This window comes from Coffea arabica, chromosome 8e (assembly GCF_036785885.1).
Source record: "Coffea arabica cultivar ET-39 chromosome 8e, Coffea Arabica ET-39 HiFi, whole genome shotgun sequence".
Classification (NCBI taxonomy): Eukaryota; Viridiplantae; Streptophyta; class Magnoliopsida; order Gentianales; family Rubiaceae; genus Coffea; species Coffea arabica.
This window is the reverse complement of record NC_092324.1, coordinates 44,406,063-44,465,366: the sequence shown is the minus strand read 5'-3', so window position 1 is coordinate 44,465,366 and position 59,304 is coordinate 44,406,063. Positions and strand designations below refer to the sequence as shown.

The following is a 59,304-nucleotide window of genomic DNA, read 5'->3' as shown; positions in this document are numbered from 1 at the left end:
GTAGCAGATCACTTGAGTCGAGTACAAGTCGTCGAAGATGACATCCCATTGAGAGAAGCATTCCCCGAGGAGCATTTATTTTCTATTAATTCATCTTTGCCTTGGTATGTAGATATTGTTAATTTTCTAGTCACTAACAAATTTCCTACAGGATGGCCTAAGGCAAAGAAAGACAAGTTGAGAAGCGATGCAAAATCTTACATTTGGGATGATCCTTATCTCTGGAAGTGGGGTGCCGATCAAATCATCCGTAGATGTGTAAGTGAAGCTGAATTTCAATCTATTCTAGCCTATTGTCACTCTTTTGCATGTGGAGGTCACTTTGGACCGAAGAGAACGGCTCGTAAGGTGCTAGAGAGTGGATTCTATTGGCCAACTCTATTCAAGGATGCCTACTCATTTTGTAAGTCATGTGATAAGTGTCAAAGAGTGGGTAATATCTCTCGTAGGGATCAAATGACTCAAACCCCAATGATTTTTGTTGAAATTTTTGACGTTTGGGGTATTGACTTTATGGGTCCTTTTTTATCGTCCTTTGATTTTTTGTATATATTGCTTGCTGTAGATTATGTTTCGAAGTGGGTGGAAGCAAAGACCACCTGCACTAATGATTTCAAAGTGGTTGCAGAATTTATCAAGGCTAACATTTTTTGTACGCTTTGGGATGCCGCGAGCAATTGTAAGTGATCGGGGTACTCATTTCTGTAACAAGACAATTGCCGCAGTTTTTAGGAGATACGGTGTCTTGCACAAAGTCTCTACATCCTATCATCCTCAGACAAATGGTCAAGCGGAAGCATCGAACCGAGAGATCAAGTCGATTCTAGAGAAAATGGTCCGACCCGATAGGAAGGATTGGAGTATGAGACTAGAGGATGCACTATGGGCATATAGGACGGCATACAAGACACCTATTGGCATGTCCCCTTACCGATTGGTATTTGGAAAGCCATGTCATCTCCCGGTCGAGTTTGAGCATAGAGCATTTTGGGCGGTCAAGCAATGTAACATGGATATTAAGGAAGGTGGAATTCAAAGAAAGTTACAATTACAAGAATTGGAGGAGATTCGAAATGAAGCATACGAGAACGCGGTGATTTATAAGGAGAAGAACAAGGTATTTCATGACCAACAGATATCAAGGAAGACATTCGTCTATGGACAAAAAGTTCTACTATACCACTCCAAATTGAAGCTATTTCCAGGTAAATTACGTTCTCGATGGATTGGTCCTTTTGTTGTGACTAATGTCTTTCATTATGGTGCAGTGAAAATCCAGAGTTTGAAAACGGAGAAAAAATTTGTGGTGAATGGTCACCGTCTCAAGCCGTATTATGAAGGATTTCCAATTGAACGGGTGGAGATGATGCAACTGGAAGACCCGATTTGCTTAGTTTAAGCAAATTCTGGACTCTGTCTAGCCAAAGACATTAAAGAAAGGCGCTTTTGGGAGGCAACCCAATTTTTTATTTTGTTTGTTTTTGTTGTTCAATTCGTTAAATATGTCGTTTCTCACGTGGGTATTACTTAAATTTGATATTTTCTCTACTATGACCAGGACAGGTGATCATGGCGTGCCCACGCAAGGAGGGCACGCATTAATCTTACAAGTTTCAACTTCAAGGTCAGAGGATGTTTCTAAAACATGGCGTGCCCACGCCATGTTAGTAAAATCTCAACATTCCGAAGTGGAATCTTGGCGTACCCGTGCAGAGAGGGCACGCATTAATGTTCAAAAACTGATTCCCAAGATCAGTAGATGTTTTTTAATCTTGGCGTGCCCACGCCATGTTTGACGAACCAGAACAAAGAAATTTTTTAAAAAAAAAATTATTTATTTATTTATTTTTTTCTAAAAAAAAATTTTAAAAATTAGAAAAATAAAAAATAAAAATATTTTTCTTTTAGCCTTCAGTTTTGTTTTCAAAAATTCAAATTTTTGCAATAAAAAAAAATATTTTTTTTTCCCTTTCTTTTTCTCTTTTCTTTCTTTTCTTTTTCTTTCCTTCTTTTTCTTTTCTTTCTTTCCTTTCTTTCTTTCTTCTTCTTCCCCGTTGCCTGCTTCTTCTTCTTCCTCGCAAGCTCCGCCAGCCGCTGCACCTTCATCGCAGCTCTTCCGCTCGTCCAGCCACGACAAGCACGCCACATCGCGAGCTCTCCACAGAGCTCGTGCACATCCACCCGTTAGCAACTCACAAACTGCCGCCACCGTCCCTCTCTTCCACTCTGCTCGCCGCCAGCTCTGCCCAGCGCAGCACCGCGCACCGCCAGCAGCTCTTCCTCCCCTGCGAGCTCCTCCGTTCAGCCACAACCTCTCTCTTCTCCTGCCCACCTGCGACGCCGCTTGCTCCACTTGCAAGCCAGCTCGAGTTAGCTCGCGCACCTCCACCAGCGAAGACCGTCACCCACTTAACCACTCTTCCCTCGCGTCCAAGCTCCTCCATCGCACCAAGCGAGTAACCATCGCTGTTAGCCACGGACAGCGTGACCTTTCCCCTCTCTCACCACGCGGCTGTTCACCTCTGTGCACCACCAATCCACCCCAGCTCTTCCGCCACCAGCTCGCGTGCATCTCCGCCGTCGCCCTTTCCTCTTTGACGTGCATTACCACCTGTCCATTTTTGAAAGGTGGAGTGATATTTGAAAAAATGGTGACCCCGGCCCTTCGACGTCCGCTCCACCTCCTCCAACCCCAAGGACTGATGACTGGCACCAACTCCAGATGCGAGTTCAGAAACTAGAGGCTTAGGTAACCAATATTGATGCGAATGTGCATAGCATGGCGCAGAATTTGGCGGCGTTTATGCACCACGTGGGTGTTGAACCTCAACTTCCGCTTAACCTGCCGCTGTTTTGACAACTTCAGGGGAGTTTCGTTGCCCTTCTTCTTACTTTTACTGTTTAATTGTCACATTGAGGGCAATGTGTGCTTTAAGTGTGGGGGGAGATTTGGATTTGATTGGAGTTTCTTTAAATTGTTGTTTTTCTTATTCTTGTCTTGATGAATAAATATGGCAACTCACTCTTCTATTGCTGGTTGTGATTTATCCCATGAATTTTGTTTAGATGGCAAGTAAAAGCATATTGCCTTGGTGAATATCTTGAGTTTAATGACTTGGTGCAAATTGTGGTTAACTTGTTTAGGAAATATAAATATTTTACTAGTAATTGTTGTGTGGATTGGGCGATTGTTGATTTCAGTTCTCCATGTTAGGAGATGACGTGGGCCATGATATTTAACTGCCTGGTATTTTGGTGCTTTAATTGTGATTAATAAATGACCCTACTCCGCTAGTGTCGTCACCCAGTAACCGGGAGTCTTCACCACAAGTGTCGACTTTCGCGTCAAAAAGTGGCTATATCTATGAGTAGTTAGTCCTGAAGCTGTAAAGAGTTGAGTAACTGGGCTCTTTCATCTAAAAATGTCAGTGTTCACGTCAAAAGACTTGAATAGCTTGGGACTGAGCATTTATTGAAAAAAAAAATATATATATAAAAAATTATTATCAAAAAAAAAAGAAAAAAAAAGAAAAAAGAGAAAAGAAAATAATAAGTAAGCTTATGATCATGTTGGCCTGCCGATCCTTGTTCTTCAATGTTGAGATTTTGATTTTCAGTTGACCCAATTGCTAACTTTTGCTAGTTTAATATTTTGATTTCTTAGACGACTTAGCAATGAATTGGACGAGTCTATGATTTCAGGAGCTAACCGGGAGAAATATATCTTGACATTTAGCCACTAAAACTTGATTTTGGGATAAGCGTAGCTTGGCAGTAAATGAAATGAGAGTTAGCCATTGTTGAGTTTAGTGTTCCCATGCTTGAGGACAAGCATGATTTAAGTGTGGGGGGAATTGATAGGGTGTTAATTGTTAGTAATTTTATTGTTAATTCTCCTCTTTATCCTTGCCAAATATTGCTTTAATTATCAATATATATTTATATTTGGTATTTGGATATAATTTCAGAAAGTGGAGCAGAAAAGTGCTAAAAGGGGACCTTCTTGAGAAGATTTCTCCACACGTGAAAGCTTCTAAAAGCTTTCCACAATCAGCCCAAATTGTGCAAACCAACGGAATTGCTGATGAAGAGTTGCCTTCCTATTATTAAGTCCTGGCAAGTCCACTAGCAATAAGAAATCAAAAAGGTGAGAATTCTGCGGGGACCACGTAACATTGATTTAGAAAATGTGTTCCTCTTTCGGGAGATGTACTCATTAGCCATAGGTGGACTTTGATGATGAAAGTAGCTTTTCTATTTGCTTCCTACGTAACTAGTTCTCTTATGAAACTAGTGCAGAGTTACTCTTATGAAACTAGTGCAGAGGAGAATTAGACGAGAGCTTCATAAGACATTAGACTAGTTTTAGTTTTCTCTCCAAATAAGCTCCGTAGGAGGATAGAGGTAGTTTTTGGTTTTCAGAGAAGGAGTTCTTCCTTCTCTTGTTGTGTGGTGTGCAACTTTTCTTCAAAGAGTCTACGGAGACTCAAGTTTCTTTCTAAATTCTTAGTTAGTTATTTATGTATTTGATTCCAATTAAATTGCGTGGGAATTTTCTTATGAGGAGTGGCTAATTTTCTCCTCTAGTCAAGGATCAACGCAAAGACGCAGTCCCAAATATCTGTGAGATCTAATTAATTTTTACGTGTTCCTTAATTTGTTAATATTTGCATGTTTTCTATTTCAATTTTCATGGGATTATTTTGTTAATTGGATATCAAGGGCCCGATGTGCAATTTGACTCTCTAATCTCCTGTCAAATTAATCATTTAAATCCGTAATTTAATTGGTTAATATTAGTGGCAACTAGTATTTTCACATACTAGGGGAACATGCAATTTGATTTAAATAACCCTCGTAGCGTGTTATTAATTTGGGTTAGGCTTTTCTAGTTTTTAATGCAATTAGGAAATTAATTCCTACGGTCGTACTTAGGAGTATTTCCTGGTTAGGGGTAATCAACGGTCGTACCTTGGTTATCAAAAAATTAAGGAAAAGCTGGTCGTTAGAGTTTATCGGCGACTATAACTAACCTGTTAATAAAATTAAGTGAACCTTCTTTGCATCAATGATCGGATGAATGGACTGTGTCTGCGTAGTTGTATCCTTGGCTAGAATTTATTTATTATTTATTTAATTGCTATTTACATTCGTATTAATTAATTAATTATTTTTGGTTAAATTGTTTAATTATTTTTAGTTTATTTCTGAAAAAAATCCCCCGTGTCCCGAACTTGAAAAGAATCGAATTTTTCCCAGTCCCTGTGGATTCGACCCTACTCACTACTATACAAAGAAAATTTATTTTTCTCAAGTAGGTATTTATTATTGCACAGGCTCGACACCTGTCATTGACCCCGCTATTAGTTTTTGATTTTTTAGGTAAAACAAATTAATTTCTTGAAAAAGCAAAATTATGAGTAAAGACATGACCATATACAAGTGGATTACCACATCGACTTCCACCAAAAGGGATTTGTATGAGAAAGTAATGGGTTTTGGTGGATGAATTTCTTTGTGAATTTCTCCTTCTGAAGTTTGCCATTTTCTTGAGACAGAAATGAACGATGAGAATGTGTATTCTATCTCATTCCTTAGGGCATAGATTTCAAGCCTGTCAAAGAACTGGACGTGATGTTCTGTTCTTCTTAGGAAACAGTAGAAAGCTTCCCGTACGAGGCTTTGTTTGTCAATCTGGCACTCAGTAGCCATGAACTCTTAGTTTTTGTTGTTCCTTGCATGCCCTGAGCATGACTTGAAGGAGGCACTGGATTTTGTTGAAGTAAATTACACTCTGACAAATACTTTGGGATGACATTGTCCGTTTTGCTTTGTTTTGGTCTTTCGCCTCCCTTTCTACTTCAGCTGAGAATCTCAATGTGTTTGGGAGAGGCAACAAAGAAATTTTTCTATCGACAAATTTTGAGCATCGGGAGATTATTCAATTTTCAGACCCTCACAATTTCTATATTCGTGGGCCACAATTTATTATTCTTTCATGTCTATGACAATCTGTCTGCTAAATGACTTGTCCACTTCACTCAACTACTTTCCAGGAAGGACCAAACAGTTGCTATTGACGGACTTTTTAAGTCTATAATTTTAAGTCAACTACTCTCACAATTTCTGCATTCCACGGTTCCAAGAGTTCAGCACTCCAAGCGGGTCAACGTATATCTGATTCTTGAATTCAAGCAGATCAAGTCGATCAGTCTCATTTCGAAACAGTTTTGCAGCTGAAGCATGGTTTACTGAAAAGCTCATGGCAACTAAGAGTAGGAGAAAATTTTTTACTGATGTTGATGAACGAAATCCATCCCCACATGGTATTCGGGCTTTCAATGAACTGTGAAGGCAAAGGTGGATTAATTGGCAACAAACTGATGATTGAATGATAAAAGTTTCTTTGGATTGGGAACATGTTTGAGCTGTGACAGATTCTTGTTGTTTTGCTTATATAGCTCAAACAATTGGAACTAATGGGGCCTGATTTTCTTGGTATATTTTCGAGGGAAATCCGGAAATGAGCTAAACTTCGTTGTCAGAACTTAATACATAAATTGTACAACCCAATAAAGATAGGAGATAAATTTCATAGAAATAATGTACATAGAGAGGTAATTTACACACAAAAGAGTATCTGTGGGAGAAAAAAAATAATACCTACAACAATATATTAAATACGCATCATAATAACAAGACTATCAAATTTTCCTCCATAACTAATAATAACAATAAGACTCCCTATTTGTAGACTAGATGATTTAGTAAATAAGTCTTACAATCATAATAAATCTTCTAATAAAATACTAATTCCTTGATAATAAAACTACGATAACTTGACTTAAATAGAGTTACTAAGACCTTAACTTGAAAAACCTATTAAATAATAATTTAGAAATTTTTATTTTTCAACCTTGATTTAATATGCCAACCGAAATGGTCAGTAAGCTTCCACCAGCTTACAGTTTACGCATATCGACCACGACCCAAGTATTGATACCAATGCTTTTCAAACAGTGAAAGCTGGGATTAAAAAGTGATAGCTCAGTAATGAAGAAATTATACGATCCATGAAAATGAGCTTATAAAGGAGACCAGAGACGAAATAGGTTTATGAATATCTAATCTATCTATTGTGATCTTTTGCATTATGGGAAGGCACAATTGGAAGTTAAATTCCTAATGTTTTGCATTATGTATCATTCATTTGACTAATTAATTTTCACCTCAGCTTCATTAACAAAAAGTCATAATCAAAGCAGGAGTTATCTTCATCCAATCAATCATTGATAGTTCATTAAGCCAGTTTAAAGTTTTTCTTACCATGTCAAAAAAGATGTATTGTGCAATGTCTTAAATCTTAACGACTATGGGCCTGCTTGCTGATAGGGCATTATTTGATAGTAATTTTATTACTCATTTCCCCTGTTATACCTATAAAATATTGTGTTAATTGCCGATATCTACTTATATTTGGTACTTGGGTCTAATTCCAGGAATGGAGCAGAAAACTACCAAAAAGAAAGGAAACAAAAGACAATTGGGCTAAGGGCCCACCTTGTGTACTTCATTGGCTCAAGTCCTACGGGAGAGAGCATTAGTAATCTCCTTTGGCTTTTAAGAGGGACATCAGCGGGGACCACGAAGAAGCAAAGGCTTTTCTTCAATTGGGCTTTTGAGAGAAACACACGAGGAGAAGCTTTTTCCTTGTAATCTTTTGCTTGCTTCCCAATTACGGTGGGACCAGAGACTAGATAGTTTTTAGTCAACTTCCTTTTTGTTTCTCTATAAGTAAGGAACGGACAGAAGCAAGCGGAGAGTTTTTAGCTTTTAGTTCAGTTTTTAGTTTTCTTTCTTTTTCTCTCTGACTGGCCTCTGACACACGCCAGGTGTTTGACAATATTCTCCAACGGGAAAACATCTTTTATTCCTTGCTTTCTAGTAAAAAGGCAATGCCGTTGCAATCATTTAATTCGTGTGGTGATTTAATTATGCGGCGTGGCTAAACCTTCAATCTAGTCAAGGGTCAACTCGACGGCGCAGTCCCGAAATTCTGTGAGATCTAATTAGTCTCCACGCGTTCCTCAATTTATTAATATTTGCATGCTATCTGCTTGAATTCTCATGGGATTTATTTATTAATTGGATGTCAAGGGCCGATGTTCAATGTGATTTATTAATCTCGTGTCAATTTAGTCAATTAAATCCGTAATTGTTTGATTGATTAATATTAGTGGCAACTGGTGTGTTTACACATCATGGGAGCGTGCAATCTAATTTAAATAACCCTCGTAGCGTGTTATTGATTAGGGCTAGGTTTTTCTAGTTGTTAATGCAATTGGAAAATTAATTCCTATGGTTGTACCTAGGAGTATTTTCTGATTAGGGGTAATCAACGGTCGTACCTTGGTTATCAATAAATTAAGGAAAAATTGGTTGTCAGACTTCGTCAACGGCTATAACTAGCCTATTAATACATTAAGTGAACCTCTCTTGCATCAATGATCGGATAATTGGACTGTGCCTGAGTAGTTGTATCCTTGGCTAGAATTTTTATATATTCTTGATTTAATTCCTTTTCGTATTCATGCTAGTTAATCATTTGTTCCAGTGAATTATTTAATTATTTTTAGTTTAACTCCGATAAAATCCCCCTTATTCCAATTGGAATTTTAAAAGAAACAAATATCACCAGTCCCTGTGGATTCGACCCTGCTTATCACTGTCTACAGAAGTTGTATTTTGCTTGAGCAAGTATTTATTATTGCACAGGTTCGGCACCTGTCAATTTTTGGCGCCGTTGCCGGGGACTGACGTTAATTATTTGTTCCTTTTTAAATCTAATCTGTTTTTGCTTTCTTTCTTTCTTTCTGATATTTCTCTAGTTTATGCCTCGTTCTTCTCGTACAGGCGATTTAATTTTTGACCCTGAAGTAGAGAAGACTGCAAGCCGAACTAGGAAAGAGACTAGACAGCTCAGAGAGGAGCAGCCCAGTGGTACATCTCAAGGACTGGATCCGGAGGTGGAATCGTTAAATCTGCATAGTGATCACTCGAGTGATTCGGACTAGGAGGAAGTCACCATGGCAAATGCACGAACAATACGGGAGTTGGCCGCTCCAAACTTGACCCAACAACCTCTCTGCATAACTTTCCCTCGCCTTAGTGAAAATGTAGCTTTTGAATTAAAACCTGGTCTAATACATTTGTTGCCTACTTTTCATGGTCTGTCAGGTGAGGAACCCCACAAACACATGCAGGAATTTGATGTGGTGTGTTCGAGTATGAAGCCTTTGGGAGTAACTGATGAACAAATTAAGTTAAGGGCCTTTTCTTTTTCTCTCAAGGATTTGGCAAAAGACTGGTTATACTGTCTACCTGCAGGCATTATCACCACGTGGCCAGAGATGCAGAAAAAAATTTTTGAAAAATATTTCCCTGCGTCCAGAGCTGCTAGTTTGCGAAAGGAAATATGTGGCATCAAACAATTTCACGGGGAATCCTTGTATGAATATTGGGAGAGGTTCACCAGGCTGCGCACCCGATGCCCTCAACACCAAATAAGTGATCAACTGCTGATTCAGTACTTCTACGAGGGGCTACTGATGAACGATAGAAATATCATTGATGCAGCAAGTGGAGGCGCACTGGTGAATAAGACTACCCAAGAGGCTTGGGAACTAATCGAGCGAATGGCAGAGAACTGCCAGCAGTTTGGTACAAGAGAGGATGTTCCTACGAGGAAGGTCAACGAGGTAAGCTCATCTTCCATTCAATAGCAGTTATCTGAATTAACCTCATTTGTTCGACAGATAGCTGTAGGAAATGTACAGCAGGCCAAAGTGTGTGGGATTTGTACGAACATTGGTCATACCACTGACTCGTGCCCACAGTTACAAGAGGAGGGAATTGAGCAAGCAAACATGGCTGGTAACATGCCCATGCCACGTAGACAGTATGACCCCTATTCCAACTCATACAATCCGGGTTGGAGGGATCATCCAAATCTGAGTTATGGGGGAAATAAGCAACAAAATTTCACCCCCAATAGACAACAGGGCTTCCAGCAACAATATTAAACAAAGAATCAACCTTCCTCTAACCCAGGTATGTCCTTAGAAGACATGGTTAAAACCATAGCCTCTAACACTATGAAATTTCAGCAGGACACTGAAGCCAGCAGTCAAGAGATGGAGGCACGTATGCAAAACTTGGAAAATCAGATGAGTCAATTGGCCTCAATTGTCAACCGACTGGACTCCTAGGGAAAGGGAAAACTTCCATCCCAACCTGAGGTGAATCCCAAGAATGTAAGTGCAATGACCCTCAGGAGTGGGAAAGAGGTTGAAGGACCAGCACCGGTGGCTCCGAAGGACAAGAATGAGGACCGCATTGAGAAGGAGCTTGAGGAAGAAGGAACGTCCGGCACCAATAAAGAGGTAATACGTAACCCAGTGGTTCCAGTTAAGCCTAACCCACCACCTTTTCCTAGCAGGTTGGAAATGCCTAAAAAGCAAGACAAGGAAAAGGAAATTCTGGAGATGTTTAGAAAGGTGGAGATAAATATCCCCTTACTTGACGCAATTAAGCAAGTACCCCGGTATGCCAAATTTTTGAAGGACCTATGCATCAATAGGAAGAAATTGAGGGGAGATGAAAGGATAATTGTGGGAGAGAACGTATCCGCAGTGCTTCAAAGAAAACTTCCGCCCAAGTGTGGAGACCCAGGTATGTTCACTATCCCTTGTAAAATAGGGAACACTAGCATTCGGAATGCCATGTTAGATCTAGGAGCCTCTATAATGTGATGCCCAAGACTATTTATGCTTCGCTAAATTTGGGTCCCTTAAAGGAAACTGGCATTATAATTCAATTGGCTGATAGGACTAATGCTTATCCCGATGGGGTGATAGAAGATGTGTTAGTGCAAGTGAACAATTTAGTGTTCCCTGCTGATTTTTATATTCTTGATATGGGTGATGAACGTTCTCCAAATCCATTACCAATTTTGTTGGGGAGGCCCTTCTTGAGCACGGCTCGTACAAAAATTGATGTTAGTGAGGGCACCCTGACGATGGAATTTGATGGAGAAATAGTTCATTTTAATATATTTGAGGTCATGAGATATCCTTGTCATTCTAATGCTATTTTCGCTGTGAGTGTAATTGACCCTTTGGTGCAAGAAGTATTTGAGATTAATGGCAGGGATGAATTGGAGACAGCAATCACCAAACATTTGGATCTGGAAGCAACTTGTGAAATGGAGTTAGATGTCAGTTTGCAAAGAATGGTTGGAGCCTTGCATTCACTAGGCCAAAGTTCTCTAAGGTATGATGTCGCTCCTATATTCGTGCCTGAACCACACCTAAAGCTATTACCTTCTATCGTGCAGGCACCTGAAGTGGAGTTAAAACCTCTGCCCGAACATTTAAAGTATGCCTATCTAAGCAAAAAAGAGACGTTACCAGTGATAATCTCATCCAAATTATCACCCAGGGAGGATGATAAGCTACTTCGGGTTTTAAGGGAGCATAAGGAAGCTATAGGTTGGACAATTGCGGACATAAAGGGTATAAGACCGTCCGTGTGCATGCATCGAATTCGCCTGGAAGAGGATGCTAGGCCGATAAGACAACCACAAAGGAGATTGAACCCCATCATGATGGAAGTGGTCAAGAAAGAAGTAATCAAGCTTCTGGACGTAGGAATTATTTTTTCTATCTCAGATAGCCCATGGGTGAGTCCAGTCTAAGTGGTGCCAAAGAAAGCAGGGGTAACTGTGGAAGAAAATCATGAAGGGGACCTCGTTCCAATTCGAAAGCCTACGGGTTGGCGCCAGTGCATCGATTACCGCAAATTAAACGCGGTGACCAAGAAGGATCATTTTTCTCTTCCATTCATCGATCAAATGGTTGAAAGGTTAGCTTGTCGTGCATATTATTGTTTTTAGATGGTTTCTCTGGCTATTTTCAGATAGCAATTGCACCAGAGGATCAAGAGAAAACAACTTTCACTTGCCCCTTTGGCACTTTTACCTATCGAAGGATGCCATTTGGATTGTGCAATGCCCCTGCAACATTTCAGAGGTGCATGATTAGCATTTTTTCTGAGTATGTGGAGAGAATAATTGAGGTATTCATGGATGACTTCAGTGTCTATGGTGATAGTTTTGACGATTGCTTAGATAACCTGACATTGATTTTAAAAAGATGCATTGAGACTAACCTAGTACTCAATTGGGAAAAATGTCACTTCATGGTTGAGCACGGGATAGTTCTAGGACATGTAGTGTTGTCTAGAGGAATTGAGGTTGATAAAGCTAAAATAAATGTGATATCTGCTTTACCTTACCCCGTAACTGTACGGAAAGTTCGTTCTTTTCTAGGACATGCAGGTTTCTGTCGCAGATTTATCAAGGATTTCTCAAAGATCGGGGCACCACTTTTCAGGCTTTTGCAAAAGGATGTCAGTTTTGAATTCAACGAGGAGTGCAAAGAAGCGTTCGAGAAGTTGAAAAAACTACTCACTTCTTCACCTGTCATCCAACCCCCTGATTGGAATCTCCCATTCGAAATTATGTGTGATGCCAGCGACCACTCCGTAGGAGCAGTTTTGGGACAAAGGATGGAGAAAGCGGCGCACGCAATATATTACGCCTCTAGAGCTTTAAATGGCGCCCAACTCAATTACTCCACTACGGAGAAAGAACTCTTAGCTGTTGTTTTTGCTTTAGAAAAGTTTAGACCTTATTTGCTAGGTGCTAAAGTAATTATGTATTCTGACCATGCAGCTTTGAGGTATCTGCTGACCAAGAAGGACGCTAAACCCCGTTTGACAAGATGGATATTGCTCCTGCAGGAATTTGACTTGGAAATCAGAGATAAAAAAGGAGCAGAGAATCTAGTAGCTGACCACCTAAGTCGATTATTGGTAGCGGAGGAGGAATTACCATTAAGGGAGTCTTTTCCTGAAGAACATTTACTTTCTATTAATTCATCCCCTTCTTGGTTTGCAGATATTGTGAATTATTTGGTTACTGACAAATTGCCCGCAGGTTGGCCCAAGACGAAAAAGGACAAACTAAGAAGCGATGCAAAGTACTATGTCTGGGATGATCCCTATCTTTGGAAACAAGGTGCTGACCAAATAATGAGGCGATGTGTAAGTGAAAGTGAATTCCAATCTATATTGACTTTCTGTCACTCTTTTGCATGTGGGGGTCATTTTGGACCTAAACGGACTGCTAGAAAAGTGTTGGAAAGTGGATTTTATTGGCCTACCTTATTTAAGGATGCTTACTTGTTTTGTAAGACATGTGATAAATGTCAGAGGGTAGGAAATTTATCCCGAAAGGATCAACTGCCACAAGTGCCCATGCTTTTCATTGAAATTTTTGATACTTAGGGTATAGATTTCACGGGTCCCTTTCCAAATTCTTGTGGATTTTTATACATTTTACTAGCAGTGGATTATGTCTCGAAGTGGGTGGAAGCAAAAGCCACCCGCACTAATGATTCTAAGGTGGTTGCAGATTTCATAAAGTCTAATATTTTTGTACGATTTGGAATGCCACGGGCAGTTGTGAGTGATAGGGGGACGCATTTTTGCAACAAAACAATTGCTGCTTTGTTCAGGAAGTATGGTGTACTTCATAAGGTTTCCACTTCCTACCATCCACAGACCAATGGTCAGGCTGAAGTCTCGAATAGAGAAATAAAGTCTATTTTGGAAAAGATGGTCCGCCCTGATAGGAAGGACTGGAATTCAAGGTTGGAAGATGCCTTGTGGGCATACATGACCGCTTACAAGACACCTATAGGGATGTCTCCCTATAGGTTGGTATTTGGTAAGCCTTGCCATCTTCCAGTGGAGTTCGAGCATAAAGCATTTTGGGCGGTTAAGCGATGCAATATGGATATTGAGGAGGGCGGAATTCAAAGGAAGTTACAATTACAGGAGTTGGAGGAGATTCGCAATGAAGCTTATGAGAATGCGATAATTTATAAGGAGAGGAATAAGATTTTTCATGACCAACAGATCTCAAGGAAGACATTCGAGTGTGGGCAAAAAGTTCTACTGTACCACTCCAAATTGAAGTTATTTCCAGGTAAATTACGTTCTCGTTGGATTGGTCCTTTTGTTGTGACTAATGTCTTTCATTATGGTGCAGTAGAGATCCAAAGTTTGAAGACTGAGAAGAAATTTGTAGTGAATGGTCATCGTCTCAAGCCGTATTATGAAGGGGTTCCAATTGAACGGGTGTAGATGATGCACTTGGAAGACCCTATTTGCTTAGTTTAAGTAAATTTTTGGGCTACGTCTAGTCAAAGACGTTAAAGAAAGGCGCTTTTGGGAGGCAACCCAATTGTTAATTTTGTTGTTTTAGTGCTTAATTATTTAATAATGTCGTTTCTCACGTGGGTACTAGTCAGTCTTGATGTTTTCTAACTCTGATCAGGATAGGTAATCTTGGCGTGCCCACGCGAGGAGGGCACGCATTAAGCGTCTAAGTCCAAGTCCCATGGGCAGAGGACGTTTGTAAAACATGGCGTGCCCGCATCGTGTTGGTAAATTCTCAACATCTCGCGACGCCGGCAGAAAATAGAATCTTGGCGTACCCACGCGAAGAGGGCACGCGTTAAAGTGCGTAAGGTGACTCTCGAAGTCAGTGGATGTTCTCTAATCTTGGCGTGCCCACGCCATGTTTGACGACCAAAAAAAAAAAAAAAATCCACAAAAACTATTTTTTTCCTTCTCTTTACTTTACTTTTCTTTTCTTCTTTTCTTCCTTCTTCTTTCTTCTTTCTTCCCCGCTGCCTCGCCTTCCCTTTTCCCCTTTCTCTTGCGACCGGAACCCTTCGCCGAGCGCCGCCACAGCTCGAGGCCAAGCTTATCGCGCGCCACCGTCTTCGCGCGCGCCTCCCACTTTTCCCCTTCGGCCGCGCCATCCTTTCTCTCTCCCGCGGGCATCGCTCACCTCGCAGCTCTGTTGCAGGCTAGCCCGCCGCCAACTGCCGCTACTCCGCTGCTCGAACCCGCGGCCAGCTCGCGGCCAAGCTCCTCGCGCGCCTCCACGAGCCCCGTCGCGCGACCTTCTCCTCGCGAGAGCTACACCTGCGCAACCGCCGCTGCCCCAGCTCGTTGCACCTCAGCCACACTCCAGCCCTCGCGCGCCGCCTCTTTCCGCAGCCCACGTCGGCGCGCATCTCCTCCATTGCCGCTGCTGTCCAGCGCCACCACAGCCCTCACGCGTCTCTCTCTCTCTCTCTCGCGAGGACTGCGCCGTCACTGCCCCCCTTCGCTGCTGACCCTAGCCGCGCGCCATCTCCTCCTCCTCGCAGATAGTCGCGCATCACCACCTGTCCAAATTGACAGGTGGAGGTATTGTACACCCTTCTCCTATTAGCATCAATTACTAGAATTTGTGGTTGGATAGAAGGAGGTGTTGATTTGGATACTTTCTAGGATAATTTTAGACAGATTTGGGCTTTAGTGACTGCTAGGGATTTTTGTGGCGCTATTTTTTATTTTATTTACTTCAACTGCTGTTGCTGGAATTGCTAGCTCTTTGGGTTAATTGCTGATTTTAGTACCCTGTTTTGGGTTCTTGACTGTCCATTTAGAGACAGTGACGCTGGTTTTAGGTCCACGTGTGTCTGATTCATATATTTGGTGTCCAATTGTGGGTGAATTGCTGCGATTGCTGGTTAAATTTGGAGGCGCCCGTGACGCTTATATTTGCTTATTGGGGGCGCCCGTGACGCTTGTAATTGCTACTCGGTTGGGTATACTGGACTTGCTTGGGGTCTTTTTCTAGCTCTTGGTTTCCTGTATTGTGCTTTCTATTGTTTTGGTTTGCCTGTTGGTCACCATGGTGAGGCCTCGTTCTTCTTCTAAGTCTAGGACACCTGGGCAATCACAGCCTCCACCACCCCAACCCACTATTCCCGCCTCTAACCCCTCGCATGAACCTTCCTCCTCTGGGAGGAGAGCTCGCCTTGGGAGACAGAGGGGCGTCCATATTTCTGATCCTGCACATTTTGGGGGAAATCTGCACTTCACTAGGGCCGCCGACAAGTAGCGATATGCTGTTTGTTGTGAGCAGCAGATCACTCTTTGCCGGTATCTGGACGCCGCCACCGTGGGCCTTCTAAATATTAGCGTCCCCTTCCACCATTTGATCAATGGCATTGGATGGCGCCCATATTCCCGTATTGTTGACCTCCCGGCCTTTGTTGAGTTGGTTAGGGAGTTTTATGCCACTTTTGAGTTCACCATTACTACCGGTTATACCGTGTCTACCCCCGATGTCATTCGATTTCGATTGATGGGTCAGGAGTTCCACTAGTCGATTACTGATTTTAATTTGGCTTTTGGTTTTATTGATCCGGCCTATGCCGCCTCTCGGGAGTATGCCGAGAGTGCCTGCAACTACATAGAGCCTTTCTTCTCTCGTTATCGAAGTATGTGAGAGGCGCTGTCCGTCGACCCTGCCCCTTATGATTCTCGCCAGTCCAAGAGCTCTTACATCAAGGACCCGGCTTCTCGCTACATCCAGCGCTTCCTAGCGTATAGTTTCTCGGGTAGGCGAGATAGCTCGGGTATATTGTCTAAGCCAGAGTTCTTTTTCATATGGTACATGCATAACAATATTAAAGTTAACTTGGGTTGCTGGCTCGCTTCTCAATTTAAGTCTGTTTTGACAAAGAAGAAGCGCCCCTTGATTCTTGGGTCGTATATCACCCATTTGGCTGTTAACTTGCAGTTGCTTGATCTATCTAACCATGATTTACATGTTGCTTGTCAAATGGAGGCCTTGGATATCCCGTGCTTGGAGCGAATGGGTTTGGTACGGGAGGGTGACAACGGGTGGGAGATTGTTCCCCCGGGATCGATTAGACCTCCGCCTCGTTCATCCTTTGCCAGAGCCTCCACGGCGGGCGGTGACCCCGGTCCTTCTTCTTCCGCTCCCCCCCTCCCGTCCTAACAGCTGAAGAATGGCACCATCTCCGAAACACGGTTGAGAGGCTTGAGACGCGGCAGAAACACATTGACGTTAACGTGCACAATATGGCGCAGAATCTAGCGGCATTTATGCAGCAAGCCGGGTTCCCTCCTCAGTTTCCGCCTAACCCTCCCATGTTTTGACGACTCTGGAGAAGTACCGTTGCCCTTCTCTTTACTTTTGTTGCTGGTTTATCACATTGAGGGCAATGTGTCATTTAGGTATGGGGGGAGTCTCTGTTTGAGTGCTAGTATTCCCTGATTGGTGTTTTCCCTTTGCTCTTAGTTTGATGGTTATCTCATTTTCGTTTATCTTCCCTTCCTTTCTCTAGTGGTCAGTTCTAATTTGAATACCAAGTCGGATGTTGGTTTTTGTCTCTAATTCTGATATTGCCGAGTTTTAGTAAAAACATGGTATCAAGCTGAGGGGGTTAAGTTAAGAATATCTCTGTGGTGAATATCAGCAAGTGCTTGACTTTTCTAATTTTTAGTTAACTTTTCTAGGCATATGGGATGACTGTTGGCATTTTTCATGTGATTTGGTCCGGCTATTAATTTTAGTTCTCCATGTTTGGAAGTTTGGGGCTGGCTGCTGTTATTTTTGCGTTGTTTTAGTTATTGTGCTATATGGTTAGCATTGGCTATGCTCCGCTAGTTATCACCACCGAGTAGCCGGGGATCTTCACCTAAAGTGTTGATCCTCGCGTCAAAAGGTGGTGATGGTTATGAGTACTTGGTCACCTAGCAAGAGGAGTTGAGTAACCGGGCTCCTTCATCTGACAAATGTTGGAGTTCGCGTCAAAAGGCTCTAATGGCTAGAGACTAAGCCTTTTGAATAAAAACAATCAAAAAAAAAAGAACTGAAAAAAAAACAGGGAGAGAGAAAGAAATAAATAAAAAGTGTGTCAAATGTGAAAGGAGTTAGCTACCGATTTATGGGCTAATGTTGAGATTTTAGTTAATAATTGGACCAGTCGCTGATGAATGTGAGTAATCATCCTTTCTCCCTAGATTAGTTTGCTTTAAATTGGAAGGGTCGGTGGTTAGGAAGCTAATCGGGGCGATTTTCTGTGATCTTGACCTGTGATGCTTGATATATATTTCTTTGAGTATTTTGGCAATACGGTAAGTGGAGAATAGCCATTATCCAATTTTGGTGTCCAATTCCGATTCTCATGCTTGAGGGCAAGCATGATTCAGGTGTGGGGGTAATTGATAGGACATTATTTGATAGTAATTTTATTACTCATTTCCCCTGTTATACCTATCAAATATTGTGTTAATTGCCGATATCTACTTATATTTGGTATTTGGGTCTAATTCCAGGAATGGAGCAGAAAACTACCAAAAAGAAAGGGAACAAAAGACAATTGGGCTAAGGGCCCACCTTGTGTACTTCATTGGCTCAAGTCCTACGGGAGAGAGCATTAGTAATCTCCTTTGGCTTTTAAGAGGGACATCAGCGGGGACCACGAAGAAGCAAAGGCTTTTCTTCAATTGGGCTTTTGAGAGAAACACACGAGGAGAAGTTTTTTCTTGTAATCTTTTGCTTGCTTCCCAATTACGGTGGGACCAGAGACTAGATAGTTTTTAGTCAACTTCCTTTTTGTTTCTCTATAAGTAGAGAACGGACAGAAGCAAGCGGAGAGTTTTTAGCTTTTAGTTCAGTTTTTAATTTTCTTTCTTTTTCTCTCTGACTGGCCTCTGACACACGCCGGGAAACATCTTTTATTCCTTGCTTTCTAGTAAAAAGGCAATGCCGTTGCAATCATTTAATTCGTGTGGTGATTTAATTATGCGGCGTGGCTAAACCTTCAATCTAGTCAAGGGTCAACTCGACGGCGCAGTCCCGAAATTCTGTGAGATCTAATTAGTTTTCACGCGTTCCTCAATTTATTAATATTTGCATGCTATCTGCTTGAATTCTCATGGGATTTATTTATTAATTGGATGTCAAGGGCCCGATGTTCAATGTGATTTATTAATCTCGTGCCAATTTAGTCAATTAAATCCGTAATTGTTTGATTGATTAATATTAGTGGCAACTGGTGTGTTTACACATCAGGGGAGCGTGCAATCTAATTTAAATAACCCTCGTAGTGTGTTATTGATTAGGGCTAGGTTTTTCTAGTTGTTAATGCAATTGGGAAATTAATTCCTATGGTCGTACTTAGGAGTATTTTTTGATTAGGGGTAATCAACGGTCGTACCTTGGTTATCAATAAATTAAGGAAAAATTGGTTGTCAAACTTCGTCAACGGCTATAACTAGCCTATTAATACATTAAGTGAACCTCTCTTGCATCAATGATCGGATAATTGGACTGTGCCTGAGTAGTTGTATCCTTGGCTAGAATTTTTATATATTCTTGATTTAATTCCTTTTCGTATTCGTGCTAGTTAATCATTTGTTCCAGTGAATTATTTAATTGTTTTTAGTTTAACTCCGATAAAATCCCCCTTATTCCAATTGGAATTTTAAAAGAAACAAATATCACCAGTCCCTGTGGATTCGACCTTGCTTATCACTGTCTACAGAAGTTGTATTTTGCTTGAGCAGGTATTTATTATTGCACAGGTTCGGCACCTGTCACTTGCTATGGGGGCAGGGAGTGAGAGGGGGTTTTGACAACGTGGTGAAGTTCCCTGTCCTAAATCCCGTTGTCATTCCTAAAAATATAAAAATAGCTGTTGTTGTCTCCACCTCCAAATATTTAACTGTAAATGTTGTTTATTTGATTTTTTTATGTTTATAATTGTCAAATGCCTACTGTATCTTTTATTCAAAAAACTTAATAATTTATAAAATTTGAGCCTGAAATCAAGCTTAATTCAAGATTCACAAATTATCAAGCATATCCAAGTCGACTAGCTAGCTTGAATAAACTATTATTTTCATCGAATCAAGCTCTTGCACGAGTTTTAGAATTCTAGCTTGAGTTCATGTTCAAGCATTTAACTTGAATCGCGGGGTATAGGTAAATATATATCTATTCAATTGTGAGATATTTAATTTTTCACACCCTTTTTACTTCATTAGACCATAGCAATTAAATCTAACCTTGCAAGGTGACGAGATTCAACCATGTACCAAATTTTAATAAAAGATAAATACCCCATTTTCTGTAAGTATACAGATCGTTTATCGAGTACAGGGAATATTAAGTGTCGATCCCACAGGCAAAATTATCAATTACCGATGATTTTTGAATTCTTTTATTATTTAGACTATTACAAATGTAAGAGATTAAATCTACAGTACGAACATGAAATAAAAATAATAGAAAACTCCTAGGGATATAGAATTCTCCACTATTCTTGCTAGTGAAATTACCGGTTAAGTGAATGTTATTATTTTGGCTAGTTGTGGTGTGATTTTTTAATATATATGAAATCTACTCTCATTGTGAATCAACTATACTTGTAGTTAAGCCATACATACTCTCGTGGTTATGAAATTAATTACAAACTCATTTCTTGTATACTTCATAAGTTTAACACTTCCTTGAACTAATGTTAAATTTTAATTCTCATTGCAAACTTAACATCTTAAAATTATCACAATTAATGGCCAGTTAATCATGATTAGAAAACTAAAGTGATAAATAATTTGATCAAAATAATATCATCAAATAACTAATTAAACATCATTAACAAAATATAGAAAGTTCATCCATAACTCTAAATATAAACCTTAGCAACGCATGATAAAATCCAAACTTGTATTATAACTAAACATGAAATCAAATATAAAAGAGAAGTGATAGGAGAGAGGTCACCCTTGTCACTTGAGCTCCAATTCTCCATCTTTATTCCTCAATTCTTCATCCAAATCTAGTCACAAGTACAAGATGGATAAACTATACTAACTATGCTATACTAATAAACTAAGAAAAACTAGTAAAAACTATATTTTAGTAGTGTTTCTAGCCTTCCAAAGTTATAAAAAAATGTCCTTCAAGACCCCTATTTATGGAGGAATTCAAACTACAAATGAGTTGTTAAAGTTGAAGTGAAATGCATCTTGAGATTTCCAAAATATGCTTCCACAAGTCTTCACACTTCTTTAGAGTTACAGCCGAAATTCTGAACTGGAGATAACTTGGAAAAGCTGTGTGAATACAGATCAACTTAAGGTGCAAGTTTTAGCTTCGTTTGAAGAATACGTGGGTATGAGGTTACGTATTACCCCATGTTTTGCCTTATTGCAGGTTTTTCATTTCTGGCCAGTCTTCAACTTTGTTCTGTTTTTGCACCAATTTCAACTGATATTTTCTCAATGATGAAGGCTAAACTAACTCTTGTACAAAACATGAAAGTTGTAGCCCTTTCATTTAGATTTCCAATGTTTCAAGAATCATCTAATTTAGAGCTTTGTAAACTGAAAATTGACCAAAATATTTTTGACTAGTCAAAACTCTGTTTTAGTTTTTGACAACAAACATGGCCAACACTATTTTGATATTTTGACTAGGAAAACTCATGAAATGGATTTTGATATCACATAAGAAATGCAGAGCTATGTGTTGGCTTCAAAATGGCTCAAGAATTACCTCAATCCGATGCTTGTAACTCAAGATATAGTCAAAATACCAACAGGTGTCAAAACTATCAAACTTCTCTTCTTTAGAGCTTAATTGCATTTCATCTTTGAATATTTTGCATTTCATATTCTCTTTAAATCACTTCAAATCACCAACAATCATCTAAATATCTTCTCAATTCATTCCATTTGTTGATTGAATCATTGAAACCTACAAAACATGAAGTTTTCACAACTTTAATCCATTGAAATGTAATATTTCTCACTTAAACCACAAAATGTAAACTTCACTAGAAACCTAGTTAATTAGCTGTAAAAATAAATAAAGCATATCAAAATTAAATATTAAAACACACTTAAATCACTTAAAATGCAAGCTTATCACAAGGTACCCAACAAAGGGACCAAGTGGGTAGATCATTAGTTCAATTGGTGGATAATTGATTGAATTTATGGGTCACTGGCATAATATTGATAAATACATATAGTATATGAGTGATATATATATATGTAGTGTATATACATAGTATATATATAATTTGTTAATAAAGTGCTTTGTTATATTAATTACTATGTTTAGAAACATATATTATGAATATATGAAAACATTAATGGAAGACTCAATTTCATTTTCTTTTTATGCTTTATAGGTATAGATCATGTTCTCACAAACAAAACAAAATTATTCTATTTAATAAAAGAACAATCCTTAAAGGAAATATGGTCGATTTTTTTATTAATATTTTGCCTAAAAATTACCGCTTCAATATTAACTATTATTAATTATCATTACATCTTCAATTTGAAGATTAAAGTGATTAATTATATTTTAAAAGTTAAACAGATATAAGAAAACCATAAGAAAAATAAAAAAATTGTGGAAAATTAACAAAAAAAGAAACAGAAAAGGAAAGAAAGAGGATAAACGGATTCTTATATATATATATATATATATACACACACACACACCCTGGAAAATCTCCAACAAAAGCGTAGTATAACTCTGCTGATGGAGTCCACATTCATTGATCAACTGGAAGTTTTAAAAATCCTATTGAACTAAAATTTGATGGCAAGAAACAAAGTAGTAGTAGTAGTGGTAGTTTTTAGTAAAACATGTGGCAAAAGATTCCTTTGGATTGAGTATTGGCATTTCAGTTGAGTTCATAATTAATCGTGAAGTAGTAGCAATTCTTATCGTACAAGTTGAAGAAGTTGTGTGATAAGTAAACAATACCAGTTTGAATAATAATAACTAGTGATTGGGGCACAATTGATGTGTGTGCACTATGCAAAACATATGATGCTGTAAGAAATATGAACAATGTGTAAATATCAAAAGAGAAAAAAAACATAAAAGTTTGTAAAAAAAAAAGGATTATTCAAGTAAAATGAAATCATGGTTATTTATCAATGGAGAAGGGAGAAGTGTTGTAGTAGATATATAGTAGTTTCAGAGTATTTCAAATATCATCAGATAAACAAATATGGAGGTTTAGACAAACATGGAGAAATCAAATCAGAGCAACTACATTGAAAAGGAAGATACGGTTTTAAGTTTTTAATTGTAACTATACCGTGACCATTTTGCCCTTAATAATAAGGGTAAAATTGACAATTCAATATATATATATAGAAAGATTGTGTGTATTTGTTTACAAGGTACTGTGGCATTAAGGTTCGGTCAATTGAATATGCACGCACAAAAAATGAAAGGAAAACATGGTTTACAAAAAAAGTAAGAGTTTTGATTATGGACGCTGGAATTTTAAAAATTACAAACACATACAAATCTCTTTTAATCGTTTTTTTCACATGCCAGATATTTTAAAGATTCACGTGTTTAAAAAAAAAAACTCGGTTAAAAAATATCTACAACTTAATATTTGTCACTTGGAAACTTTCCTACTTTTTTTTTTTATTATTGTATAAGAGGAATTTTATCGTGACAACAATCACAACATGTATAACAGTTATAGTTATACACTCTAGACTGGAAACTTCCATAGATATTTGTTGTTTGAAACTTCCATAGATATTTGAAATTTCCATAGTTGTTGCGTTTCCAAGGGGTAATGAGTGGGGAATGAAACTTTCGTATCTACATCTTGTTTTGATTGGTTGTTTGAGTTTCCAATGGGTAATAAGTCAAGTTCCGTTTCCAACTTCACAACTCAGTGAACTCACAAGCCAGATGCCTCTTGACCTCCTTTTCTGCCTAATTCCTAACCAATATGGTTAGTCGTCAACACCTACACTATTTCTATACATTAATAAGAAAGGGCTCAATTAGAGGGACTAATCACTAAAGGGACAACTCAACAACTAGGCCAATGGGATTTAAAAGGAGAAAAACCCACTTCTACGCATTATTTAGATTTAACTGCAAGTGCAAGAATTTAAATCTCTAACTTGAAATCAGGACTACATCTCTATGTATTACCTAGTGGCTAACTCTCCTAGGGTGAGTTGATTAGTACGGCACATAAGCTTTCCTAGGTGACTATGTTTAATTGTCCTTTCTGATGCGTTTGTGCTGCTAACAATGTCCTTAATAAGTTCCTTTATGGTTTCATTAGTTTTGGCTGATTAATTGCTTAGTGCCCCTTCACTTAAGGGAAGCTCGTGTCATGTAAAACTCAGTAAAAGTACCTGATGAATTTTGGACGAAAGAAGACCAGAAAAAGAAAAGTTATGACACTCATTCTCAAACTCTTTTTTGATGTTAATGATGCTGAAAAAGATAATAAACATTGCTGAATACGAGGCATCACTTTTTAGCATAAAAGACCATTTATACATCATACAAGAGCATTTCCAACATTTCTTCAACATGAGATAACTTGTACAAGTGTTCCGGAGAAACAAGACAAATGTCTACAAAAGAAAATCGAGAACTTTCATCTTTGTTAATGATCCTTGTTAACGTTTTTACGATTAAAGTGGCTATTTTACCACCAAATGGTGCCTTAACTTCAGAGAATGTTTCCGGTCACTCAGGCTTCTTATGTAAAACACCTATTCGGATGAAACAAAACTTGGAAGAGTAGTTCGATCATTGACTACAAGATACAATTCCTGAATCACAACAATTCTAACTATGCAAGATCATGTAGAGGATTGATTTACCGTAGAAAATCATTCCTCACTTTATTTTAGAATACTATAAAATTACACTTTATTGTTCTAACTGATTGTAGACAAACAAATTTCGTCTTTATACTAAAAGATATTTATCCTTTGTATAGGACACATTAATAATGAACAAATATAATCTAAAGGAAAGTGATTATAATTTATTATTTGAAACCTATTCTTTCTTTGTTCATCTTCCTTGTATTTACACCAACAGTAAGTCAACAGCAACTTTTTGGTCTTTCCTGGCAAGTAGTTGAGTGAAGTGGATATATAGAGACTTAACAGCAAGTCACCGTCGATATTTTGGTCCTTCCCACTTATCACAGACAAGTCATTTATTTATTGATGTGAAAGAATAATAAATTGTGGACCACGGATAATATTGACGGCCTGAATGAGGATAACAATCTCCATTACAATACTAAGTTACTGACAACTAGTTGACAGCGGGCCTCACACAAGGCGTTAGGCTGCCTGGGTTTTACTTGTGAAATGTTCGAGGATTGGTACGTAGAAGTTGGTCTTGAAATGCATGAGGCGCGAATGTAACGTAGAGCCAGTTAGGAAATTGATGTAAAGTTGCAGAATATTTGCAGATTATTGAAAATCATGCATGAAAACAATCCAATGAAACTGACTTGAAGAATTAAAATATCACCCTTCATGCTACGAACAAAATTGGTATGATAAATTAACATGAAAATTCGTTAGATTTGTGATCAACATCCATGATAGCTTTAGATTTGTGATCTGATTTATAAAGTCAATTAAAATCTTTTTTTTTTTTTAAATTAGTCCACTCCAGCTACCAATACTGACAGATTCTTGCATCAACATTTATTATCCATCTTGTGGTTTGTGTTCATTGGAAAGATTAGAATTGCACACATCGAAAGGCTTCCTGTTATGATCACAAGGACGGCTACGGAGGAGTTTACTTGTAGAACCAAGTCTGAACAACGGCCCACAGTCATTAAGATTTAAGAGATCGGACAAGACATCCTTTTTCGACTCTTGTTAAGAAAACCTTGAAACTGGCACTTCAGATTAATCCCCATTGAAAAGTACGTAATTCACGAATCACGATCCTATCCTTTATGCGTAAATTGCAAGTGGTGGAGGAAGCTTGCTGATCATTTCTGTGTTAAGTTCTGACAACAAAGTTTTTAGTTCATTTTCCTACCAAGAAAATTAAGTCCCATTTGTTAGAATTGTTTGGGCTAATATAAGTAGAACTACAAGAATCTGTAACAGTTCAAACATGTTCGCAATCCACAGAAACTTTTATCATTCAATCACCAGGCTGTTGGAAATTAATCTGCCTTGGCATTCACGGCTCATTCAAATTCCGAATACCATGTGCGAATTTCAATCATCGACGTTAGCAAACATTTTTCTAATACTCTCAGTTGCCATGAACTTTCAGTAAGCCATGTTTCAGCTTCTAAACACTTTCAAAATGAGACTGATCGTCTTGCTCTGCGTGAATTCAAGAATCAGATATTTGATGATCCGATTGGAGTGCTAAAATCGTGGAACCATTCACAACATCATTGTCATTGGGAGGGAGTCACATGCCGTACCCGACATCAAAGGGTCATGGCCTTGACTCTAAGGGATAAGCTCTTGTCCGGACCTATATCTCCTCATGTCGGAAATCTAAGCTTCATGAGGTTCATCCAACTTGGAGAGAATCAATTCCATGGTGAGATTCCCCAGGAATTCAGTCGCCTCTTCAGGCTAAGAGTCTTGAACCTGTCAAATAATGCACTCGGAGGAAAAATCCCAGCAAACCTGAGCCACTGCTCAGAGATTATAAATATTAGCCTACATCACAACAAGCTAAAAGGGAAAATTCCAATCGATCAGCTAAGCAGTCTGAAGAAGCTTGAAAGACTTCTTGTAGTAAACAATCTGACAGGAGAGATTCCCTCCATTGGTAACTTATCATCGCTGACTACACTCACTTTCGACTTCAACAATCTGGAGGGAAATCTGCCCATAGAGATGGGGCTCTCAAAAAGGTTTGCCGGATTAGGAGCTGCAGAAAATAATCTATCCGGTATAATCCCTGCCTCTATCTTTAATAGTTCAGCTGTTGTTGTGATTTCAGTAGGTGGCAATTCCTTTCGTGGCAGTCTCCCAACCAATATAGGCCTCACCCTACCAAATCTACAAATGTTGTATGTTGGGGGGGAACAACTTGTATGGAAACTTTCCAACTTCAATCACTAATGCTTCTGGGCTTGAGATACTTGATCTTCCCTATAATAAGTTCGCAGGCCGAATTCCAACTAATTTGGGAGATCTGACACAACTCAAAAGAGTTAATCTTTGTCACAATCTCTTCCGCAATAATTCTACCGGAGACTTGGACTTTGCATAACTGACCAACTGCAGTAATCTAAGAATTCTTTCCTTGAGTTACAATAATTTTGGAGGTAATATACCTAGAGTCCTGGCCAATCTCCCAAATCAACTCAGAAAACTATTCCTGGGGGGATATCAATTGTCAGGAACTATTCCAGAGGGGTTTGGAAATTTTGTCAACCTATATCTCCTTGGCCTTGAAGAAACTCTCTTTCAGGGGTCATTCCAAGAGATTTTGGCAAATTACAAAATTTGCAACATCTGCGTTTTGACAATAACCAATTTTCAGGACAGATAGTCTCTACCCAACCGCGAAACCGTCATTCAACTGATTGATAGATACTAAATTCTGTTCCATAACAATAAACCACAAAGCAAAAAAAAAAAAGAAAAAAACCAAAACTAACTTCTCCAAACTAAACAGCCCACGCTTTTATAGCAGCAAAAACAAAAACAAAAACTAATTAATATCCATTTTGGCATAACAAACCTAATACAATTAATTATCTCTCCGGTAAGTATGTTTACTCCAGATTCAATGACAGATATATCATTATTATAGACAAATATTCACACCACATGCACATGAATTTCCATTTGGAAACCATTACATGCATTGCATTATAAATGGAACCCTAAATTATACATGCTAAGCTTAAACCTGGGCATTGGCACGCCTTTGTGTGGCACCCGAAAACTAGTATGCTACAATAAATAATGTTAGTCTTCATCAATTATTTTTCCGTTTCAAAAAATCTTAAGGCCACCAAAATTTAGCAAAGAAGCCTTTGGATAACAAATATATGATGCAGAGGGAGTGCCAGCTAGGGCTCCGTAATGTTAGGGGTCATTGACTCATTACTTGGTTTCACTGCCCTTGATGGTTGATCGAGCAGCTACAGACCATTGTGTTACCAGGCAGCCTTAGTCAACCATATATGCTGCAATAAATAATGTTAGTCTTCATCAATTATTTTTCTGTTTCAAAAATGTTATGACCACCAAACCAGGGCTTCATAACAAATCTTAGGATAACAAATATATGATGTAGAGGGTGCCAGCTAGGGCTTCATAATGTTAGGGGTCATAGACTCATTACTTGGCTGCGCTGCCCTTGATGGTTGATCGAGCAGCTGTAGACCATTGTATCACCAAGCAGCGTTAGTCAACCATATATGCTACAACAAATAATGTTAGTCTTCATCAATTATTTTTCCGTTTCAAAAATCTTAGGACCACCAAACCAGGGCTTCATAACAAATCTTAGGATAACAAATATGTGATGCAGAGAGGGTGCCAGCCAGGGCTTCATAATGTTAGGGGTCATTGACTCATTACATGCTGTGCTGCCCTTGATGGTTGATCAAGCAGCTGCAGACCATTGTGTCACCAGGCAGCCTTAGCCAACCATATATGCTACAATAAATAATGTTAGTCTTCATCAATTATTTTTCCGTTTCAAAAATGTTAGGACCTCCAAAATTCAGCAAAGAAGCCTCTGGATAACAAATATATGATATGCAGAGGGGGTGCTAGCCAAGGCTTCATAATGTTAGGGGTCATTGACTTTTGGCTACGCTGCCCTTGATGGTTAGAGTCCTCAATGCCAGATCAACGTGTTTGCCATTTGTATTGAAAAAAAACTTTGTCTGCCAGATCAACGCGCTGCTCTTCATCAACGTATCTCTCATATTTTGAAAAAAAAATCCTTTTTTGTCCCTCACACATTCTAAAAATGAAGCAAAATAGTTTCAGGATGACAATCTAATATAGATTTTAGGGATAAAATTGGAACATTTCTTTAATTTTTTCTAAATCTAGCAACATCTGATTTGAAGTCCCCCCCCCCCCCCCCCCCCGGGTTCTTGAGTAGTTGCATTAGTGCAAAACAGTGAAGAGCTTTTGAAGCGGTAATGACAAAGTGCAACAAGAATTTTTTTTTTTTTTTGGAGCAAATTGCAACAAGAAGTTGGATAAAATGTGTATTGTTGTTGGGTAGTGTTATTCAATGTGTTGTGATTTTTTAGGCACAAAATACATAAATGTTTTGATCATTGGCAACCTTTACAAACGAGAATTCTCTTGCGGTATGGTAACTGACAAGCTGAAGTATTTGGTTAATATTTGAATCGGAGCATTCCTTTTCTATCTGTTTTACCTGTTGTAAAAGCAGTACTAAATTTTCTTCTAGGATAACTAGATTTAAAAGTTAATTGTCAAAAGGTATTGGGCTGATTATCTTGTGAATTACAGCTTCTCCACAATACAAACATGTGAAGAACTTGTGACCAAATGCTACCATGTTTGGCTTCATTGCAGGGCTATTACTATCATCATCATCATCATCATCATCATTGGGGAAAAGGGTCATAACCTTTAAAAAAATACATCAAAATTCGGAAGAAAAACCTCTGTAGCAGTGATACGTTACTTGGAAAGAATTTCTGCTTTGAAATAGTAGGATTTAAAATAGTAGGATTTTGCCTACAAACTGACCCTCTCTTTATTGATGAACAACAAAAAAAGAAAATGAAAAGAACTTTGTTATTAATTCTAAGTTTTACCTGGCTTCATGGACTTTATTGTTCAATTGAAAGGAAAAAATAAAAAATGAACAACAAAGAAAAACATAAATGGATAAGTAAATGCACGGGCAGAAGAAAAAGCAGCGTGAACGAGTGATTCAAGACTTGGTCTCATTGCTAAGTGTTGAGTTTGTTTTTATATCTCACATCCGGGAATTTTATAAAGAAATCTCTCCTCTTGGTAGTTATAAATATAGTGGATTTAAATGAATTTAAGTGTGTTAAGGATAACAACCCAAGTGCAGTATGCATCAAACCAAGAGAATTTTAGGAGATTTACGCCCCAGTCTAAGAGAGGTTTTGGTTAGGCATCAAACCAAAATAACAAGTTATAGGTCTTTGGGCCGTTAAGCATTTAGTGCTAGTTAGAGTCTTTTGTGTTTTCAGTTTTAGATGCCTTTTAGGCCTAAAAATTAGTTTTTAGGATTTTGTACTTTCTCTTTGTATTCTCTTTATATTATAGTAAATCTGCTATCCTTTTGAACCCTATTATTTTTGTTGGTCAATTTTCTAGAATCAGACCTTACAAATTGGTATTAGAGATTCAGGTTTTGGGTTCTTGATGACAATAACAGATTTTGGGCACTAAAGAGAGTGAGAAAAAAATTTTCATTGGAGTTCAATTGGATTTTCAAAAAGAGTTATTTGACCCATTGGAACTCGTTGAGGGTTTTGTGAAGAATGTGGAGTAAGATTACTATGTTTGTAATTTTTAGTTTGTTGGGATCTGTTGAACCTTTTGTGAGTTTTGACCGGTTGGAATCCATTGAGTCTTTTGCATCCTAATTCGTTGGTGGCTAGTTGGGTCCTGTTGGAACTTTGGTGGTTCGTTGAGATCCGTTGGGACTTTATGGAGAATGTGGAGTTTATTTGCTATTTGTTTGGAATTTACTGATGTTGGATACACGCCAAGGTAGAGATTTGTTGAATTTATTTTTGTATCTCATATCAAGAAATTTTACAAAGAAATCTCTCCTCTTGGTAGTAATAAATATGATGGGTCTAGATGACAGGTGTCGAGCCTGTGCAATAATAAATACCTACTCGAGAAAAATGAATTTTCTGTGTATAGTAGTGAGTAGGGTCGAATCCACAGGGACTGGAAAAAATTTGATTCTTTTTAAATTCGAGACACGGGGGATTTTTATCAAAATGAAATTAAAAGTAAATAATTAAACAATTTAACTAAAAAATAATTAACCAAAAATAAATAATTAATTAATACAATTGTAAATAGCAATTAAATAAATGATAAATAAATTCTAGCCAAGGATACAACTACGCAGACACAGTCCATTCATCCGATCATTGATGCAAAGAAGGTTCACTTAATTTTATTAATAGGTTAGTTATAGTCGCCGATAAAATCTAACGACCAGCTTTTCCTTAATTTATTGATAACCAAGGTACGACCGTTGATTACCCCTAACCAGGAAATACTCCTAGGTACGACCGTAGGAATTAATTTCCCAATTGCATTAAAAACTAGAAAAGCCTAACCCAAATTAATAATACGCTACGAGGGTTATTTAAATCAGATTGCATGTTCTCCTAGTATGTGAAAATACTAGTTGTCACTAATATTAACCAACTAAACAATTACGGATTTAATTGATTAATTTGACAGGAGATTAATAAGTCAAATTGCACATCGGGCCCTTGATATCCAATTAACAAAATAATCCCATGGAAATTAAAATAGAAAACATGCAAATATTAACAAATTAAGGAACACGTAAAATTAATTAGATCTCACAGATATTTGGAACTGCGTCTTCGCGTTGATCCTTGACTAGAGGAGAAGATTAGCCACGCTTCATGATAAAATTCTCACGCAATTTAAATGGAATCAAATACATAAATAACTAACTAAGAATTTAGGAAGAAACCTGAGTCTCGCTAGACTCTTTTAAGAAAAGTTGCACACCACACAACAAGGAAGGAAGAACTCCTCCTCTGAAAACCAAAAACTATCTCTATCCTCCTACGGAGCTTCCTGGAGAGAAAACTAAAACTAGTCTAATGTCTTATGAAGCTTGTTCTCTAATTTTCCTCTGCACTAGTTTCATAAGAGAACTAGTTACGTAGGAAGCAAATAGAAAAGCTACTTTCATCATCAAAGTCCACCTATGGCTAATGAGTACATCTCCCAAAAGAAGAACACATTTTCTAAATCAATGTTACGTGGTCCCCGCAGAATTGTCTCCTTTTGATTTCTTATTGTTAGTGGACTTGCCAGGACTTAATAATAGGAAGGCAACTCTTCATCAGCAATTCCGTTGGTTTGCACAATTTGGGCTGATTGTGGAAAGCTTCTCACGTGTGGAGAAATCTTCTCAAGAAGGTCCCCTTTTAGCACTTTTCTGCTCCACTTTCTGAAATTATATCCAAATACCAAATATAAATATATATTGACAATTAAAGCAATATTTGGCAAGGATAAAGAGGAGAATTAACAATAAAATTACTAACAATTAACACCCTATCAATTCCCCCCACACTTAAATCATGCTTGTCCTCAAGCATGGGAACACTAAACTCAACAATGGCTAACTCTCATTTCATTTACTGCCAAGCTACGCTTATCCCAAAATCAAGTTTTAGTGGCTAAGTGTCAAGACATATTTCTCCCGGTTAGCTCCTGAAATCATAGACTCGTCCAATTCATGGCTAACTCGTCTAAGAAATCAAAATATTAAACTAGCAAAAGTTAGCAATTGGGTCAACTGAAAATCAAAATCTCAACATTGAAGAACAAGGATCGGCAGGCCAACATGATCATAAGCTTACTTATTATTTTCTTCTCTCTTTTTTTTTTTTTTTTTTAATAAATGCTCAGTCCCAAGCTATTCAAGTCTTTTGACGTGAACTCTGACATTTTTAGATGAAAGAGCCCAGTTACTCAACTTTTCACAGCTTCAGGACTAACTACTCATAGATATCGCCACTTTTTGACGCGAGAGTCGACACTTGTGGTGAAGACTCCCGGTTACTGGGTGATGACACTAGCGGAGTAGAGTCATTTATTAACCATAATTAAAGCATCAGAATACCATATAATTAAAGATCATGACCCACGTCATCTCCTAATATGGAGAACTAAGATCAACAATTGCCCAATTCACACAACAATTGCTAGTAAAATATTTATATTGCCTAAACAAGTTAACCACAAATTGCACCAAGTCATAAAACTCATGGTATTCACACAATATAACATACTTTTACTTGCCACTTAAACAAAATTCATAAGATAAATCACAACCAGCAATAGACGAATGAATTGTCATATTTATTCATCAAAACACTAGTAAGAAAGGCAGCAAATTAAAGAAACACCAATCAAAACTAAACCCAAATCCCCCCCACACTTAAATCACACATTGCCCTCAATGTGATAATGAAACAGTAAAAATAAGAAGAAGGACAACGAAACTCCCCTGAAGCTGGTGCCAGCTATTAGCACCTGTAGTTGGAGGAGGCGGAGCGGAGGTCAAAGGGTCGGGATCGTGGTTTCACCATTCTTTCCAAATTGCACTCCAAACCACAATAAACAACAGTTGCTAAAGCAATTGAAATGCAAACAGACAAAAGGCTCTCATATAAGGCAATTGAAGGCAATCTACTTCAATAAGTAAATTTAAGTGTTAAAGGCACCTCCCAATTGAACAAACAACTGTAGCAAATTACCCACAGTTGGACACAAAGTACAGCAGATTAAACACAATTCGACCTAAAATATATATATATATATATATAATTAATCAATAAAGATATGCAAAACACCCTAAACTAGTATCATCGGTGCATGCATAAGGAATAAGTAAATCACACGACTAACCACAAGTCAATCTACTAAATAAATAAAAATCAAGCAAAGTAAAAAGAAACAAGCAAAGTAACACAGAAGTACCCAACTAAGGAGGAATAGAAACGTCAGGTAGTCCAAACACACAAAATTTTCAAAAACGTACTGTAATAAAAATAATAAAAACATACTGCAATAATAAAATAAGAAAATAAAAAATAATAATAGAAAAAGATTGAGGCAGGCGCGTGCATACGAAGCCAGTGGTGCGATGAAGGTGGTGGCTGTGAGAGAGAAGAGTTTGCGGCAGCTGGATCTGGTGGTGCGTGGCTTTCGGGGCTTCAGGCGGATCTTGGAGGCAGTGGCTATGGCAAGGGTGAAGGAGGTCAGATGAGCTGGTGGTTACCCTTGGCGAGGAGAGCCGAGGCAGCGGCGAGAAGAGCTGGGGTGGGCGGCGGTTAGAGCTGGGGTGGGCGGCGGTGGGGTGAGGTTCGCAGCCGAAGAAGAAAGAAAAAGAAAGAAAGAAAGAAAGAAGAAAAGAAAGAAAGAAAGAAGAAAAAGAAAAGAGAAGAGGAAAAATTTTTTTTTTTTTATATTTAATTTTTTTATATTTTTTTGTAGAAAGAAAATAATCTTTTCTTTTTCTGTTAAAGATAGGAATAATAAGAATAATAATAATAATACTCATAAGAATAGGAATAGTAATAATAATAATAATAATAATAATAAAAGTTGGTTTTTTTTTTTTTTTATTGCAAAAACATGGTTTGGGTCGTCCAACACCGCGTGGGCACGCCAAGATTAGTCTTCGTCCTCTGGTCTCAGAAAACTCAAACACCGCGCGGGCACGCCAAGATTGGTTTTCGTCCTCTGGTCTCAGAAAACTCAAACACCGCGCGGGCACGCCAAGATTTCACTTCCTGATTGCAGTGAAGGAAATATTAATACAGATACTACCCAACGAGTAAATGACCCAATGCAAAAGAAGAACAACTAGAAATAACAAGACAACTAAAAATAACAAGACTAATATTCGGGTTGCCTCCCAAACTAGCGCCTTTCTTTAGTGTCTTTGGCTAGACATAACCCGTAATTTGCTTAAACTAAGCAAATTGGGTCCTCCAAATGCATCATCTCTACCCGCTCAACTGGAACCCCTTCATAATACGGCTTAAGACGATGTCCATTCACCACAAATTTCTTCTCTGTCCTTAGACTCTGGATCTCCACTGCACCATAATCAAAGACATTAGTTACCACAAAGGGACCAATCCAACGAGAACGTAGCTTACTTGGAAATAACTTCAATTTGGAGTGATACAGTAGAACTTTTTGTCCACATTCAAACGTCTTCCTAGAGACCTGCTGGTCATGAAAAATCTTGTTTTTCTCCTTATAAATCACAGCATTCTCGTAGGCTTCATTGCGAATCTCCTCCAATTCTTGTAACTGCAGTTTCCTTTGAATTCCGCCCTCTTCGATATCCATGTTGCATTGCTTGACCGCCCAAAATGCTCTATGCTCGAACTCGACAGGGAGGTGGCATGGCTTCCCAAATACCAAACGGTAAGGGGACATGCCGATTGGCGTCTTGTACGCCGTTCTATATGCCCACAAGGCATCTTCAAGTCTTATACTCCAATCCTTCCTATCGGGTCGAACCATCTTCTCCAAAATTGACTTGATCTCTCGGTTCGATGTCTCCGCCTGACCGTTTGTCTGAGGATGGTAAGAAGTGGAGACTTTGTGCAAGACACCGTACCTTCTAAAAATTGCAGCGATCGTTTTGTTGCAGAAATGAGTACCCCGATCACTTACAATTGCTCGCGGCATCCCAAAGCGAACAAAAATATTAGACTTAACGAATTCTGCAACTACTTTGGAATCATTAGTGCGGGTGGCCTTTGCTTCTACCCACTTCGAAACATAATCTACAGCAAGCAATATATACAAAAAACCAAAGGATGAAGGAAAAGGACCCATAAAATCAATGCCCCAAACGTCAAAAATTTCAACAAAAATCATTGGGGTTTGAGTCATTTGATCCCTACGAGAGATATTACCCACTCTTTGACACTTATCACATGACTTACAAATTGAGTAGGCATCCTTGAATAGAGTTGGCCAATAGAATCCACTCTCTAGCACCTTACGAGCCGTTCTCTTCGGTCCAAAGTGACCTCCACATGCAAAAGAGTGACAATAGGCTAGAATAGATTGAAATTCAACTTCACTTACACATCTACGGATGATTTGATCAGCACCCCGCTTCCAGAGGTAAGGATCATCCCAAATGTAGAACTTTGCATCGCTTCTCAACTTGTCTCTCTTTGCCTTAGGCCATCCTGTAGGAAATTTGTCAGTGACTAGAAAATTAACAATATCTGCATACCAAGGCAAAGATGAGTTAATAGAAAATAAATGCTCCTCGGGGAATGCTTCTCTCAATGGGATGTCATCTTCGACGACTTGTACTCGACTCAAGTGATCTGCTACCAGATTCTCCGCCCCTTTCTTATCTCGGATCTCCAGGTTGAACTCCTGTAGCAATAATATCCACCGTATCAATCGCGGTTTTGCCTATTTTTTGGTCAACAAATACCGCAAAGCTGCATGATCAGAAAAAATAATAACTTTAGCACCAAGTAAATAAGACCGAAATTTTTCTAAGGCAAAAACAACTGCTAAAAGCTCCTTTTCGGTGGTTGAATAGTTCAATTGAGCTCCGTTCAAGGCTCGAGATGCGTAGTAGATAGCATGAGCTGCTTTTCCTACTCTTTGACCCAATACCGCACCAACTGCATAGTCACTGGTGTCGCACATGATCTCGAATGGGAGGTTCCAGTCAGGGGGTTGGATAATAGGTGAGGTGATCAATAACTCCTTTAACTTATTGAATGCCCCCTTACATGTTTCATCAAATTCGAAGGATACATCTTTTTGCAAAAGTTGGAACAAGGGTGCTCCAATTTTTGAGAAATCCTTGATGAATCTTCTATAGAAACCTGCGTGACCCAAGAAAGAACGAACTTCCCGCACACTCGCTGGGTAAGGTAAAGTAGATATAACATCTATTTTTGCCTTATCAACCTCAATACCTGTAGATGATACAACATGACCCAAAACTATCCCGTGTTCAACCATAAAATGACATTTTTCCCAATTAAGCACGAGATTAGTTTCTATACACCTTACTAAGATCAATTTCAGGTTATCTAGACAGTTTTCAAAACTTTCACCATATACACTAAAATCGTCCATGAAAACCTCAATAATCTTCTCAACATATTCTGAAAAGATACTTACCATGCATCTTTGAAAGGTAGCAGGTGCATTACACAATCCAAATGGCATCCTTCGGTATGCAAATGTTCCAAATGGGCAGGTGAAAGTAGTCTTCTCTTGGTCCTCGGGTGCGATGGCAATTTGAAAATAACCTGAAAATCCATCCAAGAAACAATAGTAAACTCGACATGCTAATCGCTCCACCATCTGGTCAATGAAAGGGAGGGGAAAATGGTCCTTTTTCGTGACGGCATTTAGCTTTCGGTAATCGATACACTGTCGCCATCCGGTGGGCTTTCGAATTGGTACGAGCTCACCCTCTTGGTTTGATTCCACTGTCACCCCTGCCTTCTTCGGGACCACCTGTACTGGACTTACCCACGGGCTATCTGATATTGCAAATATAATTCCAACGTCCAGCAGTTTTAAAATCTCTTTCTTTACGACCTCCATCATGAGAGGATTTAATCTCCGTTGAGCTTGCCGTACGGGTTTAGCATTCTCCTCGAGTCGAATTCGGTGCATACACACCGCAGGGCTAATTCCCTTGATGTCGGCGATGGTCCATCCTATCGCCTGCTTATGTTCCCTAAGAACTCGAAGTAGTTTCTCTTCTTGAACCTTTGATAAACCCGCGGAGATGATCACTGGAAGTGTCTCCCCTTTACCTAAGTATACATACTTTAGGTGTTTCGGCAGTGGTTTTAGTTCCAAGACAGGTGCCTGCACCACAGATGGAAGTAACCTTTGGTGAGGTTCGGGTATGAAAATCGGTGCAAGATCATACCTTGTCTTCGTGGTTGGTAACGTTTGCAACGATCCAATCACGCATTTAAGCTCTTCACTCAACTCTACCCTAGAGGTCGTTTCGGATTCAAAGTGCCTGGTCAGGACGACCTCTAGTTCATCCCTGCCTTCAATTTCAAAAACCTCCTGTATAGCAGGGTCAATAACATTTACCGAGAAAACAGAGCCAATATTTGAATCGGATGGATATTTCATGGTCTCAAAGATGTTAAAGTGAACAATCTCACCATCAAATTCCATAGACAAAGTACCCTTATTAACATCAATTTTGGTTCGGGCTGTGATCAAAAAGGGTCTACCTAACAACAAAGGTGACGGATCACGGGAGTGTTCATCCTCCATGTCGAGCACATAAAAATCAGCTGGAAAAACCAATTCATTAATTTTTACCAAAACATCTTCAATCAACCCGTCAGGGTATGCATTGGTCCTGTCAGCTAATTGAATTATTATCCCAGTCTCTTTCAAAGGGCCTAAGTTTAAGGAAGCATAAATGGACTTTGGCATGACATTAATTGAGGCTCCCAGGTCTAACATGGCCTTCCCAATCAAAGTATTACCTATCCTACAAGGAATAGTAAACATACCTGGATCTCCGCATTTTGGTGGAAGTTTCCTTTGTAGAATTGCTGAAACATTCTCCCCAACTATAACTCGTTCATCCCCCTTCAACCGCTTGCGGTTGGCACACAAGTCCCTCAAAAATTTTGCGTACCTGGGTACTTGTTTAATCGCATCCAGCAGGGGTATGTTGATCTCCACCTTGCGAAAAATCTCCAAGACCTCTTTTTCCTTGTCTTGCTTCTTTGGTTTCTCTAACCTGCTAGGAAAGGGAGGTGGATTAGTTTTAGTTGTAGGAATTGGGTTCGAGGTTACCTTTGCATTTTTGTTGTCTGTGCCCTCCTCTTCCAATTCTTTCTCAATCCGTTCCTCGTCCTTATCTTTAGGAATCACGGGTTCGGGTCCTTGAACTTCCTTCCCACTCCTTAAGGTCATTGTGCTTACATTCTTTGGATTCGCCTCAGGTTGAGATGGCAACTTTCCTTGAACTTGAGACTCCAAACGGTTGATTGTTATAGCCATTTGATTCATTTGATTTTGCAATGATTGCACCTGTCCCAGTTGATTTCTCATGCTTTGCAGGTCTGAATCCGTCTTTTGTTGATTAGCAAGTAATTGCTTCATCATCTCTTCCATGGACGGACTTGAGTTTGAAGGGGGTGGTGGTGGTGGTAGGCGAGGATGATACTGCTGTTGGTGCCCTTGCTGTCTATTTGGCACAAAGTTAGACTGCCTATTTCCTCCATAGCTAAGGTTGGGGTGATCCCTCCAACCAGGATTGTAGGTGTTTGAGTACGGGTCGTACAGCTTTCTTGGCGCGGGCGCGTGGCCAGCCATGTTCACCTGTTCTGCAGTTTCTTCTTGAACCAGTGGACACATTTCCGTAGGATGACCCACGGCAGTGCACACCCCACACACTTTGACTTGTGAATTACTCCCCACAGCTAATTGTCTTACGAAAGATGTTAATTCGGAGATCTGCTGTTGGATAGAGGACGTTTCCACCTCATTCACCCTACGCGTCGGGATGTCCTCTCTTGAACCAAACTGCTGTGAGTTCTCAGCCATCCCTTCAATCAACTCCCATGCTCCTCGAGGGGTTTTGTTCACCAATGCCCCTCCACTTGCAGCATCGATTATGCTTCTGTCCCTGAAAAGCAACCCCTCATAGAAATATTGAATGAGCAGTTGCTCACTTATCTGATGCTGAGGGCATTTGGTGCACAGTTTCTTAAACCTCTCCCAGTACTCATAGAGTGACTCGCCTGGGTGTTGTTTGATGCCACATATCTCCTTCCTTAGGCTTGCAGCTCGAGATGCCGGAAAGTACTTGTCCAAGAATTTTTTCTTCAGTTGATCCCACGTGGTGATACTACCAGGCGGTAGGTAGTAGAGCCAGTCTTTTGCGGAATCCTTCAAAGAGAAGGGGAAGGCCCTCATCTTTATTTGCTCTTCAGTAATTCCCGGAGGCTTTATACTGTTGCAAACGACGTCAAACTTTTGCAAGTGCTTGTAGGGCTCCTCACCTGGTAGACCATGAAAAGATGGCAAGAGATGAATTAGACCAGATTTAAGTTCAAAGGGAGTGTCATCATTTAAATGTGGAAAAGTAATGCACAAGGGCTGCTGATTTAAATCAGGAGCAGCCAACTCCCTTAGTGTTCGCGCATTTGCCATAGTGACTTCCTCTTGGTCTGAATCACTTGAATCGTCACCAGACAAATTTGTCGGCTCAACCTCTGGATCAAGTCCCTGAGGTGCAATACCGTATTGCTCTTCTCTGAGCCGCCTGGTTTCTTTCCTCGTTCTACGCGCGGTCTTCTCTACTTCAGGGTCAAAAATTAATTCGCCTGTACGAGAAGAACGAGGCATAAACTAGAAAAATACCAGAAAATTAGAACAAAAATGAACTTAAAAAGAAACAAATAATTAACGCCAGTCCCCGGCAACGGCGCCAAAAATTGACAGGTGTCGAGCCTGTGCAATAATAAATACCTACTCGAGAAAAATGAATTTTCTGTGTATAGTAGTGAGTAGGGTCGAATCCACAGGGACTGGAAAAAATTTGATTCTTTTTAAATTCGAGACACGGGGGATTTTTATCAAAATGAAATTAAAAGTAAATAATTAAACAATTTAACTAAAAAATAATTAACCAAAAATAAATAATTAATTAATACAATTGTAAATAGCAATTAAATAAATGATAAATAAATTCTAGCCAAGGATACAACTACGCAGACACAGTCCATTCATCCGATCATTGATGCAAAGAAGGTTCACTTAATTTTATTAATAGGTTAGTTATAGTCGCCGATAAAATCTAACGACCAGCTTTTCCTTAATTTATTGATAACCAAGGTACGACCGTTGATTACCCCTAACCAGGAAATACTCCTAGGTACGACCGTAGGAATTAATTTCCCAATTGCATTAAAAACTAGAAAAGCCTAACCCAAATTAATAATACGCTACGAGGGTTATTTAAATCAGATTGCATGTTCTCCTAGTATGTGAAAATACTAGTTGTCACTAATATTAACCAACTAAACAATTACGGATTTAATTGATTAATTTGACAGGAGATTAATAAGTCAAATTGCACATCGGGCCCTTGATATCCAATTAACAAAATAATCCCATGGAAATTAAAATAGAAAACATGCAAATATTAACAAATTAAGGAACACGTAAAATTAATTAGATCTCACAGATATTTGGGACTGCGTCTTCGCGTTGATCCTTGACTAGAGGAGAAGATTAGCCACGCTTCATGATAAAATTCTCACGCAATTTAAATGGAATCAAATACATAAATAACTAACTAAGAATTTAGGAAGAAACCTGAGTCTCGCTAGACTCTTTTAAGAAAAGTTGCACACCACACAACAAGGAAGGAAGAACTCCTCCTCTGAAAACCAAAAACTATCTCTATCCTCCTACGGAGCTTCCTGGAGAGAAAACTAAAACTAGTCTAATGTCTTATGAAGCTTGTTCTCTAATTTTCCTCTGCACTAGTTTCATAAGAGAACTAGTTACGTAGGAAGCAAATAGAAAAGCTACTTTCATCATCAAAGTCCACCTATGGCTAATGAGTACATCTCCCAAAAGAAGAACACATTTTCTAAATCAATGTTACGTGGTCCCCGCAGAATTGTCTCCTTTTGATTTCTTATTGTTAGTGGACTTGCCAGGACTTAATAATAGGAAGGCAACTCTTCATCAGCAATTCCGTTGGTTTGCACAATTTGGGCTGATTGTGGAAAGCTTCTCACGTGTGGAGAAATCTTCTCAAGAAGGTCCCCTTTTAGCACTTTTCTGCTCCACTTTCTGAAATTATATCCAAATACCAAATATAAATATATATTGACAATTAAAGCAATATTTGGCAAGGATAAAGAGGAGAATTAACAATAAAATTACTAACAATTAACACCCTATCACTAGATGAGTTTAACTGTGCTAAGGGTACTATCCCAAGTGCCGTATGTACCAACTCAAGAGAATTTTAAGGGGCCCACGATCCAATTTAAGAGAGATTTTGTTTAGACATCAAATCAAAAGAGCAACTGATAGGCCTTTGGACCGTTAAACATTTATTGGTAGTTAAATTCTTTTGTGTTTTCAGTTTTAGATGCCTTTCGAGTTTGGAAATTATTTTCTAAAATTTTGTATTCTCTCCTTTGTACTTTCTTTATGTTTTAGTAAATTTGCTATTCCTTTACCCGTGGACGTAGATCAATTTGATCGAACCACGTAAAATTTTGTTTCTTTCTGTTTGATTTATTTATTTTGTTATTATTATTATTGAGTTGTCAAAAATCTTATTATTCTTGATGGTCAATTTTTTGGGACCTGACCTAACACTAAGCCAAGGTTCCTAGTCTCCGGGAGAACAGAACTCGCGTAAGCCAACTGACAGATTCTAGCAAATCAACATTCTTGTGGTTTGTGTTAATTGGCAAGATCAAGTATTGCACACAAAAGAAGGCTTCCTGTTAATCATCATCTATGGTAGATGATCACAATAAACAGCAGGACGACCACGGAGTTCACTTGCACAGTCTTTTAAGATTTAAGACATTGCACAGTACATCCTTTTTGACCTGGTACAAGCAGGGCTAAACCAGGTCTAAACAATGGCCTATAGTCTTTAAGATTTAAGACATTGCACAGCACATGAAATTTGGACTAATTTGATCTAGGATTTAATCAAGGGCCCTCATCCCAGGCATCTTACAGACTACCAGAGGAGACTTCTTGCACGCAGAGCAAGGTAAGTGAACAGCAACAAGTGTTGGAGATTAATGGGGTGTAGAGCAGAAGACTTTGGAATACAAACTCGCAGGAACGGTTGTCTCTTACAACCGTTCCTGCCCCATTTCCAATGTGAATCACCTTCTGACGCATTGAAGGCAGATAAGAACGGACTTCACAAGTTTCCTGAACCATCTCTATCATCACGTGTTTGTTTTCAAGCAATGAAAAGAAATCACACAACACCACCACCGTGTTTGGATTCCTATATTTAGAATTTTTTTTTGTAAAACAAATATTATAGTAATTTAATATATATATATATATATATATATATATATATATATATATATATATATATATATATGATAAAAAGATGATTGACAAATATATTTATAAAAAACGTAAAAAATTTTTGACAGAAAATGACACTTCAAATAATTTAGTTTAGTTAGATAAAATATTTTTTATATTTATTAAATTATTTTTAATTCGTAAACGAGTTATCGGGTCACCCATGGATTGATCCGAACTCGAAATAATTTTTTTTCGGATTAATCGGGTTCGACTCAATTTTGATCCGAACCTGCGAAGTTTCAACCCAAACTCATTAATTTCATATTAGGTTTGTATCGTGTTTTCAAATCGTGTCGGAAATTGCCAGCCCTACATAAAACCCATTTTTTTTAATTGGCGATATGTGAAGAACCAATAACCAATTTCGCTTCTTCCAGTACCATGGTTTGAACAGAACTCGCATAAGCCAACCTACAGATTCTAGCATATCACCATTCTTGTGCCTTGTGTTAATTGGGAAGATCAAGTATTGCACACAAAGGAAGGGTTTCTGTCAATCATATCATCTCTGGAAGATGATTGCGGAGTTCACTTCTTGTACAAGCAGGTCTAAACATAGTCATTAAGATTTAAGACATTGCACGGTACATCTTTTTTGGCTTGGTAAGAAGACCTTTAAACCGGCATTTCAGATTGATCCCATTGGAAAGCGCACAATTCGCGAAATGCCCTTTTTTTTTGGGATAAATCGCAACTATCCACTTCGATAAAATTTTACAGAGATGCACTTATTTTGGCTCAATAAAGTAGCAATGGTAGATTGGCTGAAGACAACTTTTAATTTGATTATAATTTTTTGGTTAATGAAGCGGAGGTGAAAATTAATTAGTCAAATGAATGATCCATAATGCAAAAACATTAGGAATTTCACTTCTTATTGTGCCTTTCCATAATGCAGAAGATCACAGTAGATAGACTAGATTGTGTGGGCTATATAAGCAGACCGCAAGAATCTGTAAGAGCTCAACCACGTTCCCAATACCCAGAAACTTTTAGGGGGTGCTTGGTTGGAGGGTATAGGAATCAAGAATTGGATTGAACCCCAAAATTGTTGCTTGGCTAATGGGTATAGATTTTGAAATCTTGGAATGATTCATGAAAAATCAGTCACTCTCAATATCCAAGTAGATCGGAGGGTTTTGATGAATCCCACATTTGATTCCCAAATCTTAAAAAAAAATTTTTATTTTTGTGATTTTTTTTAAATATATACTGGCTCTGTTTCTATATATTAATATTTATTTATTTATATATATAATATTTTTTATTTCAATTTTATTTTATAATATGTATATTAATATATATTTAATATACATATATAAATATATATAAATATAAATATTATAAAAAAATTGAAATATATATTTATATATTTATATAAATATATTTATTTCAATTGATATAATATATCTAATATACATAATTGAAATATACATATTAATATTAATATAATTTATATATAATAAAATATAAATATTAATTGAAATATACAAATTGAAATAAATATATTTATATAAATATATATAAACAAATATATTTATATAAATATAAATATAAATAAATTTAGAAATATATATAAATATATTTTAAACAAAAATATTTATATATAAATATATATTATTTATTTCAATTGATATAATATATATAATATACATAATTGAAATATACATATTAATATTACTATAATTTTTATATATTATATACATAATTGAAATATACATATTAATATATATTAATATACATATTATAAAACAAAATTGAAATAAATATATTTATATAAATAAATATATATATTTATTTATATAAATATAAATATATTTATATTTATAAATATATTTTAAACAGATAATTAATATTTATATATGAATATATATATGGTGGATGAGTATGTGGGATAAGCATTTGAACGAGGAAGAAGAAAGATATGAAAAGAAAAAAGAAATTAAAGGTAAAAAATTGATTATTAAATTTGATACCCATTCCTTACCAATATTTACCAAGCACCCCCATTTGTAATCATACCTTTGTCCAAAACCCATACAAAGTTTTTTGTATGATTCCAATTACAATTCCAATTCCTAAGCTTGAACCAAGCGCCCCCTTAGTATCCAATCATCAGCTTGTTGCACATTATTCCATCTTCGCATCCAACAGCTCATTGAAGTTCCCAATACCATGTGGGGATTTCGCTCATCATCAACATTAGCAAACATATTTCTCCTTCTCTTAGTTGCCATGAACCTTTCAGTAAGCCATGTTTCAGCTTCTAAACAATTTCAAAATGAGACTGATCTTCTTGCTCTGCTTGAATTCAAGAATCAGATATACGATGATCCGTTTGGAGTCCTGAATTCCTGGAACCACTCACAACACCATTGCCAGTGGGAAGGAGTCACATGCAGTGCCCGACATCAAAGGGTCATGACCTTGACTCTAAGGGATAAGCACTTGTCTGGAACCATATCTCCTCATGTCGGAAATCTAAGCTTCATGAGGTTCATCCAACTTCCGGGGAATCAATTCCATGGTGAGATTCCCCAAGAATTTGGTCGCCTCTTCAGGCTAAGAGCCTTGAACCTGTCACGTAACGCAATCAGTGGAAAGATCCCAGTAAACTTGAGCTACTGCTTAGAGTTGATAAATATTAGCCTAATGGGGAACAATCTAGAAGGGAAAATTCCGATCGATCAGCTGAGCAATTTGAAGAAGCTTGAAAATTTTTATCTTGGCCAGAACAATTTGACAGGAGAGATTCCCTCTTCCATTGGGAACCTATCTTCATTGATCAGAATTGGTCTCGAGTACAACCACCTGGAGGGAAATCTGCCTATGGAGATGGGGCTCTTAAGAAGGTTAGCTGTATTCCTAGCCGCAGAAAATAATCTATCTGGTATAATCCCTGCCTGTATCTTTAATATTTCAGCCGTTGCTGAGATTTATGTAGCTGGCAATTCCTTTCATGGCAATCTCCCAACCAACATAGGTCTCACCCTACCAAATTTGAAAATTTTAGGTGTTGCGTCAAACAAGTTCTATGGAAACTTTCCAACTTCAATCACCAATGCTTCTGGGCTTGAGAAACTTGATCTTTCTAGAAATAAGTTTAAAGGCCAAATCCCAACTAATTTAGGAGATCTGACAAATCTTCAATTCCTAAATCTTGCTGTCAATCTCTTCGGCAGTCATTCTACGGAAGACTTGGACTTTATTGCATCACTGACCAACTGCAGTAATCTGAGCGTTATTTCCGTGAGTTACAATAATTTTGGAGGTAATATACCAAAAGTCATGGGCAATCTATCAAATCAACTCACTAAATTGTACCTGGGAACAAATCAACTGTCAGGAACTATTCCAGAAGGATTTGGAAATTTTGTCAACCTATATCTCCTTACCCTTGAAGAAAACCATCTTTCAGGGGTCATTCCAAGAGATTTTGGCAAATTACAAGATTTGCAAAGATTGCGTCTGGACCAAAATGAGTTGTCAGGACAGATAGTCTCCACCCTATGCAATGCCACAGGTCTATACTATCTGAACTTATCATTTAACCAGTTTGAAGGGGGCAATATATTTGACAATGTTCTTATGAGATGTCAAAATTTGCAATATCTGGATATATCTCATAACAACTTCACTGGAATTATATCACCACAATTTTTGCAGACGCACTCATCACTGATGTACATCAAAATTGGTGAAAATTCATTTAGTGGTTCTCTGCCTCCTGAAGTTGGAAAGCTTATACAGTTGGTGGATTTCAATGTTTCCCACAACCAATTTGCTGGAGATATACCCATGTCACTTGCTGATTGTTCAAATCTGGCGAATCTTTCCATGCAGGCCAATTTTTTCCAAGGAACAATTCCACCAAATTTGGCTTCTTTGAAGAGCATCCGGCAAATAGACCTTTCAAATAATAACTTGACTGGATCAATACCAAAGGAACTTGAGAAGCTTCAATATTTGAGGTACTTGAACCTTTCCTACAATGACATCGAGGGAGAGGTACCAAACACAGGGATTTTCAGCAATGCAAGTCAAATGTCATTGATTGGCAACGACAAACTCTGTGGAGGCATTCCGGAATTGGAGTTCCCACCTTGCCCAGTGATTAAGGGGAAAAACAGAGGAAAGCTGAAGGTTATCATATTGCTGTCCATTGTTTTACCGGCAACGCTTATGGTTCTTGGTACAGTGTTGTTATATCTCCTGGTATATCGAAAAAGAGAAAGAAGACTGGTGGCCGGATTCTCTAGCATGCCTACAAGAGTGAATAAGCTCTTGCGAATTTCTTACCATGAACTTCATCGTGCAACTTCGGGATTTTCTCCAGAAAACTTAATTGGTTCAGGACACTTTGGAGCTGTCTACAAAGGCACACTAGAAAAACATGGCAATAAGCTTGTAGCAGTCAAAGTTCTTGATCTTCAAAAGAATGGGGCTTCCAAAAGTTTTAAGGCCGAGAGCAAAACATTGAGAAACATTCGCCATAGAAACCTCGTCTCTATCATGAGTTATTGCTCCAGTATTGATTCCAAGGGTGATGAATTCAAAGCTCTAATCTATGAGTTCATGGAAAATGGAAATCTGGACCTGTGGCTGCATCCTTCAGAGACAACTGCTCAGGCAACAAGCTCAAGAAGTCTTAATCTTCTTCAGAAGCTAAATATTGCAATTGATGTGGCTTCAGCATTGCAATATCTTCACGACCACTGCGAAGCAGAGATTGTTCACTGTGATCTAAAACCAAGTAACATTCTTCTTGACAATGATCTTGTTGCCCATGTGGGTGATTTTGGATTGGCAAGGCTCCTCCCAAAACCCAACAACAGATCTTCCGAGCAGGGAACCAGCAGTTCTATAGCCGTAAAAGGGTCAATCGGTTACGCAGCTCCAGGTAATTACGAATGTTTACAGTCAAAATGTTACTTAATTGTGCACAGACTACTGTTTGGCACTTAAAAGTTGGCACTTTCACGGTTTATCATTATTCTTTTTTTATCATAATTTCCATCAGAGTTTTTAAACTTTTTATACTTCCTCTTGAATATAAAATTCTGTTAAACAGTTATAGGAAAATTAAACATAACTTTGCAATGCAAATTAAAACTAATATTAAATAATAATAGTATAAAACAAGAAAAATATACATATTATTGAAACAAAAGGCAAGAAAATCTCGGAAGTCCATATGGAAAAGGAAAAAATGTATAGTGATTCATTTTAACAATTTCAATCAAGTCTTATTTTCAAACTAGTACTTAAACATAGCAGCTATATTTAATTTACTCCCTTAGATTATATATATATATATATATATATATATATATATATATATATCTATAGCTTCTCCTTTACAACATAACAATAATATATCTAGAAACAAAAATTCAGAGTATGGCATTCTTTTGTTTGAGATGATCACCAAGAGGAGGCCAACAGATGATATGTTCATGGATGAGCTAGATATACATAACTATGTTAACAGGGCTTTGCATGAACAAGTCTATGAGATCGTGGACCCGTTGCTTCTTTTGGAAGGAAGAGATGAAAACAGAAGAATTACTCATGGAGAGGAAACTATTAATGATGGAAGACAGATTCATTGCATTATTTCCCTATTGAAAATTGGAATGAAGTGCTCTGCAAAATTGCCAAATGATCGGATGCACATGAATGAAGTTGTCAGAAACTTACATCTCATTAAGGATGTTATACTTGGTCTGAGGGTACATCGAGAAAATCTTCAAGTTTGATAGCCACAGGTATACTCGAGAATTTAATACAGCCCACAAGTTGAAGTTCATTTTTTTTTCTATTTTAGATAAGTTCTTTTATTTTGGACGAAGTCTTGTAAGCTAACTTGTTTCTGTCATTCGGAATCTATTTTAGACCCAAAAAAAATAAACGGAAACAAGAGAAAAGTTATACTTATGTGTTGTGCACACTAGCATGGAAAAGGATGTCTTCTCGTACTAATGCTGGAAATCTTGATTTGCAGCTGCTTGCTGGTCTGAATCATCAAGATGAAGTTGCTAATTCGATGAACTGATAAAGAAGACATCTGTGGCTTTTTATTTGAAAAAATAAATGGATGATTCAAACATATTCCGAGTCTTTCTTTACAAGAATTGTATGTTTTGAAAGGTAGTCAATTGGCTCAATTCTGCTTGAACATCTTTATGCTTCCACAATATACATTATACAATAAGAGTATTTAGTCCATGCTTACTATTGGCCTGTAGAAACTTTCAGTCACCGCTTAATTTACAAATCTATTCTTGTTGATACTAAAATCAATCTCCATAAGTAGATGAAATTCCAGAACTGTCTGAAACTTGATTTCATCTCAGATTAGTGAGGAGCAATTTTCTATACTTGTCACTTTAACGAAGCTAGTGTTAGAGCTTCATCCGTTTGACCAATTCTTTGTGTAATTGGAAAACAAATATGGCAATTTTGAAACTAAAAAACCAAGTCAACCTTTCAAGGATTTTAATAAATTGTGATAGGCAGACTCAACCAATTCTTGGTCTAATCTTTTAGTCAAGTCAGCATATGAACCTTGTTCGAGATAAATTTCATGCATTCTCCTATCATTCTCTACACAAGTTAATCTTAAAGCTCAACACAACTCTTAACTGAAAACAAAGGAAAAAATTCAAATGCTGACTGACCAAGGAATAAAAAAAGCAAACGACTTCATTTAATATTAGAGGGCATGATATCAAATGCATCATCACCTACACAATCACTTCGTATGTTTATAAAGAAAAAGCAAGACATGCTAACAACGGCAACTAGGCTCCGTTTGGGATTGCAGTGCTTTTGGTAAAAAAGTACTTTTATGTGCTAAAAATACTTTTAAAGTGTTTGGTAAATATTATCTCATAAAACTAGAGCAGAACTTTTGGTATTAAAAGCACTTTTAGTAAAATCTAAAATTTTGTACTTTTAGAGTAGCTTTTGTGATTTAAAAAATAAAACATCAAATTTAGTCATCTTATCGTATATTATGAACTAAATAAAGAGATAAACACTTTTAAAAATTTTCAAATTATACATTATTCAATACAATAAGTATTTATTGAATTATGTCTCCAAACAATATATTTAAAAGTATTTAAGCAGTTGATAAGCACTTTTATTAAAAGTTCTATTACAAAGTACTTTTCAATAAGCGACCGCAACCCCAAACGGGCCCTAGAAAATCTTCTAGTCACTATGGACGCTTGTCAAGGCCTCCAAAAAATAATACTAATTCCACAATCACAAATAAGAAATTTTTATAGTATGATAGTGAAAGTTAGGTCGAATCCAAGGGAAATTTAATTCTAAATATCCTATAGGAAACTGAAGTTAGGGAAGAAAGGGGGATTTGAAATACGAATTGAATAAACAAATTCTAGAAAAATTAATTGAACTAATCAATTAAAAATGATTCAGTTCAAAGGTTAAACATCCACTTCATAGACTTGGGATGATCATTGAAGTGCAAAAAATTATTCCTGTGATCCAAACAAAAAATTCAATTAGCCTTAAAATAAGAAAAATCAAGACAATCAATAGTAAAATTGACTAGAAAAAGCTTCCAATTAATTCTTTATTCTTAAGTAAATTTACTATTGAAAAGTAATTCTCATTCGCCCAATAATAGCATTAAAGCAAAGAATGTAAATTTATTCCAAGAAACCGTTCAAAAGTTTAAATGATTTAATCTTGTCTTATTTCACCCTAGCAAATTAACATGAAAGGGCTAGACAATCAAGTTAATTCATTTTGCTTCTTGTTCTAATTCCTAACAATAATTACGGATTGAAAGGAACTAGAAAGCATGTCTGCAATCATCAAAACTACTTCAACAAGCGAGAAACAGTAATCAATTGCATAACAATGGAACAAAGGAGAAATAAGTGCCTGATTATAAAGGAATTACAAATGATCGACATTACTTCTCACAACCTAATGATGAAGATGGAAGTTTTTTCCCCTTGAAAATGCAGAGAAAATAGGATGCTCCTAGTGTCTTCTATTTCTCCCCATTTATAATAAAAGAACTACCCTTATCAAGGTTAAAATAAGAGATAATATATTTAAAAAATCTCTCAATTCCTACCAAACTTCTTTTTCAAAAATTGGATTATATTTGAGATCTCTTTTGGTTGACCAATGTGTAATCACTTGATAATAATATTTCCAAAATTTAAATGTCTAAGTGCTTCCAAGATACATCTTCCACCCGACTATCCTTGATTTTCGTTCATATCTTATCAAAACATCCAACATGATTTTCCTGCAAATCATAAAAAATATACTCATAGTTTGACAAATCCATACGTTAACTAAATCATAAGATAAATATATGCAAATATTGAATTTATCACACCAACCCCTTTTTTTTTGGGTCTCAAATAGGTTATCCAATAATAGTATAAGATCTCATCTTTCCCATTTTGTCCAAGTTTAGCTATTGATCCAATACTTAATGCCCCACAAGTAATTCATTATCTACTTGAATGCATTTTTGTTGGTTTGCTCTACCCAAGTACCCATACCACATCAATGTGTCTCATTTTTTATACGTAAAGATCTGTACGGATGAAGACAATAGATAATTGAAAATGTCTCTGGGGTAGATACCGAATTAAATCTGGACCTCTTAATGAGTGAGATAAAGGCAGAAATTAGATGAATGAGAAAAATGAGGCACTTAAGGTAGCTGAATAATTAATTGGAATTGAAAAAAAAAAATTGTCTGACCAGAATTGGACATTTAAAAAGGATCAGTGGGTAGTTTGCCCTAATTGAGTCTACTAATTGGGCTTTTCTCAAGTCCAAGTGGTCCATAGCTTTACTGTCATTTGTCTGGAGAAATTTCGGTTCTAACTTTCAACGACTGTCATTATACAAGTCAATAGGTCATAACACATGAATCCAGTCCCTGAGTCGAATTGAATTTTTGTCCATTTTGTTTTTTCGATAAAAAAAAAGGAGTTAATTTCACTCTCCAAAAATGTATTAATGACAACAAATATATTGTAATGGCTGCAACTATTAAAGGAAGAATCAGATGGAGAATTGAGACAAAGGAGAAGCAAGAGAAAGAGCAGAAATGAGTTGGATTTTGGGAAAGAAAAAGCGAGGCAGAATATTATTCAGAAAAGGAGATTTACAATCAATTTTCAGCTCCTCTTTTTATTGCTGCTTATTTATACAATAGAATTATTCCTTCTCCTAACTACTACTGCCAGCTTGACAGTAACTGTCTAGTAATTACCACTAATCATTGGTGCAAACAAAGTACTCCAAATGCTCCAACTAAAACTTGATCAATCATGACCTGATGATGATGATCATGGCCATGGGTCATAACATATGTTCACACATCCAACACAATAGAAGGGATTTTGTTTAATACTAAAAAAATAACAGAGGATAATACTGTAAAACTCTAAAATTTCTGACAATACAATATACACATTTGTATAGTTACAAGATCTGTGCATGTGCATATGGTACATCTAGTATATATCAATTACAAATCTCAAGACAAAGCTTAAAAATACAAGAAACTCTCACTCTCATGTAAAAAATTCAATGTGAAAAAAAAATTCAGCTAAAAATTTTAAGTGATAAGAAGTTCTCACCAAAAATTCCAAAAGAGAGAAGATTAAGTTTTTTTTTATCAATTTTAATAATGATGACATTTCACATTTATTTATCTACTAGATTCGAGCTCAAACTAATGGAGCGCAAAGGCTAGATTCTAAGACTTCGTAAAATAATGAAAAGTCGTTCAATGTCACGCAACAAACATTCATGTACAATTTAGCAGATGAGCGTAAGTTGTAACTAAATTTGTGATACTATTTGCGTTTTGTAAAATCTCAGGATTGATGTTTATTATCCATCTTCTGTTAAATTTAATTTTAGTCGTGTGCCAACTGGGAAGATAATTGATCATCTCTGATACTTCATATCAAACAGCAGAATACCAGGGAACCCTTTTTTTTTGGGTAAAAATTTTTTTGGATGGATTGGGCTTTGGCTTCGGCTCTAGTCATCATTGCAGGTCAGAGCATGCATCCGGAACCACAAATAACTTATAGAGGTTCTTACAGATCATCTACTAACACCGACCTCACATTGACAGCGGGATTCAAATATACGATCTTTTGTAAAGAAGTGATCCATTCTTACCAATTGAGTCAACTTGTGTTGACAGAATAGTAGGGATTTGCCAACTGAACCAACTTGTACCGGCAAAATACCAGGGATTCGCAAGTAAATACCTCAACAAGTGGCCCTTAAGACTTTGACTTAATTGTTTCTGATCTCCTTCACAAGTTCTCTTTCACGTTTTGAAAAGTATCAGTACAAGGACTCGGGTCATTTCTGCATTCGCCTAAATGCAAAGTTGGTGGAAGCTCACTGACCATTTTCTGCATTAAGTTTTGACAACGAAGTTCAGCTAATTTTCCTCGCAATTGTACCAATAAAATTAAATTCTTCCAGTTGTTTGGGCTTGTAATCGTAATGCACAACAAGAAGAATCTGTAACAGCTCAAACATGGTTCCCAATCCACCGAAACTTTTATCATTCGATCATCAGTTTGTTGCAAATTAATTCATCTTTGCCTTCATAGCTCATTGAAATTCCAAATGCCATGTGGGAATTTCGCTTATCCACATTAGCAAACCTTTCTTTCATACTTTTAGTTGCCATCAATTTTTCAGTAAGCCATGTTTCAGCTTCTAAACAACTTCAAAATGAGACTGATCGCCTTGCTCTGCTTGAATTCAAGCGTCAGATATATGATGACCCCTTTGCTGTGCTGAATTCCTGGAACCATTCACAGCACCATTGCGAGTGGGAAGGAGTCACATGTAGTAGTCGACATAATCAGAGGGTCATGGCCTTGACTCTAAGGGATAAGCACTTGTCTGGAACTATATCACCTCATGTCGGAAATCTAAGCTTCATGAGGTTCATCCATCTTGAGGAGAATCAATTCCGTGGCGAGATTCCCCAAGAATTCGGTCGCCTCTTCAGGCTAAGAGTCTTGAACCTGTCAGGAAACGCACTCGGTGGAAAAATCCCAGCAAACCTGAGCTATTGCTCAGAGATGACTGCTATTAGCCTAATGAGCAACAGGCTAGAAGGGAAAATTCCGATTGATCAGCTGAGCAATTTGAAGAAGCTTGAACTTTTTAATATTTATTCAAACAATTTGACAGGAGAGATTCCCTCCTCCATTGGGAACTTATCAGCACTGATCACACTCGTGCTCAGCTTCAACAATCTGGGCGGATATTTGCCCAAGGAGATGGGGCTCTTAAAAAAGCTTGCCATATTAAGAGTTGGAGGAAATAAACTGTCTGGTATAATCCCTGCCTCTATCTTTAATAGTTCAGCCATTATTTTATTTTCAGTAGCCGCCAATTCCTTTCATGGCAATCTCCCAACCAACATAGGTTTCACCCTACCAAATCTGGTAGTATTAGCTGTTGGGGAAAACAAGTTCCATGGAAAACTTCCAACTTCAATCACCAATGCTTCTGGGCTTGTGACACTTGATCTTTCCAGAAATAAGTTTCAAGGCCAAGTTCCAGCTAATTTAGGAGATCTGACAAACCTTCAAATAATAAATCTTTCTATTAATCTCTTCGGCAATAATTCTACCGGAGACTTGGATTTTGTTGCATCATTGACCAACTGCAGTAATCTAACATCTCTTTCCTTGAGTGGCAATAATTTTGGAGGTAAGCTTCCTAAAGTCATGGCCAATCTCTCAAATCAGCTCACAGAATTGTACTTGGGAGGAAATCAACTGTCAGGAACTATTCCAGAAGGGTTTGGAAATCTTGTCAATTTATATTTGCTTACCTTTGAAACAAACTCTCTTTCTGGCCACATTCCAAGAGATTTTGGCAAATTACAAAATTTGCAACTTCTGAGTCTAGCTCAAAATGAGTTGTCAGGACAGATAGTCTCTACCCTATGTAACGCCACAGCTCTATACCGTCTGGAGTTTTCATTTAACCAGTTTGAAGGGGGAAATATATTTGATAATGTTCTTATGAACTGTCAAAATTTGCAAGTTCTAGGTATATATCAAAACAACTTCACTGGAATTATTTCACCACATTTTCTGGAGACGCATTCATCACTGATGCATTTGATGTTAGGCGAAAATTCGTTTAGTGGTTCTCTGCCTCCTGAAGTAGGAAAGCTTATACATTTGGTGGATTTAGATGTTTCCCAAAACCAACTTGCTGGAGGTATACCCATATCACTTGCTGATTGTACAAATCTGGAGAATCTTTATATGCAATCCAATTTTTTCCAAGGAACAATTCCACCAAATTTGGCTTCTTTGAAGAGCATCCGGCAATTAGACCTTTCAAGTAATAACTTGACTGGACGAATACCAAAAGAACTTCAGAAGCTTCAGTTTTTGAGCTACTTAAATCTTTCCTACAACGACATTGAGGGCGAGATACCAAACACTGGAATTTTCAGTAATGCAAGTCAAATATCATTGACTGGCAACAACAAACTCTGTGGAGGCATTCCAGAATTGGAGTTCCCACCTTGCCCAGTGATCAAGGGGAAAACCAGAGGAAAGCTTAAGGTTATCATATTGCTGTCCATTGTTTTACCAGCAATGCTTCTGGTTCTCGGTGCATTGTTGTTATCTTTCTTGGTACATCAAAAAAGAGAAAGAAGAATGGTGGCCGGATTCTCTAGCATGCCCACAAGAATCGATGAGCTCTTACGGCTTTCTTACCATGAACTTCTTTGTGCAACTTCAGGATTTTCTCCAGAAAACTTAATTGGTTCAGGAAATTTTGGAGCCGTCTACAAAGGCAGATTAGAAAAACTTGGCAATAAGCTCGTAGCTGTCAAAGTTCTTGATCTTCAGAAGAATGGGGCTTCCAAAAGTTTTGAGGCTGAGTGCAAAACATTGAGAAACATTCGCCATAGAAACCTGATCTCTATCACGAGTTATTGCTCCAGTATTGATTCCAGGGGTGATGAATTCAAAGCTCTAGTCTACGAGTTTATGGAAAATGGAAATCTGGACCTATGGCTGCATCCAGAGACAACTGATCAAGCAACAAGCTCCAGAAGTCTTAATCTTCTTCAGAAGCTAAATATTGCAATTGATGTGGCTTCAGCAATGCAATATCTTCACGACCACTGTGACGCAGAGATTGTTCATTGTGATCTAAAACCAAGTAACATTCTTCTTGACAATGATCTTGTTGCCCATGTGGGTGATTTTGGATTGGCAAGGCATCTCCCAAAACCCAACAACAGATCTTCCGACCAAGAAGGCAGCAGTACTATTGCTATAAAAGGAACAATCGGTTACGCACCCCCAGGTACCAACAAATTTTTATGGTCAAGATGTCACTTCAATTGTACACAAACTATTAAGGTTTAGACACAAAAAAAAACATAGTGAAGCGATTTGGGAGATAGATGATTCTCTTTATTTTATTATTTTCCTTCTCAATTTTGTCACGTCGCACTTCTCTCCACTCATCTCGTTTAGCATATTTTGGACTAACTTTTGAAGATCTCTTTTAACTCATTCTTTGATTTTTTTAAATATATATATATATATATATATCGTTTGTTATTTCTAATTGTCAACCCTTGATTTATTGTATCATTTGATGATTGCATAATTTGCATGAATAATCGAACTTACAAAGTATTCATATGGAATTGGCTGTACAGTTGCATCTTCTTTTTTTTTTTTTTTTTGATATTGCTATTTCGTTCCTTATGATTCTTCTTCAGAGATTTAAAAAGAGAAAAATTTAAAAGTCTTTCTCCTAAGTTCTATGATCTATTTATCTCATTTTTCTATGGGATAACACAGAAAATATACATAGAGCTTTTATGTTAAAGTACATTTTGAAGTAACAAACCACATTAATGCAACAATTTTTATTCAATACTCTAAAATGCTAATATTAACTAACAATAGGGTAAAACAAGAAGGATAAAGTTTTTATACATTGGTAATGTATATGTAAGCGAGGTTGGCTCCTTTTGTCTAGTTCAAAATGATAACTATCATCTAAGCTCCAAGCTTAGTTCTTATGCTTTAGGCATTACTTTTGATGAGGAAATTTTGTTTCGTTAGTGGTTAAATGACCGCTTGTAAAGTTTCATCGAGCCTTTACTCGTACTTGTACATCTTTTGAAAAGGAATACAACCATATATCGTTTCGGGAAAAAAAAAATGTAAGCGAGGTTGGATGTATAAAAACTAATTACAATTTGAAATTGAACATTATATTTTGCATATGTGACATGTATTAACCCCACTTGTGTATATGCTATCAATATATATATAATTTGTTTGAACAAGAAAAATATACATATTATTGAAACAAGCTGCAAGAAAATAGTGGCATGTCCACTATGGAGAAGAAAATAAAAAATCAAGCAAAAATGAAAAACAAAAAGGATGAGAAATAGCAAATAAATTCGTGCCCTTAGTTTACAAAAATTATAATTGACTTTATGTCAGGTTCTTGGATGACATACCCTGTATATTGACTGTTAGTTTTAAGGAGTAACTTATTGCTTGTAGCGATTCACTTTTAACAATTTCAATTAAGTCTCATTTGCGAACTAGTACTTAGTAGCTATGTTTAAATTTACCCCAATCTAACAATTGATTCGGTTTCAGTCCCTTAGATAATTTTCCCTATTTTTTTTAGTTTTTCTTGTACAATGTAACAATAATATATCTAAAAACAAAAATACAGAGTACGGATTGGGTGTTGCGGCATCAACTCTGGGGGATGTCTACAGCTATGGAATTCTTTTGCTAGAGATGATTACAAGGAAGAGGCCAATAGATGATATGTTCATGGATGAGCTAGATCTGCATAATTATGTTAATAGGGCCTTGCCTGGACAAGTTTACGAGATCGTGGACCCCTTGCTGCTTTCTAAAGCAGGAGATGAAAACAAAAGAATGAATCCTGGAGGGGATAAAATTGATGGTGAAAGAGAGATGGAGTGTGTTATTTCCCTGGTGAAAATCGGGCTCAAATGCTCAGAAAAATCACCAAATGATCGGATGCACATGAATGAAGTTGTCAGAAAATTACATCATATTAAGGATGTTTTTCTTGCTGTCAGTGCATATCGAAAAAATCTTGAAGCTTAATTGCCACAGGTGCATACAAGAATTTAATACCGTTCACAAAGTTGGATGTCTATTTCCTCTATATTTTAGATAAGCGATTTCATTCTTGATATAGTCTTATAAGCTAACTCATTCCTTTATTCAGAAGCTCTTTTAGCCAAAAGAAAAAAGGAAACAAAAGGAAAGTTACGTGTTGTGATCAGTAGCGTGGAAATGGATGTCTTCTTGCAGGTACTAATGCATAAAACCTTGATTTGCAGCTGTTTGTTTGTTGGCCTGAATCTCCGAGCTGAAGTTGCTAGTCTGATGAGTTGATGACGAAGACACCTTTGGCTTTTTATTTGAAAGGCAGCCAATTCACGGAATTCTGTTTGAACATCATTATCATGTTTGGATCTTATGTTTCCATAATGTGTACGTTATACAATAAATTGTATTTTATTACTAGGCATACTCTTGCTTCTATTAAGCATGCCCTTCTTTGAATGTTGATTTTGCTGCCATATAAAATCTTACTTGTGGTGAGAACGACACCAAGGGATAGAAGGCGGGAATCAATTGTACGAAAATTACCCTGCAGCATTGCCAGATGATCGGATGCCTATGAATGAGAAAGTAAGAAAATAACATCTATTCAAAGATCTGGCATTTGCCTCTAACCTGATCTCGGGCCAGATCTTGTTCTAAGAAGTAAGGAAAATTTTCCTTACTAAATTTGACGCTGGATGTGATTTGTTTCCAGCCAAATCCTAGGACCGAACTCACTTTTGAGAATTGAGAAGATTCTTTTGATTTTATCGTGCTTTGGATCTGGATCGGATCCTTGTTCATGGTTAAAATTCTTCAAAATTGTTGTGGGTCCTTTTTATGATTCAAGTGGCCATTTTGCCACCAAATGGTGCCTTAACTTTAGACAATGTTTCTGATCGCTTATGCTTCTTATGTAAACACCTATTCGGATGAAACGAGACTTTGAAGAGTTGTTTGATCATTGACCATAAGATATAATTCCTGAATTACAACTTTTCCAACTATATAAGATCACGTCATGGCATTCTCCTTGAGGAGTCACACCAAGTGACTTTGGTAGATTTCAAAACTTGCAATATTTGGGTCTAGAACGAAGGAGGTCGTTAGCAGAAATTTTGTCAAGCACATGTAATACCAGACTAATCTTGCAATATTTGGGTCTAGAACGAAAGAGGTCGTTAAGAGAAATTTTGTTGCAAGACTAATCTTTAGCTTGCATAAAAAGCCAAAAGAAGAAGTTTATTGCAAGGCTAATCATCAATTACGGAGCTTCTTTTAAAAGTCTTGTTCAAAATAAGATCCAAAGTTTTGAGAAGACAATTCAAAAACTGCAGCAAAAGTGGCAAGGAGGAGTGTTGAGATATGCCAACTTTTC

The 59,304-nt window shown here is 37.5% G+C and overlaps 4 protein-coding genes, 1 long non-coding RNA gene and 1 other non-coding gene across 7 annotated transcripts; 5 read left to right on the top strand and 1 right to left on the bottom strand.

The window, feature by feature from the left end:
* The first annotated feature begins 10,322 nt into the window (after window positions 1-10,322).
* On the top strand, window positions 10,323-10,811 carry LOC140012806 (uncharacterized). Its single transcript, XM_072061121.1, has one exon. It carries the CDS (start codon window positions 10,323-10,325, stop codon window positions 10,809-10,811), a length of 489 nt encoding a protein of 162 aa, XP_071917222.1.
* Window positions 10,812-34,548: 23,737 nt separating this feature from the next.
* On the bottom strand, window positions 34,549-39,780 carry LOC140012805 (uncharacterized). The gene is made up of 5 exons (XM_072061120.1): window positions 37,933-39,780; window positions 36,690-37,668; window positions 36,085-36,548; window positions 35,544-35,991; window positions 34,549-35,381 (listed from the first exon to the last, which is right to left on the bottom strand). The coding sequence occupies exons 1-5, from the start codon at window positions 39,778-39,780 to the stop codon at window positions 34,549-34,551; spliced, it is 4,572 nt and encodes a 1,523-aa protein (XP_071917221.1).
* Window positions 39,302-39,408, top strand: LOC113705096 (small nucleolar RNA R71). The gene has a single exon (XR_003451744.1). It is a non-coding gene; the product is annotated as a small nucleolar RNA R71 (small nucleolar RNA).
* A 5,112-nt stretch (window positions 39,781-44,892) lies between the features above and the next one.
* LOC140004382 (receptor kinase-like protein Xa21) lies at window positions 44,893-47,682 on the top strand. The gene has a single exon (XM_072061119.1). It carries the CDS (start codon window positions 44,893-44,895, stop codon window positions 47,680-47,682), a length of 2,790 nt encoding a protein of 929 aa, XP_071917220.1.
* A 439-nt stretch (window positions 47,683-48,121) lies between these two features.
* On the top strand, window positions 48,122-48,945 carry LOC113704861 (uncharacterized). The gene is made up of 2 exons (XR_011819698.1): window positions 48,122-48,485; window positions 48,722-48,945. It is a non-coding gene; the product is annotated as an uncharacterized lncRNA (long non-coding RNA).
* Window positions 48,946-53,286: 4,341 nt separating this feature from the next.
* LOC113703267 (uncharacterized) lies at window positions 53,287-58,364 on the top strand. 2 transcript variants are annotated; one of them, XM_027224575.2, is made up of 3 exons: window positions 53,287-56,109; window positions 57,514-57,929; window positions 58,160-58,364. In XM_027224575.2, exons 1-2 carry the CDS (start codon window positions 53,388-53,390, stop codon window positions 57,918-57,920), a joined length of 3,129 nt encoding a protein of 1,042 aa, XP_027080376.1. In that variant the 5' UTR covers window positions 53,287-53,387; the 3' UTR covers window positions 57,921-57,929; window positions 58,160-58,364. The 2 variants fall into 2 exon arrangements, with proteins under 2 accessions (XP_027080376.1, XP_027080375.1); XM_027224574.2 differs by having other exon boundaries at window positions 58,045-58,364.
* Window positions 58,365-59,304: the final 940 nt, after the last annotated feature.

Bases quoted from the DNA above. Each gene is read 5' to 3' on its own strand.
- LOC140012806 (XM_072061121.1), top strand. From the start codon at position 10,323: ATGACCCTCAGGAGTGGGAAAGAGGTTGAAGGACCAGCACCGGTGGCT.
- LOC140012805 (XM_072061120.1), bottom strand. From the start codon at position 39,780: ATGGCAAATGCGCGAACACTAAGGGAGTTGGCTGCTCCTGATTTAAAT. The intron at 36,549-36,689 runs GTGAAAGTTTTG...TATCATCTACAG, and splicing joins GGACGATTTTAGTGTATATG to GTATTGAGGTTGATAAGGCA. The intron at 35,992-36,084 runs GTTATTATTTTT...TTATTGCTACAG, and splicing joins CTTATTTACTTGGTGCTAAA to GAGTTCAACCTGGAGATCCG.
- LOC140004382 (XM_072061119.1), top strand. From the start codon at position 44,893: ATGTGGGGATTTCGCTCATCATCAACATTAGCAAACATATTTCTCCTT.
- LOC113703267 (XM_027224575.2), top strand. From the start codon at position 53,388: ATGTGGGAATTTCGCTTATCCACATTAGCAAACCTTTCTTTCATACTT. The intron at 56,110-57,513 runs GTACCAACAAAT...ACAAAAATACAG, and splicing joins AATCGGTTACGCACCCCCAG to AGTACGGATTGGGTGTTGCG.